Source organism: Coptis chinensis, unplaced genomic scaffold (assembly GCF_015680905.1).
Source record: "Coptis chinensis isolate HL-2020 unplaced genomic scaffold, ASM1568090v1 utg2104_pilon_pilon, whole genome shotgun sequence".
NCBI classification, from domain to species: domain Eukaryota; kingdom Viridiplantae; phylum Streptophyta; class Magnoliopsida; order Ranunculales; family Ranunculaceae; genus Coptis; species Coptis chinensis.
Window position 1 is genome coordinate 3,667 of NW_028238121.1, and position 72,089 is coordinate 75,755.

General features: G+C 36.8%; 3 protein-coding genes and 1 long non-coding RNA gene across 6 annotated transcripts; 3 read left to right on the plus strand and 1 right to left on the minus strand.

The window, feature by feature from the left end:
• Window positions 1–11,062: 11,062 nt before the first annotated feature.
• On the plus strand, window positions 11,063–15,152 carry LOC147473627 (cytochrome P450 87A3-like). Of its 3 annotated transcripts, none has more exons than XM_086587213.1 (10): window positions 11,063–12,365; window positions 12,613–12,781; window positions 12,923–13,238; window positions 13,344–13,493; window positions 13,595–13,846; window positions 13,951–14,040; window positions 14,135–14,213; window positions 14,431–14,537; window positions 14,645–14,772; window positions 14,928–15,152. In XM_086587213.1, coding segments are annotated over exons 1-10 (1,383 nt in total). In that variant the 5' UTR covers window positions 11,063–12,364; the 3' UTR covers window positions 15,019–15,152. The 3 variants fall into 3 exon arrangements, with proteins under 3 accessions (XP_086443339.1, XP_086443340.1, XP_086443338.1); XM_086587214.1 differs by having other exon boundaries at window positions 11,463–12,355; XM_086587212.1 differs by lacking the exon at window positions 11,063–12,365 and having other exon boundaries at window positions 12,471–12,781.
• A 16,043-nt stretch (window positions 15,153–31,195) lies between these two features.
• Window positions 31,196–36,141, minus strand: LOC147473628 (serine carboxypeptidase 1-like). Its single transcript, XM_086587205.1, has 8 exons — window positions 35,805–36,141; window positions 35,521–35,628; window positions 35,160–35,437; window positions 34,820–35,071; window positions 32,082–32,200; window positions 31,901–31,993; window positions 31,658–31,766; window positions 31,196–31,520 (listed from the first exon to the last, which is right to left on the minus strand). The coding sequence occupies exons 1-8, from the start codon at window positions 36,139–36,141 to the stop codon at window positions 31,356–31,358; spliced, it is 1,461 nt and encodes a 486-aa protein (XP_086443331.1). The 3' UTR covers window positions 31,196–31,355.
• A 594-nt stretch (window positions 36,142–36,735) lies between these two features.
• LOC147473629 (uncharacterized) lies at window positions 36,736–39,461 on the plus strand. The gene is made up of 3 exons (XM_086587208.1): window positions 36,736–37,043; window positions 38,191–38,440; window positions 38,600–39,461. The coding sequence occupies exons 1-3, from the start codon at window positions 36,969–36,971 to the stop codon at window positions 38,665–38,667; spliced, it is 393 nt and encodes a 130-aa protein (XP_086443334.1). The 5' UTR covers window positions 36,736–36,968; the 3' UTR covers window positions 38,668–39,461.
• Window positions 39,462–43,939: 4,478 nt separating this feature from the next.
• LOC147473630 (uncharacterized) lies at window positions 43,940–46,224 on the plus strand. The gene is made up of 3 exons (XR_015210371.1): window positions 43,940–44,065; window positions 45,321–45,436; window positions 46,117–46,224. It is a non-coding gene; the product is annotated as an uncharacterized LOC147473630 (long non-coding RNA).
• The last annotated feature ends 25,865 nt before the right edge of the window (window positions 46,225–72,089 follow it).

A 72,089-nucleotide genomic window follows, 5' to 3' on the forward strand; every position in this document is an offset into this window, starting at 1 on the left:
TCGCAAAATTTCTCGTGATTACTTTAGTGCAAGGAACTCAGAATTCGGACTCCGCCATGACTATGCCCTAACCTTGTATATTAGGCCTAACCTCGTGAAAACCGGTCCTACCATGCCTTGTGATGATCCGGATTTGAACATTAGGACTTGGTGAAATCCGCATACAATGCCTTGTGATGACCCGGACTTGAACTCCCCGCAAGTGCAACCTGAACCGAGCCTTGCTAAACTTGAATTGTTGAACATGAAACTCTTTTAGGTTCGCACGCTTCATATTATATAACCCGTAAGTGTAACTCTTTTTAGGTCCGCACATGTGACCCGAGCTGTAACCTTTTTTTTTTTTTTTTTTTTTCTTTAGGTCCTGACATGGACCCTCAACTTGGGCTCACATCCCATAAGCCCATAACCGAACTCGTGAATCTTGTCAACCCGGAGGAAGTGAAACCCGAATCGGGCCTTTATAAAACTTGAGCTGGGCCTTTGCTAAATTGAGTGCTTTTAACAAATATAACAAAAAGGATACCCTTCGCTAACTTCTTCCTTCATCCTTTAAGTTTTGCCCAACGCTAATTCTCGCCAATTTTCTTGCCGCAGTACGCTTTTCTCCGAGTCGGCCGCACGCCGGTCTATGCTTAAAGGGGCCTTACGTTGATTCCTCAGTCCCGCTGAACTTTACTTTGAGAGCAACAACACTCGTGGTGGAGATATGGGCAGATAATGTCTCGCTACAGCCGCTCACCAAGGAGCAATGGAGATCACACCAAGATCAAAGTATCGAAGGCACGTAAGGGAAAGGTTAAAATCCAAGCCGCCGACTCTCAAGGTAAAATTTTGCCGGAGCAAAGGTCTCAATCGCATAAAACTCAGCAAGTGTCCCTTTGATCAGCCATAACTAAGGATATCTTGACCAACCAAGCATATCGAACTGGTTTACCTCCCATGATTCACCGTGGACCGCCTTTGAAAATGAGATGAAATGGTACAAGATCAAAAATACCCGCGGCAAGGATGACTATTCTGTTTTGATGCAATGGTTAAGTTTGCCCAACAACATGACATTGCCGCTCGAGGCCATAACATCTTCCTCGGGTGATGAACGGTATCAGCCCCGTGGGTCAAATCTCTTACAACAGATCAACTTAGACAAGCAAAGAAGAATTGTGCTAAAGCGAGAGTCGGGTCTCATCGCGACTTGCGCTTCATCAGCGACAAATGCAATAACTCGTAACCACACTCATTCATCCGAGTTGGAATACTTGAGCAGAGATGTGAAGCCCACCAATCATCCGAAGTCATCCCAAGAGAGAATAAAGGAGAATCTTTATACTTGTGGAAGGAGTCGCTTCCTTTGTCGAACTTCTTTTCTCTTTCAACTAGAATTCGCTTCCTCACGAACTCCTTTTTCTTTCTATTTGTATAGCTCTTTTATAGTTCAACATTATATAAACCCCTCAGGAGCCTCCATTACCACCTCAAATTTATAGTTTAAACTTTTCTCATATAATTTCTCCATTAGTAGACCGCACACAAAGGTGTTGAACCTCAGATTTCTTTTGATTGATTGAGAGATTGAGTCCAAAGTGTGCTAAGGTTTGTGTAGAAGAACTTGAAGTTTTGGGTGCCAACAATACGCTTTTTCTGTCTAAAGTTTTACTTTCAATGTCTCACCCATCGCCTTCGGTCCTTTAAATAGCAAGGCGTTTCGATTCAAGATCGGGCAATGCCGCTTCGTGTTCAATTGCTATAGCAGCCTGTGTTATAAAGCAATTACCGCTTTTTTTTTCGACCGCGCAAAACTAAAAATCCCCACTTTTGATTGGAATATTATCCCATTCGGTGATATTTCGGATTTGGAAAAGATCCGTGAACACATTTGCAATTCCAAAAGAAATCAACATTGAATATCCATGGATCACCCTTGGAACCCCATGAAAATCCCTTTGATATTCCTTTGGACTCACCGAAGTCGGACTCGACTTCCTTGCCTTCGCTTATGGCAGATGCCCTTGAGTACTTCCAAGTCTCGATCAACAGAGTAATGCCTTGGTTTGTTCGCAATGTCACATACATGCACATATTGGGACGAAAAGCACAATATATTGGTGACTTGGGGAGGATATCATACTTCTATAAACCGATGATCCTAAATAATGGAGATCGTGACTCTTCGCTAAACCAGAGTTGAACGCCATATTATAATAATGAAGGTAAAAACAACGGCGACTACCGCGAAATATGCTATCCGTAACCGGTGGTGAATGGGGTGATGTCACCTTTGATAATAATCGAAAGAGGATCCGTCCGGCTTTTCTTTGTCAAAGGAGAGAGTGGACGGGACCCCCTCTCTAACTACTATGGAACGAGATGCCGGATAGCCCTTATTGCACTCCCAAACTCCGAAACGCCAAGGCCCATAGTTCCGCACCCATTATTAATCTCGAGTATCCGACTATGTCACCAATGGAGTTGCAAGCTTTGGAGCCCGAGTTGGGTATATGGGTGGGAACCCCAAATCGCTACAACTTCGCATCCCAAGGGAGGCCTTTATGGCAAAGAAGGTCCTTGGTCTTATTTCCAAGTCAAATTCTATCATAAAAAAGGGAGCTCCGAAAGAATCAAATAAACCTCCTCCCGAGGTTGTCGCTTTGGCGGTGAGTAAGGCTATAAAAAACATACCGAACGAGGAATCGGGCAAGCTTCCAACGCTTATCATTCTCGATGAAGATGAAAATCCCATTAGAACTGAAAGTCTAGAGTGCGTCAATCCTCGAATCAAGAGTACGTGGAAACACCGAACCTTCAACTTTCTCGCTGATACAAATAAGTCAAATGTTGAAGTGGGTGGTGACACTATGGGGGTAGATAGTAATGTCGAGGTCCCTTTGACCGATATTGAAAATGTGGACTTCATGCAATCCGATCCGAATTGATAATGAACCTCGAAAAATGGAACAAACCTACTCTACCAAGATTGTATCCGACAAATAACCGTGTTCCATCCATCGAGTCGAATAAAAGGAAATCTCCTTCTCCATTTCCCAAGATGAGGACATTCGCTTAAGGAAAAAAAGACTAAATCGACATCTTTGAACTCTAAACTTACTCCAAACCCATTTGTTCCAGCCCGAGAGTGCTTGGATTACCGTGAGAATCCCTTGATTATCGACCAAGATACTTTTAAGGACCCCGGAGTTGCTTTGGGATTGGTTGAATCTATGAGGCTTCCCAAAGAGAAAGCAAAACATAAAAGAGTATTTCGCGAAACGGCAGCCCGAAACTAATGTGTCGACATATGTTGAAGGTAACCATTTTGTACGCCAATTCCTTACATCGCTTTCGTTGTCTTTTGTTTATATACACTAGCTCCTGATACATAAATTGTAATTTTTCCGCACTGCAGGCTAGCATGGATGCGCCCACAACTTATGCTCTGTTGCGTAAGAATCGATGCAAAGGGATAAATTCACAAGAGAGAAAAGTGACTTGATGAAGCAACTCCTCATATCCAACCAAAAGATTAAAAGATTAGAAGGTGATTATGATATAAGCAAAGAGGAAGAATGAAAGACTAGCCGATGAGATTGAGCAGTGTCGAGCCGCTCGTAGAGATCTTAGAAAGACCGTAGAGAAGAACAAGAATCTTGAAAGAGACCTTGAATTCACCAAACTTGAGCATCAAGAAGTTCTTAAAGTAAAAACAACTTAGCCGAACGAAGCTTCCCACTTTGACGGCCGTCCGTGAGGCATGGCAAGCTGATCGAAACCGCTTTGAATGGCGAAGTTTGCAACGCTTGAAGAATCGAAGATGTATTATGAGGATAAAGCCACGGCTTTACAAAAAGAACCGACCCTTTAAAATCCGAAAGCTAACCGGGTTAACAAAAGTGCCGCGTTAGGATGATGTAATCCAGAGTTGATAGGCTCTCCTGATAAATAGGAGTTGGGAGAATCACTAAGCAAAGCTAACGCAGAGCTTGAGCTACTTGAGATCAACTTGCATCTCCTTCCATTTCCTTTGCTTGCCCCATTCCGATTCGCCGAAGTTCCCGAAAGGAGCGTAAAGGAGGTGAACGAATTCTACACCGAAGCTAGTTGATGTGGTCAGGTTCAAGCATACAAGAATGGTATCTCCACCGCTTGTCGCGGCTTGACATTCTTGAACCGAGTAATGCAAGCGATATATGGTGAGAAACTCGATCAAGCTTGGGCATCCGAACCCTCCCTCATGATGATGACGCCCTATATCCCGATCTTGAGATTGATGTTGACAAACTTCAAGAGAAGTTAGAGGATGATTTGGCCTCACAAAAGTATCAACAAGGTTCCGGGGGGAAGGTTTGGAAGTAGGTTCAAAGAAGACCATGATGCAGATGTGCATGAGGCGCAGGAATTGACCGATAACTCACCAGAGCTCTGAAGAAACTCCTTCGTTCCGATAAGTAAATCCTTAAAATGCTATTAAGTTGCAATTTACTTATCTATTAGCAATTGACTTTATTTTGATTAGCTATACTTGAGTATTTATTTTGAGTGAAACTTTGCTAAATTTGATTCAAAATAATCAAGTATGCGCGGCAATCAAACGTGGAGTTCCCCGACTAGCTAGGAAATGAAATTCGAACTTGGACAAGTTCAACGGGAGTTCCGCACTAGTTAGGAAGTAAAGTTTCAACGCGGAGTTCCCGACTAGCTAGAATGGAGTTTGGAACTTGGACAAGTTCCAAACGTGAAGTTCCGTGCTAGCTAGGAAGTGGTGTTCTTTTCTCCTTATTTGCATAAATATGTATACATAATTATATTTTATACAAATTCATATTCAATCTTAGAAAAACAAGGTTTTGTAGGAAAATAGGTTTGTCCCTGTGGTCAATTCCTGTAAAACCTTTTAGTTTTGTTAAGAAATAAGACTTTGTAGGAACGTAGGGTGTGCCCCCTCAGATATTTCCCTCAGAGTCCTTAAATGATCCGATATCTAATGCATAAAACGACACTTATAAGCATAAGGCATTAGAATTGCGCTTAGCTAGATAAAATCCAAGCTAAGTGTAAACTTTCTTAAGCACACACATGGAACAACATATGAGATCTTTCACTCATTATCCAAAGAAAGCTTTCTTAAGGTTCTGATACAAGTGTGGCCAACATATGGGATCTCGCACCCAACATCCAAAAAGTATCCCAACATAAAAATAATAAATTAAAAGAAACCACACTCTGAAAAGAGAAATATAACTTTTATTAAAAATACTTATGGAAATTCGCAGTTGTTCCATGGGTAACACTCTAACAAAGAGAAAGATAACTACTATTGAAAATACTTGCGCAAGTTTGCGATTCCAAGGTTTAACAAAAACTTCACCATCCATGGATTTAAGATAGTAACTACCATTGCCAACTATCCTATCAACAACATAATGGACCTTCCCAATTAGCTCCTAACTTCTTAGGCGCTGTGTCCATAATCGAGGACCAAATCCCTTCCCTTGAAAGATCGAGGTCGCATTTTTTATCAAAAAGACCTTTTTAGCCGGTGCTGATAAGATGCCAAATGTAAGGTCATAGATTCTCTTTTTTTCATCCAACAAGTCCAATTCCCGGACAAAGAATTTCCTCATTGTCAAGGGTGAGTACTAAATCTGACTTCTGGTAGTGACCCTCATCTCAAGGGGAAGGATGTTTTCGTACCATAAGTGAGAGTGAAAGGTGATTCTCCAAATAACGCCGAGGAGTTGTTCGGTAGGCCCAAAGTACTTTAGGCAACTCCTTAACCCACAATCCGCTTTCCACGAAGTTCCGCTTTTAAATTATCCAAAATAACGCGGTTAGAGGCTTCCTACCGACCGCTACCTTGAGGATATCCGAGGAGAAGAGAAAGTTGCACAATGCCCCAATCTCGCAAAAAAGCGTGTGTTTTGGTGCCCCAAATTGTGTCCCATTATCGTAAAGAATGACTTTAGGTAATCCCAACCTGCAAAATGATATTGTTCCGTATGAACTTCGGACATCAACCTCCCCGATATTCGCTAAAGGAACCGCTTCTATCCACTTAGTAAAATAATCTGCTGCAACTAAAAGGAACTTCATGTTACCGTGAGCTATAGGTAGAGGGATCAACAATGTCCATTCCCCATTGAGCTTAATGGCCACGAGAGATGCCGAGGATGGAGTTCTTCTACTGAACATGGATGTAGTTAGCATGTCTTTGGCAAGCATCACACTTCCGACATAAGCCCCGTGATCTTTAAGCATATAAGGCCAAAAGTACCCTCGTCGGAGTATCTTGAGTACCAAAGATCTGCCCCCAAAGATGATTTCCACATTCACCTCGAAAGTGTATCTCTTCAAGTAAAGTATGAGCCTCGGCATGAGTAACACATCGCAGGGTCCTCCTAAGTAAGACTTCTTATACAAGTTCTCACCAACAAGTAAATAACGCCCCACTTTGGCTAACAACTTCTCAGGCTTTCCTTCTCTCAAAGAGTGCCATCTAAAAGATAAGAACGATACGGATCCATCCAGTCCCCACCGGAGCTCGCAAAAATTGGAGCCACAAGACAAACTAATTCTTTTTCAATACTAGGGCGCCGATCGATATTCGACGGGAATGGAACGAGCTTCAATATCCCCAAGCAAAGAAGCTAAGTAGGCAAGTGAACGGCATGCCCGTTGTCCAAATCTAGGCAAATTAATGAAATTTAGATCTTCAAAATGAGAAGTAAGAGATCTAACCAACTCCAAGTATTGAGCCATACACGGGTCTCGAAGCCAGAATCCACCCTCAATCTGTTGCACAACTAATTGAGAGTCAATAATCACCGCGGAGATGTCGTGACTCTAAGTTTAATGTCATAGACAAGCCCGCTAGCATAGCTTCGTGACTCGGTTTCAGTTGTTAGATGCCTTGAACCCCAAATGCACCGATTTTTCTAACTTAGTTTATCCGGAGTCAAGAGTACCGCACTAATACCGCTCCTTGGTCATTGGAAGATCCATCTACTTAACAACTTCCAACCCTCGATATGACTCCAAGGTCGAACCCGACTATGAGGAAGTGAGTTAGGTTCGCCTAACTCCATAAAAGCAGGAGGTGACTTTTCCGATCGCTACCGCTGCCGGGCCGAGGTATCTAGAGGAAAATCAATCAAGAACTCACCCAAAGCTTGCCCCTTCTCAGAAATTCTCGCACATAAATAATGTCAAATTCCCTAATTGAATGGACCATTTCAAGAGACGCCCAAATTTATCCGGGTCTTGCCAAGACCGACTTCAAAGGATACTCAAATGATGACTCGGTGATGCCAAACTCCATTTCCTATGTCGACTTCATTAACCGGTTCTAATGTTGGGGAGTCCTCCTCCCTCATCGCCCCTATAGAATTTAATGGAATTATATCCAAAGGTGCCAACACTATGTCTTGAGAGAGGGAGACTCGCTTCTCAGAATTGCTATTTGGGCGGTACCAAACCTGCCCCCTGTTATTGGAGCAGCGCCTCGAACCATTTTTTAGAAGAGCCGATATAGCATCTCTTGAAGCTTGTTGATCTCCTTTGATCACCACGATATTGCCTTGGTGAGGGAACTTCAAGGTTTGGTGGTAAGTACTTGAAACCGCTTTCAAGCGAAGCCAACTCCTACCAAGAATAGCATTATATTATGTAATTTCCCGACAATCGTGGAAGTTGACATTTAGAGCGACGCCAGCAACTTTGATCACAATTCAATCTCTCCTACTGATCGGCCATGTCACCATTAAATCCATACAAAGAAGATTTCACGGGATGAAGTTCCGCTTCTAGAATCGGCATTTGTTTGAAAGCATGATAGTAAAGTATATCCGCAGAACTCCTGTGGTCGATGAGGATCCTATGCATATCACACCCAAAGAACTTCTAAGGACGTAACCAACGATCCGAAAGTGTGGAAAGAAAACCCCTTTATGGCGTCATCGCGAAAACAACCGCGAGTTATATTCCTTGGTCGGGTTTGGAAGTGACATTGTTAATGTTCGTGAAATGCTTCACTGCCTTTCCCGAGGTACCTTTGCCCTCTACTCAACTCTTCAAATGGGCGCTTAGAATTGCCCCCATCGTGGTGAATTACTACCTTATCCGCTCCTCGCCTCTCGCATTGTGGTACATTGGTGTCGAATTGCGTAGTATTCTGAATCGGAGTACCCTTATATTCATCTAGTAACCCTCGGCTCTTTAGATCCCAATTCCATGTTTAAGAGACCTACAATTCTTAGTTCCATGACCGCCTGCTTTATGGAACTTACAAGATAATGCTTGTATTCCTAGCTCCAATAGCACCGGGTTTCATCTTTGTAGGGTTCTTTAACATGTTCTTGTTCTTGATGGCATCAAGATGTCCTCATAAGGATGAGTTAAAGTGGTAAAGTCCCTATCCAGGTAGGGGTAGTTGCTCACTTCCCCCGACGGTCACTAACCTTTTGCCTCTTGGACTTATCTCGATAGAATTCTGTCGACCGACTTGTGGTCCGATCGCGGGTTCCTCGGACTTCCTATGACTATCGAACTCCTACCAACAGGCGGAGGTGACACCGGGTTATCACTTTTTTATGAGAAGAGTCCCCGTCCAATAGGTCTTCTTCCAGCCCGCGATACTTATCAATCCGAGCCTGCAACTCGGGCTCATGTTTGTAGGCTTCTTTTTCTTCAAAGACGGTATAGACCCGTAAGCGGGATCTAATCCTTTTCTAAAGGCCACAATGGCGAGGGTCTCATCAACGCTGTCAACATGCAATTGAACCTCGTTAAATCTTTTGGTGAAATCCCCGATACGCCGTCCTTTCGGATTTTCATATCAAACAGCTGCATCGGCGGTTTTAATGTAGGTCGGTTGCAACTGAATTTCGCGAATGAAATTGATGGATAGCACCTTAAACTCGTGAATGCTGCCCCGGTAGCTTCGCGGTACCGATGAGTGCCGAAGTCCGCCAAACTTGAAGCAAAATACCGACAAAATAATGATCTTTCGTAGAAAGACCCACCATTGCTTGACGATAACCTAGCACATGAGAGACCGGATCTCCTTTGCCATTAAATTTAGAGAACTTCGTGGTTTATAATCATGGGGATGTATCCACTCATAACATGTCGCGGAAAAGGGGTTCCAATGTCACCCTCGATTCTTCGACCCAACAACCGACTCATCCATCTTAGTTGGTTTCAACCGCGTAGTTCCTCTAGTATTTGCGCTTGAGTTGTGCAAAGAGTAGTCGGTTCATGAATTTGAGTTCTCTCATTGTTGTACCTCAGACCTAGACTCTCATAGTTCTCATCTTGATGATAACGTGGTTCCGGTTCTCGAGATCGAAAGTGGAGGAGTTTGCAAAACCGGATCGGGAACCGAGGGATTCCGGGGCAATGAAGGTTCCCTTGAAACCGAAAAGTCTTCTTCGTGCGAGGTTGACCTTAATAGTTGTGGATTCCGAAAGCAAACACATTCGACGCCCATCCCTCGTACCTTGAGAACTTGAATACCAAGAGAAGCCGGCCCGCGGTGAGCTCGAGTGTTGGGTGGGATCCACCGATTATAATCCGAATCCGGTTGGTCGCTATGATACCCAAATAGTAAGGTATATAAGGTGTAGGGGACGTAACCCTCACTGTGGTCGGTGACTCGGTGGACGAAATTGCCCCTCGCTTTCCATCAAGGCATCACTCTTGAGGTGAACGACCTCTCCCGCGCGGCGGTAGTAGTCTTGTAAGAAACGCAAATGAGCCTCCCTGTCGACCACGCTTAGCCATCACAAAGATCCATGATGACTTGGTTGGTTATGGCAGATTGGGGAGTATCGTTGTTAGGCTCATTTTCTTCACGACTTCGTCCAAAACGACGATCTCCTCTACGCTCGATTGTCTTTGAGAAGTAACATGTGGGTTATTGATCTCGTTATTCCCTCGTTACTTTGATTCGCATTGGCTCTTGTAGTAACCATGATTTTGGATCAAAGTGAAGAAAATATATATATATATTTTTTAAAGAACAACCAACCCAAAAAAAAAAAAAAAAAATTGATGGGTAGGAAAACCTAGAACTGAAAAAATTTCGACCAAGAAATCAAATCAATTCTGTATAGTTTCCCACAGACGGCGCCAATTGTGTGATGATTTTTCCTAATCAAGAAACACAAATATTTTGTTGATGATCAAAGAACAACTAGAAGTATTGAAGTATTGAATCAAGAAGAAGAAGAGATTTAGAAGATGATGAGTTGAACCACGTTCTTTAATGGTTGCCTACGTATCCTGTGTATAGGAATCAAACTCAAAGCGTAGTTCAACTATTCTATCTATAAGAATAGATGAGGTTTCCCAATTAGTGTTTAACTAGGAGACCGCTCTTTGTTAAGTATCATCTTGATGAATAGATGAGGTTTCCCAATTAGTGTTTAACTAGGAAACCTGCCTCTTGTTAAGTCTCATCTTGACTCTTCTAGAAGCCCCATGTTTCCCAAGTCAAATAGGTCTCCTTTATTGACTTAAACAACAGAAAAACATGTTTTAGGTTCGGATTGGGAGTTGGAGTTTCAAACTTAGTAGTTCCAGATTTGGAGTTCCTAGTCAGGAGTTGGTTCTCCGAGCCTACAACTCGAATTAGATCCGAACCTCCAGTTCTCCGAGCATGTTTTAGGTTCGGATTGGGAGTTGGAGTTTCAAACTTAGTAGTTCCGGATTTGGAGTTCCTAGTCAGGAGTTGGTTCTCCGAGCCTACAACTCGAACTAGATCCGAACCTCCAGTTCTCCGAGCCTACTACTCCAACCGGTTCCAAACCTCTAGTTCTCCGAGCCTATTCCAACCAATTCCGAACCTCCTCTTCTTATTTCACTTCCGAATCTAGGAAGTAAGAGGATTTGGACTTGAAGTGTGTTCTGGTACTTTCTACCCACACCAAGACCATATCCGAGCCTTACGAAGATGCTACCACGTGCTACATATCTATTTGCTAAAATATGCACACACAGGTGGTATTTATAGGCTTGAGGAAATGTCAATCCGGGAGACACGTGTGTCTCTTGCACACGTGTAGGGTGGAGATCGTGAATGAGTGTTGGACTGGTTATATTATAAGTCATGTGATGATTGGGAGTTGGTGCGGTCGCCCCTCTTTCCCGGTGGTGGGAAGTACAAGTAAAATTTTGGTAATGATTACCCCTGGTGGTGACCTTATCCGAGGTGTTCTGTCTCTGGCCATGTGTTTGTACCGAGACATCTTTGTTCGTACCACCTACCTGAAAGGAGCTACTCACAGATCGGTCTTGGAGGTCGATGTACTGAGTTCGCTTACGCTGCGCACATGCGTGTTCTCGAGGGAGCTGCTCACAGGTCGGTCTTGGAGGTCGATGTCCTGAGTTCGCTTATGTTGCACGCGTGCATGATAACTTTATGAGGATATCACTCCCCTACAGATCCCTTGCAAAGTCGCTTGGCGCTGTGCTTCTCATCTGCCCCCAGTCTAGCTTTTCTGTTAACATCAAAATGTTAGCCGAAAGTTGACTAGTTGTAATGAGAAAACAGTGACACTAACGAATGTTCACTTGTCAAACAATTATTTTCTACTTATACTAGAAATAATTATGCATAGATCATGGTAGATAGGGATGGGGAGCTACTTACAATATGGAGTCACATGCCAAGGCATGGCCATTCCTTTAAAAAAATGTAAGTCCAGTTACAGCATATAGGGATTAATGTCAATCTTTGGACAGATCAAACCATTATTCTTTGACATCTCCAACTAACATACAACTGCAATTGCCAATTGGCTCTTACTTTTGATTTCTCATCTTCGTAATTTAGAGGATTTCTAGCCTAGACCAAAAGAATTTTAGGCTAGGCCGGTCTAGGGAATAAATCCATTCGGAAGGGCTTTGCCGACAGTTCGACTTCGAACTTCTCATTATGCTGAATCCAAAGTATCAAAACTTTGCGCAAATTTGGAATTTAGAATATTTAAATTTTTTTGAACTTTACGTGTTGGATCGGAATATAAATATTATTTCTTACAACTATTATTTATGTTTTTACAGAGATGTAACTCGGATTTTATGTTGCAATGCACAGAGCTCACGTCGAGGAAGATAATCCTTGATAATTAGATGTTTCAATTGATTTATTTCAAGGGCTATCTGAATTTCTTTTGCAAACTAACAATACATAATGAATTCATGTTTGGCTTAAAATTTCATGTGTATTTGTATCCATAAGTATCTTGATCAGGTTGGAACTTGGAACCATATTGAAGAAGTATCCAAAGATATCCAAACGAGAAATTGAGAGATAATCGTTTAATCGTTTGGCATATTCAAGGAGTATCGCAGTTTCCAGGTATTCGGAAGTATGCCTTCTTGCCTCCAAGGGAATTTTACATTGGTAGCATCAACATATCTTTAGAAAATATTTAACTATGTTTCAGACTTTCAGTAGTAGCAAACTCAACAAATTAAAGATTCGGCCATGCAACTAATGCAATTCGGAGTTGACTATATAAGTAGCTTGCTTTCATCAATACATGCTCCTCACAAACCTCTGTTCTTCCTTGCATTGACAAGAGATGTGGTCTTTTGTTCTGATTGTGGTTGCAGTGGTAATTGTTTGCACGACCCACTGGGTCTACAGGTGGAGAAATCCTATTATCAATGGCAAACTCCCTCCCGGTTCCATGGGGTTTCCGTTAGTCGGAGAAACCCTTTACCTCTTCACATCGCAATCGACGTTTGACCTTCATCCTTTTATCAAAAAAAGGATTATAAGGTAATTAATGTTAGTCATAAATACAAATATGAGTGTGTGTGTGTTCTGTGACTCTGTTAGAACATCGATATCATAGTCATGGAACCGATCAACAATGCCTAATTGCACTTGATAACACGTTAGCCACTTGATGATTTTCAGATATGGGCCAGTTTTTAAGACTAATTTGCTGCGTCAACCAGTTGTAATATCAGCAGACCCTGAATTCAGTCATTTCGTTTTTCAACAAGAAGGGAATTCAGTTGAACAATATACATGGTTCTTGGATTACTTTAATAACAGTGTAGAGAAGCAAATGCTTAATCTTCACAAGTACATAAGGAACATGGTTTTGGATTTCTTTGGTACTGACAAGCAAAAGGAAAAACTTCTCAGTGAAATTGAAGAGATGGCGCGGAGAAATATAGCTATTTGGTCTGAACAGGAGTCCATCGAATTGAAAGAAGTCACCACACATGTAAGTTCAGATTCAGTTCTTTCTAAATTCTATAGTAGGATTGACGAGGGTATGTAAAGATTTTCTTTTAGCGATCGACTGTTGAAAGTATCTTCACTTTTGTAGATGGCATTTGGTTTGGCTTCAAAGAAGTTGTTAAGTTACGATCCATCCAAGTACCCAGAAAATTTTCAGGATATGCTGACGCATCTTTTACATGGTCTCATGGCATTTCCAGTTAACATCCCTGGAACTGCTTACAATAGATGTCTCAAGGTTCTACTAAATATAGATATATCTTGTATCTTCCTTTTCATAATTTTAATTGGTTTGTGTGGCATTATAAATTGACTGTTCTGTCTGCTCACCGTGCTTAGGATCTAAGGACAATTATGAAAGTACTCAAGGACAAGGTGAAGGAGAGATTTGATTCTCCTGCTAGCCAACATGAGGATTTCCTTGATGTCTTAGTTGAAGAGATGAAGAAAGACGAACATGTATTTACAGTAGAAATGGCTGCCAATATTATCTTAGCAATTTATATAGCCAGCTTCGAGACCATTTCCCTGGCTCTAACTTTAGCGATTAAATTTATTTCAGAAGATCAATCAGTGCTGGAGGAATTAACGGTTTGTGAACTACAGCACTTACGTTTCTTAGCTCGTTTAATTATATTGCGTCTTAATTTCCTTTATAAGGAACCCTTGAAGAGAATTTTTGTTGTACCGGCCAGGGCGAGCATGAAAAAATCGTTAAAAGCAGAGAAAATGTGGATTCTGCAATCACATGGAACGAATATAAGTCCATGACTTTCACATCTCATGTGAGTTCAGCAATTTGATATACTCGGAGACTTATGTTATGTTTATATTGTATGACGTTGTGTAAAAACAATATTGTTTCATTGTTTTTTACAGGTTATCAATGAGTTACTTAGGCTTGGGAATGTCGCTCCACTGATTATAAGAAAAGTTACAAAGGATATCCAAGTAGATGGTAAAGAAACCAGCTAGTAGATTTGAGTTTTCTACCTGTAGATTGAGCAGGATTTCTACCAAATATGAAACATCATAGAACTACACCAAGTTCCAATTGATACAGATGCTTAAACGACGTACTATAACCTATATAAGTTTCATAGATAACAGCTTAAGATACTGATGTAATTTGTCTGCGGACTCACTGCATGAACTTAGGATGATTTATTTGACAGGATATACAATTCCATCTGGTTGGGCAATTATGGTCTGCCCTCCAGCCATTCATCTGAACCCTGACAAGTACGAAGATCCCCTTGCCTTCAACCCTTGGAGATGGAAGGTTGGTTTCTTACTTCAGCTTTTCTGATGCTATATTCATTACATACATGCAACAATTATGCATCAGGACTTACTTTTTCATTTATACTTGTTTTGCACCTTAAATAGGGACAAGGATCAAACACAGTATCAAAAAATTTCATGCCTTTTGGTGGTGGAATGAGATTATGTGCTGGGTCAGAATTCACAAAACTGCAACTTTCTATTGTTCTCCATTTTTTGGTAACAAAATACAGGTATATATACTCTCTCGGAATCTGGGATCCCATACTCATTAACTGAAGTGTTTTTTTTTTGGAATTGAGCGATTAAATATATGATCTGCAACTCTTAAATATATGAACTGCACATTCAAATAACAGTGATTTAATTAACCTTATAAAACTTTCAGGTGGACGAAAATCAAGGGAGGAGAAATAGTTCAGACTGTTGGTGTCGATTTTCCAAATGGTTTACATATAAAAGTTACGGAAAATTACTGAATGCAGTCATGACTCATGAACATGCACTTGTGTGTATCAATTGAATAACCATTTTTGTAAAATAATAAATTTCTTAAGTTAATACTGTGTACCATGTAGCTCTGCTTTCGTATAAAAAAATTTGCTTCTCAGGCTTCTGGTTGTTGTAATACTTCTTTTTTGCTCATTAATATGGATTAATATAATACTGAATTCTGAAATTTTATTTGCTAGACAACATGTATTGAAAGAATAATAACCGCGAATTGAGTGCAAGATGAGGACTTTCCTAATTGTGATCGTATACAGAACTGATCAAGTTGAGTTACTGTACACACACCAATGAGGTTCATAGAGCGAGCAAGATCTGATGAAAATATTAGTTTGTTCCTGGGGGAAATAGGAGTTCTACATGGCACAACATACCTGTTACCTAAGAACATATCTAGGTGGTAGTATCACCTCCCAAATTCTTCAAATTTACTTCCAAAACTTGGAATTTCATGGAATTGAAATCCAATTCTAGGTGGAAGCAAATTCGGTCGCATCACCTGTCTAGCCGCATCCTTGTTTGCAAATTTGGGATTTCGGATGCGGATGCGGAGCGACAGTGGTAATGTCGCGTGCTATTGCAAATGTCGCCCCAAACTTTTTTTTGACTTTGACAAGCACACCGCGCCAGTGGTACTGTCGCGCGCCACTCCTAATGTCGCGTGAGTTTTTTTTTTAACTTTTTCAATTTGGCGCTATATTGAGAATGTCGCGTGGATTTTTTTATTTTTTTTTTTTTTTTCACTTTTTTCAACTTCAAATAGGTATCGGGCGCTGACAATAATAGACGACATTACCAATGACGCGCATGATAGACCCTACAATCAAATTTGCCGTCGATATTTGCGACCACCTAGAGTTGGTCAAAATTTGCATCCAATTTCTCCAAATTTCACCTTCAAATTTGAAGGAAATGTTACCACCACCTAGAGATGCTCTAAAAACTAAACAAGCGATAAATTTATCTTTACCAGACAAAATTATCAAATTTGGAGTCCATTTTGCTGAAAGAAGGGACCGAGTGCAACATTTGCTTCTAGCCCAATCCGATAGCTCCAAGATTACAAAAAAACAATAGGTGGATGTTGAGTTTTTTCAATAAAACAAGTGGTTATGTTTGGGGTGTCTTTGTGGTGGTTTGATCCCTTGACCTCTTTGTGGGATAGTTGTTAAAGTAGAGAATTTTAGTCCCACATAGGAGAGGAAACACTAGTGAATAGTGTTTTTATGTGAAAGTCCCAAACTAAGGGCGTGCCCTTAGAGTACACAGGCTTTTGGGTTAAGAGGGAGGACTCACACAAAGCCACACACACACACACCGAACCGAACTGGGCCAGGCTCGGGCTTGGGCTCTCTTTGATCCCTTATCTTCTTTTTGGTAAACCATTTTCTTTAAATTGTTTCTAGAGAAGTTTGGAAACAGAATTGGATATGGATTGGGAAACAAAACGTGATAGACATGTAGAATCCAATCTTTATCAGGAAACTGAAGCAGTTCCCTAATCCGAATCTACTAAGTCTCCACGTTTTCCTCTATAAATACTCCTATAATAGTAGCCTATGATATAAGCGAAAAACTATTTTCTATACTACGTTGAGGGCAATCATAAGATCAGTATCGTGGTTCTTCTTTTCTTCTTTGGTTTATCTGCAGTAAACAAAGGAGAGTATAACTGGCTGTTGTATCCTGGAGGTTGACGCGCTTTGTCTGCATAAAGAGGAACAGACGCGAAACAACCTTAAAGAAAGCGTTTGATCCGTGCCTGAGCTAGCCTTCTTTATATTCACAGTTTGTTCTTGTTGCAGCAATTGTTACCAACAATTTTAAGGTTGTTTAACAATGGAACATGAAGAAGGTAACCAGTCCAGGTCCTACAACGACAATAACATAATCGACCGTTCAAGTTTGCTGGTGAGCACTTCAAGCGGTGGAGGGCGAAGATGATGTTCTATCTGACCCTGGTGAAAGTGGAAAATGTTCTAAGTGAACCGATTCCTGATGAAGATGTCTTGCTGGAACCTGCTTTATCTGTTGCTATTGATAAGTGGATCGCTGCAGATTTCAAGTGTAAGAATTACATCCTGAACTCGCTTGCTGATGATTTATACGACTTATACTCTGAACTTCCATCTGCTTCTGATGTTTGGGAAGCCCTGCAAAAGAAGTATGATGCTGAGGAAGCTGGCTTCCAAAAAATACGCTGCAAGTCGTTATCTTAAGTTTCAGATGGTAGACGACAAATTTGTAGTGTCTCAATGCCATGACCTACAGATTATTATTTATGAGATATTTTCAGAAGGGATGAAAATTGACGGGCAATTTCAAGTTATTGTCGTCATTGATAAGCTTCCTCACTCTTGGAAGGATTTTAGGAACATACTGAGGCATAAGTCTAAATAGTTTTCGATGGAGAGTCTTATGATGAAACTCCATATTGAAAAGGAATCACGAAAACAAGATCTTAATGAGGAAGTTGTCATGTCATCTGCTAAGGCTAAAATTAATGTGTTAAACCAACAAACCAGTAAGACTAAATCTAGTTTGAAACCTAATAAGAAGTCCATGAAGAACAAACCTGTTAACAAGAAAGCTCCACAAAATCAGAACCAGAATCAGGTGCATATGAATTAGAAACCACCCGTTGACATGTCAGAAGTTGTCTGTTATACTTATAAGAAGAAGGGGCATTATGCTAGGAACTGTAAGAATCGTAAAGTCAGTGAGGCTAATGTTACTGAGGAACTTTTTGTTGCTATGATAACTGAGGTCAATTCTGTTAATGTCTGTGAGGGGTGGTGGGCTGATACTGGTGCTTCTAGGCACGTTTGCTATAATAGGAACTGGTTCAAGAGTTATACCACAACTATGAATCAGGAAGTGCTACTTGGTGATAATCATACGACCAAGGTTCTGGGTACTGGTGATGTTGAGCTGCAGTTCACTTATGGGAAGAAACTGTTGTTAAAGGATGTGCTTCATACTCCTGAGATTAGGAAGAATTTGGTTTCTGGTTTTATTTTGAACAAGGTTGGATTTCAGCAAGTCATAGGTAGTGATCAGTATGTGATCACTAAGTCTGGAATTTTTATTGGTAAGGGTTATGCATGTAATGGGATGTTTAAGTTGAATGTTGCTGATATGAATAAAACTTCTACTTCTGCTTACATGATCTCTTGTTCTATTAATGTTTGGCATAGTAGACTATGTCATATTAATAGGAAGTATGTTAAGAACATGAGTATACTTGGTTTAATTCCTAACTTGGATGATGATTTTGCACATTATGAATCTTGCACTAAAACGAAAATCACAAAGAAGCCTCACAAATCAGTTGAGAGAAGTACAAGTCTGCTAGACTTGGTACATACCGATATCTATGAGCTTGAAGGAGTTATGACTAGAGGTGGTAAAAGATATTTTATTACTTTTATTGATGATTGCTCAAAGTTTGCATATGTTTATTTGCTGAAGAATAAAAGTGATGTGTTTGATGCTTCTAAAGCTTATATTATTGAGGTACAAAATCAGCATGACAGGAACATTAAAGTAATTCGAAATGATAGAGGTACTGAATATGGTTATGTTGATTTTGATATTTTCTTGCAATCACATGGTATAATCCATGAGACGACAGCTCCTTATTCACCTAAAATGAATGGAGTAGCTGAATGTAAGAATATAACTCTCAAGGAATTAACTGTTGCTATGTTACTTAGTTCTGGAGCACCCTCAAATTTATGGGATGAAGCTGTTTTGACCGTATGCTATATGCTGAACAAAATTGCTAATTCTAAGACGAAGGTTACACCTTATAAGCTATGGAAGGACATGAAGCCTAATTTGAGTTACTTCAGAACATGGGGATGTTTGGCTTTTGTAAAGAAGCATGATCCCAAGATCTCAAAGCTTGAGAGCAAAACTTATGAGTATGTCTTTCTAGGCTATGTTATGAACAGTAAGGCCTATAGGTTTCTAGATATAAAAACTAATATCTTGTTTGAATCATCTGATGCTGAATTTCTTGAAGACAGGTTTCCATACCTATCTAGAAATAATGGGGGTGCGTCTTCCTCCAAGGCACCTACTTCTGATGTTTCTGACTCTTATATACCTAGATTACATGACAAAGACACTCTTACAGAATCTGAACCGAGAAGAGGTAAGAGAGCAAGGGTTACTAAGGAACTGGGACCCGATTTTGTCACTTTTTCTTTGGAAAGAGATCCCTCCTCCATTGAAGAAGCTCTCGCATCTTCTGACTCTGAGTTTTGGAGAGAAGCCATATAGAGGAGCTTGATTCTCTCATGGATAGCAGGACTTGGGAGCTTATTGATTTGCCTCCTGGTTGCAAGACCATAGGAAACAAATGGGTTTTAAGATGGAAGTTTAAAATTGATGGTTCAGTGGACAAGTTTAAAGCAAGACTGGTTATCAAAGGTTTTCGACAGAGAGAGAACTTTGATTTCTTTGACACATATTCACCTGTTACGAGGATAACATCCATTAGAGTATTATTTTCTATTGCTGTTGTTCATAATCTTGTTATTCATCAAATGGATGTTAAGACAACCTTTTTAAATGGGGATTTAGAAGAGGAGATTTACATGGATTAGCCAACAGGTTACGTGGAACCAGGTAAGGGTAAAAATGTATGCAAATTACTTAAGTCACTTTATGGGTTAAAACAGGCACCTAAACAGTGGCATGAGAAATTTGATAACTTTATCATTACCAGTGGGTTCAAGATAAATGAAAGTGACAAGTACATTTATTATAAGTACTCTGATGGGATATGTGTTATTATATACTTATATGTTGATGATCTACTAATCTTTGGTTCCAATTTACATGTTGTGAAAGAAACCAAGAACTTGTTGTCTTCTAACTTTGATATGAAGGACTTATGTGAGGCTGATGTAATGTTGGGAATCAAAATTACAAAATCGTCTGATGGCATATGGCTGGATCAGTCACACTACATTGAGAAAATGTTGAAGAAGTATAACTACTTCGATTGTGTTTTTTTGCTTTTGATCACGGTGTTAAATTATTTGCGAATAATGGTGAACCTGTGAATCAGAATGTATATGCAAGTATCATTGGTAGTTTGAGATATGCTACAGATTGTACTAGACCTGACATTGCTTATGCAGTAGGTGTTCTTTGCAGGTATACTAGTAATCTTGGCGCTAAGCATTGGCAAGCAATTGACAGGTTAATGAGATACCTAAAGGGAACTAGTCATTTGGGTATTCATTATCAGAGATATCCTGCTGTTCTTGAGGGGTATATAGATGCTAACTGAAACACTCTCTCAGAAGACTCTAGGGCCACCAGTGGCTATGTGTTTAACATTGGTGGAGGTGCTGTATCTTGGAAGTCCAAGAAGCAGACTATTATAGCGCAGTCTACCATGGAGTCTGAACTGATTGCTTTGGCTAGTGCAAGTGAGGAGGCTGGTTGGTTACGAGATCTTCTCAATCATATTCTGGTTTGGCATAAATCAGTACCAGCCACTTTGATACATTGTGATAACACTGCTGCTATCGGGAGTGTCCACAGTAAGTTTTATAATGGTAAATCACAACAGATTCATCGTAAACATAGTATTGTCAGGGATTTTATATCTAGAGGTGCAATAACTATTGATTTTGTGAGATCTGATGATAATCTAGCAGATCTATTTACCAAAGCTTTTGCCAAAGAAAAACTGTAGACTACTGCCAGAAGCATGAGACTGAAGCCAATTGAAAGATGAACATCTGTGATGGTAACCCAACCTAGGGACTGGAGATCCCAAGAACTAGGAGCAAAGGGAAGAACAAGTTATAGAATGTTGGTTGTGAGACATGCATTGTTACTTATCTGTCCCGTAGTTGGATAGTAAAATATATGAAATCCTGCAGTGATAAATAAAGGTTGAGGTTTTATGGGTAAAACTCTTAATGAAGTTCAATGGTTGTCCTTATGGGCGGAGTGCATAGCTACATGAGCACTCTTGATAGACTCGATCACCTAGTGAATGTGAAAGTAGAGGCTACTTTCTATGAGAATGAGGACTGATTCTCTAGATTATTCACGAATCCAGGAGAGCACATGGCCTTTAATGTGCAGAACATGAAAGGAGAACACTGAATATGTTGTGCGTGATTATAACTTATTGTATACTCAAGACCTAAGTTTAAGACTTAGTCACTTATGGCTCTTATACTTTGAGTAATTTTCACTACGTAAAGGTTTAAGTGGTGGACACCTTCATCTATGCATAACATGTTGATACTGATATTGATTGCCCTTAAGTATATTTTCTATTTTGTTTTATCAAAAATAAGTGGGGGATTGTTGATTTTTTTCAATAAAACAAGTGGTTATGTTTAGGGTGTCTTTGTGGTGGTTTGATCCCTTGACCTCTTTGTGGGATAGTTGTTTAAGTAGAGAACTTTAGTCTCACATAGGAGAGGAAACACTAGTGAATAGTGTTTTTATGTGAAAGTCTCATACTAAGGGCGTGCCCTTAGGGTACAAAGGCTTTTGGGTTAAGAGGGAGGACTCACACAAAGCCACACGCGCGTGCGCTGAACCGAATCAGTCCGGGCTTGGACTTGGGCTTGGGCTCTCTTTGATCCCTTATCTTCTTTTTGGTAAACTGTTTCCAAATAAGTTTGGAAACATAATTGGATATGGATTGGGAAACAGAAACATGATAGACATGTAGAATCCAATCCTTATCGGGAAACTGAAGCAGTTCCCTAATCCGGATCTACTAAGTCTCCACGTTTTCCTCTATAAATACTCATATAATAGCAGCCTATGATATAAGCGAAAAACTATTTTCTATACTACATTGAGGGCAATAATAAAATTAGTATTGTGGTTCTTCTTTTCTTCTTTGGTTTATCTGCAGTAAACAAAGGAGAGTATAACTGGTTGTTGTATCCTGGAGGTTGACGCACTTTGTCTGCATAAAGAGGAACATACACAAAACAACCTTAAAGAAAGCGTTTGATCCTTGCCTCAGCTAGCCTTCTTTTATATTCACAGTTTGTTCTTGTTGCAGCAATTGTTACCAACAGTGGATCTAGGGGGTGCATGTGGGGCGGTAGCACCTCCAAAGATTTGTAAAAGTCACATAATGTGTTAGTGATTTGTTAGAAAAATAGCTAGACTATAAAGATTCACAGCCCCCAAATTTTTTATAGAAACTCTACTACTGCACCCCCTAGTTCAATTACTAGTTTGCATATACTTTTGTACCCCTAGACATTGAATCCTAATTCCGGAAGTTGAGCAAATGGTGCATTGCTCCTCTAAAACTAAAAACACACATTTTTTGTGGAATACCAGACGGCATGACCAGACAGTTGACATTTAAAATGCTAATAATTTTTTTTTGGGTAAAGATAACAAAAAAATGCTAATAATTGGTTTGGTTTTAGAAGTGCATCTGACAGTTTGAAAGGCCTGGGCCTACCTGATGTGTTTCTGAAGTTTCGTTTTGGAGTGGTCGTTTCTAAGGTTTTTTGCTAGTGCTGAAAGACCCTATATTATCATCGTGCCAGAGCCAGCCTCAATCTTTTCCTACCTGTAAGCAGGGGTAGCCTTGAGTTTTCCGGGGCCTTAGGAGAATTCCTAAAGTGTGCCCCTAATGGTAAAGTATTTTTGATCGGCCTTAGGCGAGTTCTTAAAGTGTGGCCCCTAATGGTAAAGTATTTTTGATCGAAAACTAAGTCCAAACTTCTTACCTACTCTTACATAATCAAATGTGGAGAGAGCATGACTTGAATTGGAGAGAAGAATAGCCGGTTTAGTAGTTTTTTTGGACCTTTTTACGTTGTTTCTATTTTGGAGATTACAATGGGATTGTTGCAATGCTTTATAGGGATTTTGAACTTTTCCATATTGTTTGTTTAAGGCTTTATGTTTGGGCCAAATTTAGAGCCTAATGTTGGGTTGAAAAGAGAATTATTGGCTTATTGCAATGTTCTAAAAAACGCTAGGCGGTAGTCGGGCGGTGGGAGATAGAGTGTCTAGGCGTTCTAGGCAGCGCCTAGACGAGCTAAGCGCTAGGCGGGTTTTTTTTACTAATATATATATTCAAAATATTAGTCTAGAGGAGTTAGTTATAAATATTTAGTAGTCCTATTCCTGTTACCCAACTTTACTAGGAATAGACGAAAATATCATCACTTGGAAACAAGCATAACCGACTATCTACCTAGTAACGTAGTGGGATGCAAAACAAAAATTTGAATTTCACACAAATATTTCACTTATAACTACCTGTCTTTACATTTAAAAATGCATATAATAAAAAGAGGGCATCTAGGAGTGTATGAGTGCGCAGGAATGAGGGCCCTTGGACAGTACTTCTTTGTTGTAATACACCAGTACTTGTGCCTATATGAGTGGCCTAGATGCTATACGCTGAGTACACCCTGCGCACACTAGCTTTTCGGTAATGAAAAAACTAAAAATATTATGCCTCCAATATTTTGTGGAGGCATTTGACGTTAGTCGTTAAGTCTAAACCCCAAACTAGTAGACACTAAACCCAAAATCTTTATAAACTAGACCCTAAGCCTAAACCCTAAACCTTAAGACATTAAATCTTAACCCCTATGAACTAGACCCTAAGCCTAAACCCTAAATCTTAAGACACTAAACCCTAACCCCTATATCCTAAATTTCTAAACATTAAACCCTAAACCAACCCGTTTCATTAGTAGTAGTTAATCAAACCCACAAAATAAATAATCAAATGCATTTTGTATCTGCATTTTAAAATACGTGGCGTGTATGCATTTTAAAATATATAAGTTTATAACGTGGTGCATTTCATTTAATAGTAGTTAATCAAACCCACAAAATAAATAATCAAATGCATTTTTTATCTGCATTTTAAAATGCGTGGTGTGTATGCATTTTAAAATGTATAAGTTTATAACGTGGTGTATCTGTATTTTAAAATATATAAGTTTATAACATGGTGCATCTGCATTTTAAAATGTATAAGTTTATAACGTCCACATTCGGATGAAAACAGATAGTGTCAAATTTAATTTTCGGAGACTTGAATGGATAATCTGTTGGAAAGGTTAGTGAGAGCTTGTACTCAGTTCCTTCAAACACGGTTTCTTTGCTACAAGTGATTGTTCCTTTCCATCAAAATGTGTTGTCCTCTTCTGGAAAAGCCATATGCCAGGATCGCCACTCATCTGTAATAAACCAAGAAAATGGTATCCAATAAAGATCATTAAATCACCACTAGTACCAAAAGAAAATTGTTAAAAATGGGCAAAAAAAGTAATCCATTCTTACCATTAATGTCACGCCCCGAGACCCAACACACATCCCGAGGACGAGGAGTGAATCTCGAGGCCGACACCATCCCAATTCTAACGAAATTTCGATAGAGTTTTCTTTGTTTAATCGACATTTCGTATACAAAAAAACCTGTCATAACCCCTGAACATCCCATAATTCATCCTTCCAACCATATATATATCCAACAACCATATATACTACTCTTAACTTTAGATACTACAGGGATATGACGGTATATCTACAAAACAAGGAGAACCGTTGCCAAATACATCGATTATTATATCAAAATGACCTAGCTCTCTATATATACAACAAAAGAAACTAGTCTCTCTCTATACAACCAAAGTCACTCGACTATGTCCCTCGTCAAGCATGGGGGAAACCACCCAAATCCCCATAACCATCATCCTCGGTGGTAGGAAATGTCTCCTCTGCAATGAGCTCGGCTGAAATGTTAATGTAGGATGAGCAAAACAACTATGCCTAGTAGAAACGCACATAACCAATAAATAGTTTACTTATAAAAAAACATTTAAAACATGCAGGGTTTCCATAAAAGTATTCAAATATCGTGACTATATATATACATCACTAACTAGCAGAAATTATTTCGACATGCTTCATTGATATACAAAATAGAGTTTTTCGCAATCATCATACAACTATTGTGGCCGATGCATCCTATTAGAATGGTGAGGGTACGACTGGTACTCAGCCCCAGTCACAGGCAAATCTCGGTTCAGTATTTTCCAGTGTGAACCATGCACCGTTGTTTTCCTGATTTTACCGGCAGGGAGCTGAAATGCCATTGTCGTGTTCGTACACACAAAATCCCCAAAGCTTTTAGGGCTCAGGTGGGCCCTGTGACCACGACCCCCATATGGGCTGTCACTTAACTTACGGTGGTCAACCGTTCGACGACTCAGACCGCTTCAGATCCTCGACACACATCCGAGTGGACTAAACTCTCACTCCTGCCTAAAACCTCATCGAGGTAGCATGTAACCTCACACAAGCTAATCACCATACAAAGAACACGCATAAAACATGGTTATCTAGAAAAGTAGAAAAGGAATTCCCGGACTACATCCAAATGATGCATCCCTTTAAAGGTGGCCTACCACCTTGAAAGGTGTACACCACGTTTGAATCCTAGAGCAAAACCGCCGTCTCGAAAAATGCGACAACAGTTCCTTCTTTATAGAATTCACAATTCCTTTTCTAAATCCCTCGTTAAGCATAAATATATATATATATATATATATATATATATATATATATATATATATATATATATATATATATATATATATATATATACTATTATTACCGGTCATTTCCAAATACTATATACATATTTAGTTTTTCTTTTAAAACTGTTGGTTCGGTATGTGTGAGTTCATGGATTTCCCACAATCGAGTAAACGCAACCTATGACTCCCAAACGGGCCAGTCATAGTAAATGACAACCGATGATTCCCAAACGGCGAATCATCGTAAATAACAACAAATTATATCCATGGGACAATCCAGAACCTCACACATATTTACAAACAACGGGGTAATCCTTACCCACAATACAAAATCCATATATCTGTCTCCTTACTGAGACAAGAGACAAGAGCCCTTCCCAAAACCAATTTTTGCTCTTTTAACACAAGAAATTACTCCCCCGCTACCCAGATTTCGCAAACTCATTTTTCACTCAAAAGCTATCCGTATATTTAGTTTATATCGAGGGAAAATACAAATACAAAACATGAATACCATATATACATGCATGGTTGATACGTAAACTATCTCTTAACAATTTAAACAAATCAAATCATGTATGAAAATAAGCATGCTATATATTGGTATGTAGGTTCCTACCTTAGCAAGCTCGTTCTCCTCAAGCTCACTTAACCGAATCGAGCCTGCTCAACCGAATCCACTCTTATTTGACCCCTATAATATCATATACATACATGTCGAGTATTAGAAGTTATCGAACGACCGAGAATTATTATCTAACGTAAGTCGAGAAGAATCTCGACGCTAAGAATTTGGTTTCAGGAAATTTTTTTCATCTAACTACAGTTAACAGAGCTACATGCCATTTCTAGCACTGTACCTCACGTCAACCCCAATCATATCACTTCCAAATTTCAACTACCACAAATTCCACACCCTTCCATTCCCTTAAAGCTCATAATAACTAAGTGGGTGTTCTTTCTCTTTAACTCATAATGCAACATGATCTTAACCAAGCCTAGAACTAACATCAATTTTCTAAAATAGATCAAATATACTGTAATCCTTACCAAATAGGTAGAATAGCTCCTTAGCTTTCTGCTCCACAATTTCGATCCACTCTATCTTCCCCAACTAGCTACTGTCGACATTTAAAACATCCCATTCCAATTATTTTTCATCAAACACAACCAATTCCATTGAAATTGAATCTAAATATGGAATTGAGACAAAATTAACTCACCTTTCGCGGGAATACGACGAACTTCCAATTAATTTTTGAATCCCCACACTCACGTTTAGTGTTGTTAGGGATTGGGGGTTTGAATTGAGGTTTTAATCGATTGAATTTGGGCGAATTTGAATTTTCTCTCTCCTAGGTTTTCAGTGTTGAGCGAAATTAGAGAATTTGGGCGATTTTGTGGTTGTGCGATTTTGTTTGGTGCGATTTTTCTAATTTTTTTTGATAAAAAGACCATCCTACCCTTACCTCTTAATTTAGCCTCCAACAAGGTTTTGAATCCCCCGCTCTCGCGTGCAACGCCCAAGTTTGCGCACGCGATATTGAAATTACGACGCTGTCGTCGAATGACTTGTCCAGTTTTAAAGTTTCCGGTTTACAGGCGACATACTCTTATTGACTATGCAAGTATTTAATTATGCGCACACGAATTTACCCGGTATCGAATTATTTATCTTCTTTTCGATTTTCGAATATTCTAAGTAACCAGTTATATGAAACCTTAGGATTTTTCGAGAGGTTTTCCTGAGCTAACTTGGTTTTCTCGGTCGGTGTTAAATAAATTTACGTTACGTCAGGCTAACCGTCTATCCGACTGGCCAAGTACGTAATCGCCCCTAAGGTTCAAGTGTTTTTTACTAATTTACCCTTACTAATAATTCAGGACTTTACAATTAAAGACATGAGTTCAGATTGCAACCTGTTCCAAATAGCAAAAAACATCACAATTATAATCAAGATTCAAACTTAAATTTTGCGCTGATTCCGACCAAAATTTTATACCAAACGAACTAGAAATGAGTGACAATGAATCAAACTCAAGAAACTATACAACCCCAAAGAAAGCCTCGAAACACATAATTAAAGAAACCCCGAAAGAGTAATTTATACAAACAGTTTGTCCACATTGAAAAGTTAAATATACCTTTTAAGAACAGATTGAGTGTCAACAATTTTCACAACTGGGTAGGTTGTTTTGCGGATATTACTGATTGACCCATTGAAGCAGGTGAAGAATATGAATCATAGAAACTGTCATTTTTTTTTTAAATATGAAAAATGGTTAAAGGGTAAAAAGAAAAGACGAATTTTTTTGAAAAAAAGGTTTCACTGGCGGTCTCGAGTCATATCCCCAAATTCGAAAACATTTTAAAAATAACGACTTTTAGCAATGAAAATAACCAAAATGGTATTAAAACCCAAAAAAATACTTTCAGGTCTTTAAAAGTAATTTTATTTTTGAAGCAGCTCTGTAGCCCAATTTTTCGTATATATATTATAATATATATATAGTAATATACACCTATATTATAAAAAAATGAAGAAAATCATTTACCATAACTCAAAAAATAAACACAAACAAATATACTTATTACAAAAATGTATAATAGTTGAAGAAAATCGACTTCATATAAAAACATACTCTTTCTTATAGTGGCATATAATTTACATTGGACTTTAGTATTTTAAATTCATTCAAATCTTAAGCCTACACGAGTCTTTAATTTTTTACATTTAATCATTCAAAAAAAAAAAAATGATTGGACCGCCTAGAGGTTGATTAGTCCGCCTAATCGGTCCACCGATTTTTTAAATGACTTGGGCCTAGGCGAGTCGGTTGGGCACCGCCTAGCACCTAGAGATTGCCTAGGCAGCCGCCTAGCTAGACCAATTTTTAGAACACTGTCTTATTGTTTGTTAATTAAACAGTCGACGACTACATATTTGGGCTAAAGTTAGAACCTAATTTTGGGCCGAAAAAAAATGGTACATCACCATAAGTTATATACTTGGGGGCCTTATGTTGGGCCGAATTTTGGGGCCCCAACTAGCTGCCTGTGTGAACTGTCCATCCCCAGGGCCGCCTTGCCTGTATGTCCTACTTGTAGAGAACTTTGTGCAATTATAATGACTCTAAGAAATGTTAAATTCATGCTCTCCTCTAGACATTAGATTATCTGAGCTTGTAGCAAATGAATCTAGATTATCTCAGCTTGTAAAAAATGATGTAATTAAGGAGAATAATGATACATTTACGCTCATAATCAGTGTTGTAGAAACCGGTCAAAAGCGCGAATTGACTCGAACCGTATAGAAGTAGAGTTAAATCGTTGGCAAAACCGGAAATTATGCAAACAAGAATAAATCACATGCGATTTGTCTAAAAATCGCAAATCGCGAGTTAAATCTTAAATCTTCCGATTTATATACAAAAAATTTATTTGGAACTTCAACAAAAAAATTAAGAAGAAATAATCCAAGTAGAGAATAAGAGATGTAAGAGATCTAATTTGTAATATGAAGAACCCGATGGATAAGAAAGGAAATCAATTTTAAGAAATTATTTTATGTTCTCGGTTTTGGATTCTCTTATTATTATTTTTGCTGGAATTTCTGGCTTCTTTTCTCTTTCCCTCTATCTTCATTTTTGCTTTTCTGGCTGCGGCTTGATTCTCTCACTCTCTTTCCAATAGATAGGGTTTTAGCAAGACATCAATGGCCAGATTTAAAAGCCCAGTTGCTTTTAATACTCGCTTTATGAATGACCTAGCCCATGTCTTATTTTAAAATGGCCTATTGTTCTATTAAAACAGACCCGTGTATTAAATCTAGACCCAATTTATTTGTAAGAGTTTTTAAGTCGTCCATACTCTAAATATTGACCATATTAAGTTGTTTCAGTTCTACTTATATACAAAATACAATAGATATTAATAAAACTAAAACGTAATTGGAATGTATATATTCTTGATGCAAATTTGACGTAACTATAAAATTTTAATCGGAAATTAATATAATTCTATTCCACTATCCGAGATACGTAGCGAATTGAAATTCAAGTCAAGATCGATAATTCAATAAGGTTTCTAGATAATTCAATGAATTTTCAATAATTCAATAATTCAATGAATTAGAAACCTTTGTACTCTAAGGTTTCTAATCATGCATATATTTTTTGAAGTCTAAAATACTTGGAGAAAAAAATCTAACGATTTACCGATTTAAGATTTAATCTGACTCTTAACCTCTACAGTTTAAGATACGAGTTACGATTTTACAACATTGCTCATAATAAAGATAATGGTCCACCTAACCCTATTAACTTTTGTTTAAGAAAAAAAAAACATATATTTGGTATTCATATTCCTTGACTAGAAACAAAGTGAGACTTACTTTTCACCATGCATGGCATTTGCTCATGTATCTTTGAACAAACATTTCACTGGTGTTTGAGGTTGATCGCTCATGGCAAATTTTCCTAAATAGTTGGATACTATGAGATGAACTTTTGTAATTCCTCACCCCAAATGTCCTCTAAATATATATATTAAAAGGACATTTGGGGTGAGGAATTACAAAAGTTCATCTCATAGTATCCAACTATTTAGGAAAATTTGTCATATATATATAGTCATTCTCTTAAAAGTAGTTACTTAAGTTAACTTTAAAATAAATACGTAAGTAAAATTTCACCTACAAAATGAATTTAAACCTATTTTTTTGTGGATATGATGTACTCAATATTAAGATCATCTCTATAAAATTTCAGTTAATTTGGAAACCTCTAACATTGGCAAAAAACAATTACAAAAATTCAACATTTCTGAACCGTTAGATTTCTTTTTAAAGATGACAACAATTTTTATCTATATTAGAGGTTTCCAAATGAGCTGAAATTTTGGAAAGATAATCATTATGGTGAGTGCTTTATAACCACAAAAAATTAGGTTTGAATTCATTTTGTAGGTGAAGTTTTATGTACGTATTTATTTTAAGTTAACTTAAGTAGCTACTTTTTAGAGAATTATTGATTGTTGTGAAAGCCATAATTTAACATTCTATCTCACTTTAAAAACACACGGGACGGGATATAAGAGTTTGTCTACGTCGCTTGTTTTGTTTTTTTTTTTTTCGTTGATACGTGTTTTCAACATTTCACATGTTTTTAATAATGGGATGTTTAATTTTGTTTCGCGTGATATTTTTTTTTTCCCCAGACGGGCAGGACCTTTGATTCCGTTCGGTTTTCATTATTACATTTGCATTGGACAACCCATTATAGCTTATACAAAACAAGACAATTTATCCTATGATGGCAAAAATAGTACTCGGAATTTGGTTAAGTGGAAGAACAAACCTCATTCTGACAATTTGGGGATTTCTAAAGGTGTCGTTCAACAAATTGATCATGAGTTTTATAATGACTACAAAACTTCTAGCTCGTGGTCAAGCTCTTTCAAATTTGGGGGGAATGAGGTCAGGCCCATGCAATTTATGTTAGGTTTGAGGAGATTAAGGCGTAGTGTAAATAGAATATGAGCCTCCATTAGGTCCAGGTTCAATTGTTATTCAGTTTAGGTTAAAAGAACATTAATTCAAAGTGAGATTTGTTAAACAATTATTTTATTGATCGAATTTTAATAAGATTGAAGCTTCCACCGATCTTAGTTCACATTATCTTCAATAATTGAATTTGCCAGCTTTGAGTTTGCATAGTCGTCATTGGATCTAAGGAGTTGTATTTGTTGAGTTAGCCCGAGGAAGAAGCTTTCCTTCTAAGAAAGAAGTGAACAATTTCAATGCTCTAACTGGTTGATCAATTGGCACCATATGTCCAGCCCCTCTTACAATCACATATGTCAAGTTGTGGTATTCAACAACATAACCTCCGACCTTTTTGGAAAACATTCAAAAAGAGTATAATTAATTAGAAGCTTTAAAAATAAATATATATAAGATTAAGAATATTCAAAGCTAATCTAAGTGATTCAAAGTTTCAAACTATTGAAAATGATGGTAATTGATCTTACTTCGTCTGGGCCATTGTACCAAGCATACCGATCATTCTTAAGAGAAGCACCAAGTGCATCTATTGCGTACTCGGTGCCTGTGAAGGGTACCACAGCATCAAGGTCTCCACTGCACATTTATTTGTTAAAAAATTGTAAAAAGCACATAGTAGTTAGAACTTAGTAATAGTTTTAGCTAATTGAAGTAAGAAATTTTTTGTTACAGAGTTTGATATCTATAAAACCCTAATCTCTTATATGTACCTGTATATCCACACTCTTATACTAGAGGTCATAAGCTCTTTAATGGTTGGCAAGAGTGTGTTTCGGCTAAAATGCACTTCATGTAGTGGGCCGCTGCGGAAGAAGAAAATATAATGTTACAAAAAAAATTTGGTCGTTTTGAAACTGAACTAGACATGAACTTAGTTATTGAAATCAGTACTTGCACTTCGCCCATGGAAATGGTAGACCGGTGACATTTGCATGTAGAGCCTTTTGAACTTCGGGAGTATTCAGATAAATCGCTGTGTATTTATATGTGCAGGGATCGTTTTTTGTGTTCTGTTTCAATTTTGAGATATGTTAGCTATTGGTTATATTAAGGATATGAAGTATGATCTGTCAAATAAAAGATCCAAAGTTCCAAACAAATAAAATCCAAAACTCAAGGGTGATTTTGGATATACCCATAAAAATACTCCCGTATCCCATAACTAACTAAGATTTTGCCATACCCCAATAACCGCTTCAATCCAATAATATCTCCCAAATTAATTTGAGATATTTCTAATAGGGGTAAAGAAAGAGAAAAAACAAAAAGACGAGATACTCATTCCAAAAGGAAACAACAAATATAAAAAATTGAAAATAATACTCTTGAACTTGAAGAATCTTTGTGTTACTACATCACACTTCACAATAAGAGAACTTCTAATAAAGGTAAAAGAATGTTCAAAAAACAAATTGTCTTTTTCCTTTTTTAGAAGTTGCTTCAAATTTGATTTTTTTTTTTTTCTTATTGCAATTACTTCTTCTTCATCATTGTAGAAGGGTTAAAGGAGTTTATTTCTCAAGCGGTAAATGAGAAAGACAGCAATGAGGAAAAAATACATTAATGGCTGATGAGTGAGAGGAGGAGGAAGACTAAATTCTACAATTTTATCTTTTTCTAATTCTTTTAGTAAAGGAGAACAAAAATGACAAAAAAAAAAAAAAATAAGTGCGAAGGGTTTGTGTTTTCTAACTCAGTTTTTGTCATACCCCAATAACCGCTTCAATCCAATAATATTTTCCAAATTAATTTGAGATATTTCCAATAGGGATAAAGAAAGAGAAAAAACAAAAAGACAGAGAGACTCATTCCAAAAAGAAACAACAAATAAAAAAAATTGAAAATAATACTCTGGACCTTGAAGAATCTTTGTGTTACTACAGCGCACTACACAATAAGAGAACTTCTAATAAAGATAAAATAATGCCCAAACCTCTTCTAGAAGTGCTTTAAATTTGATTTTTTTTTTTTTTATTGGAATTACTTCTTCTTCATCATTGTAGAAGGCTTAAAGGAGTTTAGTAGAAATATATCAAATTGAAAATTTCTCACGCGGAAAATGAGAAAGACAGTAAGGAGCTGTAATGAGGAAAAAATATATTAATGGCTGATGAGTGAGAGGAGGAAGACTAAATTCTACAATTTTATCTCTTTCTAATTCTTTTCGTAAATGAGAAAAAAAAAAAAAATGGAAAAAAAAGAAAAAATAAGTCATTTGTGGGTTTGTGTTTGCTGGAAGGATAAACACTTGTTTTGTTTTGTCTTTGATATACTTAATAAAAGAAAAGGTAATTTAGGAACCTAAATGTGTCTTAAACAATTTTATTTATTTATTTTAAAGTTGGGGTACGGGAGTGTTTTTATGGGTATGTCCAAAATCACCCTAATTTAAGAACTTAAATGTGTCTTAAACAATTTTATTTATTTATTTCAAAGTTGGAGTACGGGAGTGTTTTTATGGGTGTGTCCAAGATCACCCAAACTCAAAACATGTATGGTCTTCAAAAATTAAAAGAAATTAAAACAAGTATCGGTTTGGGCAACTAGGTGGAGACAGTATATATCAAGAGCGGCGGTATTGACACCCCATAAAATGGGACTAGCATCCCTTTGGATGATATAGGCCATCAAATAAGCTCTTCAAGACACTAAATAAGATACGTCAAGACACTATATAACATCTAAAATGGGTGTTAGTCCTATTTTATGGGGTGCCAATACCGCGGCCCTGTATCAAAGGAGGCCTGAGTTTAAAACATAGGTGAGCGGTGAACCCCAAAGAAATGGGTGGAACAATCTAAACAGGCCGAAATTAAGTCGAAAAAACTAATACCAAAATAACCAAATGACATCTTGCATAATTTTAACACAACTCCAAAATTGTTGTAAACTCAATTTACAAACCTCGAAACTTAAAAGCATCCTTCCTTTCCTAAAAAGAATAAAGAAAATTGGTTTGGAGGATCATAGGTTTGGAGGATCATAACAGGAAAGAGAGAGCTACGGAATGCATGATAAGAATATGTTTGTGGACATGCAACTGTTTGCTATCTACAAGACCTCAGCTGGTGATTGGTGGGGTGGTTGTCTGAAAATACTATTTTACTGCCTAAAAAAACTGTTAAAGTGCCCAAAAATAGTTTTGACCAATAGAAAAATACTGTATTATGATGAGAATATATTTGTGCACAGGCAACTGTTTGTTGTCCACAAGCCTCAGTTGGTGATTGAACGAGTGGCTGTCCGAAAATACTGTTTTATTGCCAAAAAAAACTGTTAAAGTGGGCAGTAAAATCGGACTCAATGCTTTATTATGTTCCTAGCATAAATCATGTGCTACGGCACGTTTTAAACTGTGCTGCCCATATTACTGACTCAATTTTAGAAAAAGTTCTTGTTATGATGGCAAGTGGGCCACAAAAAATAAACAAATCAAAATTCAAAAGTAACTGCTCAGCCAGCTCTCAATAGCTGCGTCAACACGTGTTATTGTTTTATTGGTTAAGAAATCCGAAAGGACATCCGTGGGCTTAGACGGCTAGCTTGTATGCGCCCTTTTAAAAGTGTTTAGATTTAGATAAAACACAGTTTAGTTCATGCACGTGTATAGCTTACTAATAAATACATACCTGTGGGCTCTTTAATGTCATATCGCACCTGGGAGCATATATGTTGTAAAGGTTGACGTCCTTTGTCAAACTTTTGAACTCTTTTACACTTGTTTGGCATATTGCGGTTAACTGTTCATCTGCTAACAATTTGACATCACAGGATGAGTTGAGAATACTTTCGTGCAATTGTTTGGAAATAATGGCATGCGTATAGAGGAAGTCCTGCTTTCCCTTCTCGTTAAAATACTCATCGACTAATGCATTGCCGATCTGTAACAACACGATAAACTTGTCTCTGTACCTTGATAATTTACAAATACATATAAATACATATTAAAACACTTAATGGAAGTCTTACTGCTATTCCTCGTAGGTTAATGACCCTTGTTTGATTTGTTTCCTTGTTTTTTTGAAGAATCAACTGAGCAAGTTGTGGGATAAAATGCCCGGCATAGCTCTCTCCTATCATGAAGAAATCCCTGTTCTTGTACTCAGGAAACCTCTCTAACCAGTTGAGCAGAAATGTATAAGAATCCTGAGCAGTTCTTTCATCTCTGCTCAATTCATAATCCAGTGTCGAATTTGAATACGAAAATCCAACACCCGCTGGAGACTCGAGAAATAGGATATTTGCTTCTGCAAAGCATGTTAAACCAGATTGATCATTATTAATTATATACTGAAACGCACATACATACATATGTAAAATGATCACTCACTCTTGTTCCATGCATACTGATTTATCTCTAGTGTTTTTCCATCTTTTTCCACTCTAAATGGTCCTAATTCCGTCATTGCTCCTGTTCCCAATGAAGAGCACCCAGGTCCTATTCGTAACGTTCAAGGAATACGATAAAGATCATATAATCCACAACTATATTGGCAAATAGTACGTATATATAGATACATGACTAAAACATAATGAGTACTTGTAATCTTTAGTTTGAGGTGAGAGTATTACATATTAATATATTATCGAAAAAAAAAGAGGTGAGAGTATTACCGCCATTAAGCCATAAGACAAGGGGTTTTGTGGAAGGTTTATCAGGAGATTCAACAAAATAATAGAAAAGCGCTCGTCCCACTTCACCATCTACAGTCACGTAGCCCGAGTACTGGTTGAACTTTACTTTAGGTTGTCCTGGCAATTTCTCAATTCTATCGGCTTCCTTCAGCCCATCTTGTGGTTTGATGCGAGCATAATAAGGTTTGTTCTTATATTGTTCTGTAAGTTTATCCCATTTTTCCTCTGTTTTCCCTTGTTCTCCATTACTTTGAACTAGTGCTATAATGCACGATAAAACAAGGACGGCAAAGAGGAATGTTGTTTGCCTCGCCATTTTTCGTGCTAATTAATTTGGTAGAGACTGAATACATATTAGTCGCCAAAAGTTGCAATACTTATAGAGGAAAAAAACAAGTTAATTACGTTCATCGCCTCATCGGTTCATCCAACTATTGTGGATAAAAATAGTAAGTCAAACAGTCAATTAGTTTCCGGCAACTGTTTAAAATGACTAGAGCTCCATGCACATTGCTTAATTTAAGGTTTTTCTGTTGATTTCATAGATTTATACAGCACAGCGAGAAACACTGTTTTGAGAAGTCTCATAGCCCCATGGGCTTTTCCATTTCTTTGTACGTTGAGCCAAGAACATTTGTATATGCTAAAAGAGGGGTCTAGGGACATCAAAGACCATTAATACTGAGTAGTTGAGAATGCTCCCAGTGATCCATGTTAGCCTCCATTTTTTCTCTGACACTGACACATCAGATTTTACATAAAAAAATGAATTCTACGTCTTTGTTTTGCCTATTTCAATTGTTCGTAACCCAAAATAGATAAAAATCTCTTCTATACTCTTTTTTCAATTCTACAAAATACTTCCAACTCTGCAAAAAAAAAATCTCTTCAAACCCTCTCTTATTTCTCTTCTTCCAAAATTAAACTAAGAAATTGTTCAAGATGATGAAGTTAAGTCTATGGACGAGGTCAAAAAGGATGATAGAGTGATGTCAAAATTACAGAAGATGCTGTGTTCTTCAGAAGAAATTGTTCAAGATGATGAACAAACAACTTATGGCCGGGATCACTCATTATTTGTTACCTCTCTAATCCTCTTATCTCCATGTCAACAGAAACCCAATCTCTCCAAACTTCAATTTGATGGAAAAAAAAAAAACAAAACAAGAGAAACTCGGTACTGAAAAAAATTCCGGAACAATCCCATCGAGATTTAAGGTATGCCCCATCTTCTTCTTCTTAATGCTCTGTTTTAGTCTAAATTCAGGTTTCTATTGCCAATGTAATATTCTCTCTCTCCAATTCTCCACTTTTATTTTGCAAGTTTGTTTTCAAGTTTTCTTATTTGGGTATCACATAAAGAAAAAGATGAAAAATTAAACTTGCCTCATAATTAATTTCTATTGATCATGGAGAGTATAGTCTTCGAATTTGTGTCAATATTGTTCTAGGGTAGTTTGGAAGAAATAAGCAAACTATGAGAATTTGATATAATTTGGATAAGTAGAAAATTTAGCAAGGGTTAAATGAACTTTCCTTGGGGTGGGTCATTTTTATTGGTGATCATCGTATCTACATTTGCATCTGTCCAAAATGCATGAGGCTATATAATTTTGAAGATATTTATAATATCATACAAATGAATCTATAATATAGAAAAAAAAGTTAGTCATTTGTCTTCTCTGCTTTACCATAATGAACACAAAGTGAGGCAAATATCAGAATAATTCTTTTCATCTTCATATTTGAGTGATCAAATTGGGACTGGAAGATGACTATTGGAAAGCGGAGACATAAGGGGAGTGTCACTATGCTAAGGGCATCTCCAATGGGGGGTGTAAACCGTATAGAGTGGAAATTTTACACCTCAAATATAAAAAAAACTCTCTCCAATAGGGGTGCTAAACCGTAGGTAATAGTGTATTAGCTAATAGAGAGGGTGGGGAATTCCCCCTCTCGCTATTAGTTAATAAAAAGCCCGGACGTCACTTAAAATAACGTCTGTTTAACTTAAAACTTCGGACATCCACTTCAACACACGCTTGAAGCTTTATTTTTTAACTTTCGGACGCCACTCCAAGTGACGTCCCAATTTAAATTAAAGAGGGACGTCACTTGGAGTGACGTCCGAGTTTAAAATCTATTTTTTTTACACCCTTCCATTGGAGAGTATACAGTGTGGATATTTATGAGTTATACAATACTATACAATTAGAGGTATAAAATCCTAATGGCACCTAGGTGGAGGTGTAATTTTACACCCCCCATTGGAGATGCCCTAAAAAGCTTCATAATGTCCGATAAACAGACAACAAAGATGCATGAAGCTGTGCAGAGGCAGTTATTTCATATGTCTGATGTGCAGGAAGATCTACATAAGAAAATTCAACAAGCTGCTTCACGAAAGCTGCGTGCTTCTATTCAGCAACAGCGTAACAAAGGCGTTGAAGTGCATGAACAGCCTCAGATCAGATGTAGACATAAGAATAGAAATTTAGAAGAAAATGCACATGTAAATCACCAAAAGCTGGTAGGTAAGGAACTCATAAAAGATGGGAGAGGATTCGGGCATCTTTTGATACTTGCAGACTCAGCTGAATTGTTGCAATCTGAAGGTAACTACAATTGCTTAAAGGAATGCCCTAGGTCAAGTTGTACCTCAAATTTCGTAGTTAGTGATAAACACTGTTCCAATATCTTTTTTTCGTCAGTAAATTAAAACTTTGGAATTATTCATCTGTAATGGTTTTTTGCAATTCATGTTGCATTTTCAGGTCTAGGTATAACCTTAGATATGCATTTGTCAACTTCACAAGTGGTGTTGGTGCAGTCAGAGTTGTAACTAGACAATTCCGTTCTTGATGGATTTCAGCTCAAGAATCAAATAGAAATGGCTTTTGGCGGGCTAACCAGCAGGATTTGGACCCATTATTTTCTACTTTAGTAATATCCGACTTGGCAGGGTACTGAGCACACTGAGCAAGTCTCATGCATCTTGCGTAATGGTAATATGCTATTGACCTTTTGTTCATATTCTAATTTTTGCTGGAACCTGTTCATTTTCTCAAGGCTTTAATAATGGCTACAAACAGAATCTCACAAAGCACACTGCATGTTACGACAAGTCCAATATCAGGTGGCAGATCACTTCCAGGGAATATGCAGAATACTTCTATAAAGTAGCCAACTACATTCGATGACAATTTGACATTGTATATATGTACTATATACACATGACAACCAAGCTGAAGGGAAGCACTCCAGTAAAGTTCTTCCAGGCTTCTTGGTGGAATAATGCCACAACCAGAAATCCTTCCGAGTCCCACAATATTCCACCATCAACTCCATGTAGTGTTATAACCTTTCCAGATTCTAACAAGTATCAGCAGGTACAAAGCCTCATTTAAATGTCCAGAAAGTTTATTCAAGTGGAATGATGTGGCACGTGAATTTAAGCTGGAGAATATATTCACTTATAATTCTTATGCGCTTTGCGCTCTTTAAGTTTTATGAAGGAGTCCCCATGGTTTGGTGCACTCTTAATCTTAGCTTATAAGGATTTTATCTCAAGTTCTTGAATTCATAGCCTACAAGGATTTTTTAATATTCTACGTTCTTCCAAAAAGTATTAGTAGTAATGCATTTTCGATTTGTGGTACTTTTTGTGCATGTTGTTCAAGTAGTGGGAATGGGGTAACATGATGTGATTTGGTAGAACACAATTTCAGCGTTGTTGCTAAATAACTTTTAATAGGGCATGTTGATTTCACTTTGCATACTGTGTATTGGATTTCAATGACCATGTTTTAAGTGCCGTGTGTTCAGAAACTAAAGAAGAAAGAAAGACCTATTAAACTTCTTTTTATACCCCATTCTTATTTTTTTGATGATTTATTCATTTTATCATTTATCTGATTTTATGACTTCGAAATTGAAAAAAAAAAAAAAAAAAAAAAAACTTATTATGAAATGCTAACTATCATTGTTTGTGTTGAATTGATTTGGGGTCTAAGTGTTTGTGACAATGGAACCAAATCGAACAGTTTAGCGACACATTTAATTGACCTTTTCACCTATGAATAAACTAATAGGTAATCTAAATTTTCAGTAAAATAGGTGTTTGATGTGTGTCAAATATGACAGCTCTAAATGAGGCATTGATCATGAAAGTCCAAATGACCGAAGCTGGCTACAAACACAGCTTAGGTGGAGAAGTACACAATTCCAGCTTTGCTCGGCAATTATCCATGAACCCCCAGATGTTCCAAAGAATAAAGCATCAACGGACTAACAAGCTTAACATGTTTCAATTGAAGCCGCATCAACACCAAATGTCACCTCAGCCACAGGAACAACAGCAGCAGAACAACAGCCCAGTCACAAAGCATGAGTAGGAGCAATAGAATTATTGAAAGGGAGTATGCACCCAGTTCACTGTCTCGAAGTTTCTTTTGTCGGTGCATCCCATTGGTCAGTTGTTTGTTTACTGTTTGAAGCACTCAATTAAAGAGAACCTGATCCGACATGCATTACCTTAGAGTACTTTATATTATGTTAATACGTACTAGATCAAAATTTGAGAGCTTGCAATCTCTTAAAAAAGAATAGAAAAACATATACTCTTCAAACAAAATATGCAATGAATCATTAGCTATCAATATACATATATTATTTATTCAAGTGGACTTTAGGCTTTTGAGTCATTAGCTATTTATGTAGCAAGTCCGGCCATAGGCCGGGCCAAATGGCTAGTATCTTATAAAAACACATAAACAAACTCAAAATCGTTTGGGTGTTTATAAAGAGTATAAGGGCATTACCAATAGGGCGTTTATACCTGTCTTAAAAAAAAACCCACCAACTCAGCCCCTAAATGGGCTTCCAATCTTGTCATTATGGATATATGCCTTCATTTCTGTAGATGATTTTATATTTTTATAGGAGCAAAACCCAAAGACGTTGAGAAAATTTTCGCACATGACTTCATTTGCACGTAACTTCCATTTTTTTTTTGGTCTTAAATTCCACGTGTTTAAAACTTTAAAAGAGCATTTACTTTCTCAATTGGAACACCCGACTATTTAGAGTGTCTGCTCCAGTTTACTGGACCTCATTCATCCTACGTGGCCCTCCAAAAAAGTGACATGGGCCTGGGATTTAGAGAAAACGAGGCCCGATTTTACAAAATGTATTGGACTTTTTTTTATTTTGGTAAGAACGCTAATTTATTACTTAACGAAAACGATAATTACATACACCAGTCAAGTCCATACGAAATACAAGAAATTGGGCTATAGAGCTGTTTCAAAAATAAAATTATTTTTAAAAACCCAGAAGTATTATTTTTGGGTTTTAATACCATTTCGGTTATTTTCATTGCTAAAAGTTGTTATTTTTTAAAATATTTTCGAATTTGGGAATATGACTCGAGACCGCCAGTGAAACTTCTTTTTTCAAAAAAATAAGTCTTCTCTTTTCACCCTTTAACCGTTTTTCATAGGGAAAAAAAAAACTTAACATTTTAAAATGCAAATGCACCACGTTATAAACTTATACATTTTAAAATGCAGATGCACCATGTTATAAATTTATATATTTTAAAATGCAGATGCACCACATTATAAACTTATATATTTTAAAATGCATACACACCACGCATTTTAAAATGCAGATACAAAATATATTTGATTATTTATTTTGTGGGGTTAATTAACTACTATTAAATGCAACGGGTTGGTTTAGGGTTTAATGTTTAGAAATTTAGGATATAGGGGTTAGGGTTTAGTGTCTTAAAGTTTAGGGTTTAGACTTAGGGTCTAATTTATAGGGGTTAGGATTTAGTGTCTTAAGGTTTAGGTTTGGGCTTAGGGTCTAGTTATTTATAAAGATTTTGGGTTTAGTGTCTAGTGGTTTGGGTTTAGACTTAACGACTAGTGTCAAATGCCTCCACAAAATATTGGAGGCATAATATTTTTAGTTTTTTCATTATATGCATTTTTAAATGTAAAGGCCGGTGGTTATAAGTGAAATTTTTGTGTGAAATTCAAATTTTTGTTTTGCATCCCACTACGTTACTGGATAGATAGTCGTTATGCTTGCTTCCAAGTGAGGATATTTTCGTCTATTCCTGGTAAAGTTGGGTAACAGGTAGTCAATTCCATATTCTGGTCAAATTGGAGTATTAAATTCTAAAAAAATTTAAGAGGAGTCTTAGGACTACTAAAATGCAGATGCACCATGTTATAAATTTATATATTTTAAAATGCAGATGCCCTTAATAGTATCAAAATCATCAACGTGTTGGATAAATGAGCTTGCTAATGTCCCTACAGCACTTAGGAAGAAGATGGTTGCAGCCATGTACATTATAACTAGTTTTACAAAATCTCCCAATGCGTACATATCGCGTCTAATTAATGAGTTCTTTATTGCATCCACCCCAACAGATTTCTGTAAGACTCCTTCCCCCTCAAAATTCCTCAAATAGAAATCACTCTTTGGCGCTCTGTATGTGTTCCTTGGGAAAACTTGTACCATTTTTCCTTCTAGTGGTAGCCCAAACGTTAATGCAATATCTTTCTCCGATAGTTTCAAGAGTTTATCACCAATTCTAAAGGCATCTTCCTCATAAGAGTATGTTCCTATAACAGAGATTATGTTGCTTGCTGTTTTGGTCACGATAGAGTCCCTATCGAATCTTTTTTTGTAGAACAATATGAAGAAACTCCCAAAAGGTGTACCTTTAAATAAGTACAAGTGGTGCTCATTGATTTTGTCCCGGATCCCATTGATTAAGTCGTATAGTCCCTTGAGATTGCATCGATATTCCCCAAATGAGCTACTTTCCGTATCTTTTTCAACTGGTTTTGGAATCTCCTTCTGAACTTTATGTTTTGGATCATCTTCAAAATATGAGTAAGAGTTTTCCCCATCTGCACTGCTAAAATGAAATACAAAATGAATTTGCATTTTGAAATGTATGACCAATGAAGTGATTTTTTAAATGTTGCCAGAGATTTCACATTTCAAAAAGTTGGCATACGCATTCCTAAAACAAATTGAAACCTTTATTTACTAATTACAATGTAAGTAATGCTTGTAAACAATTCAGTTCCCTTTTTTTTTTCACAATGACAGATAATGTTAACCAATCAAATAAAAGTTTTATAAGGAAAGTGAGTGAAACATCTACGTTTTTTTTAAATGTTTTCGAAAATATGAATTCTGATTTTGGAAATAAATGAGAAATTAATGGAAGATGCTAATTGTTATACGTTGAATTCACTAATTAATAAATTTCTATATATGATAATATTAAAATTTGTTAAAATTGGAAACAAATTTATTACATACCTTTGATCACGATTCGCAATTGACGTCTTCTTCATTTTTGATCTCTAACAAACTTAATTTTCTCGAGAATTTAGTTCTTTAAATTGAGTAACTTTTCATATCTAAATTTTTTGATTCAGTTTCTTTTTTTGTGTGAAAATCAAATTTTTGTTTTGCATCCCACTACTGGGTAGTTAGTCGGTTATGCTGGTTTATAAGTGAGGATATTTTCATCTATTCATGGTAAAATTGGGTAACAGGTGTCAGTTCTATATATTCTGGACAAATTGGGGAATTAAATTCTAAAAAAGTTTAAGAGGAGTATTAGGACTACTAAATATTTATAACTAACTCCTCTAGACTAATTTTCTGATACGAAATCAAAGACCATTAATACTGAGTAGTTGAGAATGCTCCCAGTGACCCACGTCAGCCCCCCTTTTTTCTCTCAGACTGACACATCAGATTTTACATAAAAAAATGAATTCTTCGCTGTTTTTTGCCGATTTCAATTGTTCGTAGCCCAAAATAGATAAAAACCTCTTTCTATATTTTTTTTTTCAATTCTACAAAACACTCTCAACTCTCCAAACAAAAACTCATCTCTTCAAACTCTCTCTCTTATTCCTCTTCCAAAATTAAACTAATGTCATCCTTCAAGCCCCTCCATTCAAAAAAAACCTAGACTTCTTCTTCTCACCAAACCTAAAAAAACAAGAAAAAAAATAAAGAAGAAATAGAGCAAAAGACTCTTTCAAAAAAACCCAATCCAATCAATCCATCCGCATGACTGGAGCCAGTTGGGATATAAATTAACCGGATCAGTTTGCGATGTCTCGGTGCGAGCCCAATGAGAGAAATTAATGGAATAGACCTCATCAGTGTTCAATGGGAAGCTTAACATCTTGGTGAGTTTCACACTTACACTCAAATAACTTTTTATTTTCTTTATTTATTTATTTTTGGCCTAAAACAACAAATTAAATCAACAAAATTTATTTTCACAATTTGCCAGACCAGTGATTTGTAAATTTTTTTTCTTTTTTCACAATAAGCGTTTAAATTTGTTTTCTCACCTTATTTAAGGATGTATACCAAAACAATCACTTTCACTAGGGAAACAGTTACATTCCATGGTTATAACATCTGGGTGTTGTTTAGAAAAGTTTGTTATGAATCATTTAATTAATATGTATTGCAAATGTGAGGATTTAGAGAGTGGTATAACTTTGTTTAGTGTATTGCCAAGGATGAATGTTATGTCTTATAATATTTTGATAGGTGGGTTTGTTCAAAATGGGGATTTGGATAGTGCTAGGATTTTGTTTGATGAAATGCCGGAAAGAAACCTTGCGACGTGGAATGCTATGGTTGGTGGGTTGATACAGTTTGAGTTTAATGAGGAGGGGATGTGTTTGTTTGGGAAAATGCATGGGATGGGATTGTTTCCTGATAAGTTTACTTTAGGGAGTGTTTTAAGGGGTTGTGTGGGGTCAAGGAGGTTAAACTTGGGCAGAGATACATGGGTATGTTATGAAGTCCAGGATTGATTTTGATTTAGTTGTTGGAAGCTCCCTTGCTCATATGTATATGAAATGTGGAAATATGAGTGATGGGGAGAAAGTTTTGAGGGATGCACTGTTCATAATGTCATTCTTGGCAAATCTGATTATAGCGGTAGGGGCTCAAAACGGATGCTCTGAGGAGCTTTGGATCGGTTTAATCGATGAAGTTGGCTAGATTAAGGCCGGATAAAATAACTTTTGTCGTGTTATTAGTACATGTTGAGTTGGCAACTCTTGGACAAGGCCAATAGGTTCATGCACAAGCGATAAAGTCTCTAAGACTAATGATGAAAAAAGTGGTGGAAAGGGACCGAGAATTAGTGGAGAAAGTTGAAGCCCGAGCGCATTGAGGAGGAAAAATCTGATCTAGGTCGTGGCGGAAGATCGACTAGGTTTAAAAGTCTGTTTGAAGGAACCTACTCCATCGGGAGGTGTCACAAGGAAAAAACCAACTCTTGTAAGTGTTTTACATTTCTACTTCATGTAGATTCTAAACTAATAATCTGTTTTCATCAATAAAATGTATCATGTCCTTTTCCTATTTTGTGTTTTGGATCGAATAAATTGTTGAACATAATATATTTTTTGGGATGAATAGAAAGAGGATTATGGAGATTCTACTATGTGCCACCAATGTCAAAGAAATGATAAAGGGCCAGTTGTCCGATGCACGAAATGTAAAACAAAAAGATATTGCCATTCATGCTTAAAATGGTAAATCTTTTTGTGGTTGTTAACTTCTCCTTTTTATGGTAATGAGATTTTGTGCTTTTTAAGTTTTTACTTTGATAACTGTTGTTTGATGAATTTGGGAACCTTTTTAATCCCGTGTTATTGCAAAATTTCAACCTTAAATTACGCAAGGAAAATCATTGCTAAGATATTGGAAACAATGAAGCTTATTCAGTTTCAGCTGAATATCATAAGTTTAACATCCCAAAACAATTGGAAAGAAGTATCTTCTAAGAGTAAGGCTTTCATTTACTCTTTCATGTTACATAAACTTAGAAAAAGCGATATCTGCGACATGTATGTAATAATGGGAGAACAAGTGTAGGGCACTTTTTGATGGTCAAGTAGAATCATGCTACGAGCCTATGAGACATAATTTTGTAAACTATTGTAACACTGGTGTTATTTATCTATCAGTGATATTAAATGATTTTTACCGATCAATCAAAAAGTAAGAAACAAATATTTCTAATGTACCACATGGCATTAGTAATCTCTATTTTATCACAGATGGCTACAATTTAATACCACATTTAGTTATACTTCATTCTTTGTCCATGTGTTTCAATTTCGGACTAACTTCTCAGAGTCGCAAAAAGAGTTCTATCTGAAAGTCTCTGTTTTTTATGGTTATGCTTTCTCTTCACTGTTATTGATTGTAGGTATCCACACCTGTCACACATGGAAGTTGTTGAGTCTTGCCCAGTTTGTCGCGGAAACTGCAATTGCAAACAATGCTTGCGTACACATGGAAATTATAAGGTTTTTTTTTTTTTTTTTTTGCGTAATTTATTACTCTTAATCAATTTTCCCATTTTGACATTTTCTTCTTCATACTGCAGAGTGATATCATGTACATTTCAAATGGTTTTTCTTCGGGAGAAACATAAGTCGAAAAGGAAGTTAAATAAAGATGGAGAACATAACTATTCCAAATACTTGGTGCATCTACTCCTTCCGGTCTTGAAACAAATTGATCAAGAACAAGTAATGGAAAAGGAGGTGGAAGCTAAGATTCAAGGCTGGTAACTTGCACAATATCTTACATAATTGACCCGTTGTGGGACTAAATTTACTAACACGACCAAGTGTAACTGATACTTTAGCAAGCTTAAGTAGATCTTTTCCGTTGTTTAATATTATATTCCAACAATAGAACAGGTGTGTTTCTTTCTTCCGACACATTTTTTTTTCTCTTTCAATTTCAATTTCACCTTTTTCTGAATTCAGTGCTCACCATAGAATTTAATCACGATAAATATGGTACAGAATACAGAAGAAGCAAGTCAAGTTCAGTTTTCATATTTTGTTTCTCTCCATGACTATATTATCAGTGTCACCTCCAGCGGGTGTATCACTACCCAAAAGGAGATTACCTGATGTTTTAACATTCACTTTTGGAGGAAAACTCGGTATCTTTTCTGTAAGATTATTGTTCGAGACATCTAATACTTGGAGCTGTGGAAGCGCAATCAATCCATCTTGTATACTACCAGTAAGATTATTATCATTCAATAACAAATTTCTCAAAGAAGCAAGATCTCCATAAGCCGGAGACATAGTACCCACAAAATGCTGCTTTGAGAAATTAATAACAGTCACATTCTTTCCCTGTGAATCACAAGTAATAAAAGTCCAACCATGGCATGCATCATTTCCTGGCCAAGATTGTGCCAAATTCATCGGGTAACCCATAGCACCAGCAATATCAAGCAATGTCGTTTCGTATCCAACTAGCTTAATCATAAGATCATCCACTATTAATGTAGTAAGCCCGGCAATAGCCGGGCCAATTAGCTAGTATGACGAAGTATTGGGTTACATAGAAGGGAAGTGGTCTAGATGACCAGACCATGCTGTAAGGAGGGATAAGAGGAAACTCTTCATTTTGAGAATGAAGCAAGTTCATCCTGTGAAATTGTCAAGTTTACTAGTTTAGTAGATCGAATTCTACTGTCACCATTGTTTATACTATGTGAAGCAAAAGAGTTAGAAATATCAGGCAGTTCTTTTACTTTCAGATCAACTAAGACGGGAACTTTACCACATTTTTTGTTTGGAAGGGAACAAGTTCCGAAAGTTTGGCATTACATTCATTTATGCCAAGTTTATCGTGTGTGCAGACAAGAAAAGAGCTGTCAAACAACATAAGCTGCAAAATAGCAGTTCTCGACACAACTAAGGTTGGCAGGCAGATCAGAGTCTAATATTTAAGAAACTATTTTTTTTTTTTTAGTTAAACATTTTCCGTTCATTATTAAATATTGAAGAGTCTGCAATAGAAGAGAAAATCCAATTTGGTGCAGACTCAATGTTCTTAAGCTTAAAAGCCCATTTTGCATGATCATGAGCCTGCCCATATATCTCCCTGAAAATCCAATCAGTACACCAAAAATTACAGTAGCTTAAAAGACTAATAGTACTGAAAGCAACTATCTTCATTCTCCAGTTGGCTGTGTCCACCTTTTCTAGAGCTCCTATGACTATCCCCCTCAAGTCTGACGTGTGTGACTCCTTTCCTTGCGAGTTCAGCACCCACTTCAGCCGCCAAGTATTCAGCCTCTTCTGCAGTTTTTGCCATGATGCTTCTATATGCTGCTGCTTTGATATTTCCGGCATCATCCCAAAGCACTGCTGCTGCCACTCCTTCCCCCCGAGTCCCATGTCAAATGCAGCATCAAACCTCACACTAGAACAGTTCATATCATCATATATATATCCTGTTCAGCAATAAGATTAGAAGCATTAGAATTGGAAGCATAAGGTAAACGTGCTTCTTGATTTTCTCCCTTTTAAAAAATACTTTTGGTAACACAATAACCCAAGAAGGTCTAGAGACTACCAATGCAAAGGTAAAAATATAAAATTAGAAAAGTGTTAATAAAGTCCACTGCATCACCTAGTCCAATTTCGTACCATCACTTTTTCCATTTGCATCACCAGTCATCTAGGAGACTATAATAGCAAGGTACAGAATGATATGGTTCCGACGCAGAGTAGACTAACAACGTAAAGTATCAACAAATTGAAAATGAAGAACAGGTTGTGTAACCTGTTTTAAGGTTTCCGGTGTTCATAGCCTGCTGGTCTGCATTGTAATCTTTAGTAGTAAATTACACTCGAAAGTCAAGAACTGACCTGTTTTAAATGCAAGCACGATACTAAAAAGGTCCTATTACTGCCGGACCCCAATTTGTGTTGGGCGGACTCCCACAAAAAAAACAATTATTACAAATATGTCATTGGTTTCAAAAAATCTAAAATAATAATAATTATTACAAATATGTCATTAGTCCCCAAAAAATTGAATTCGAAACCCCAAACTTAAACGACCCGGCCACCGGTCAAGAGTCCAAAAAATAAAACTTTGAATTTTTTTTTCAAAGTTCAAATCCCAAACAACATGGCCACATTGTTTTGAACTAAGTCCAAACGGTGTGACTATATTGTTGGAGACTTAGTCCAAACGGTGTGGCCATATCGTTGGGGATTTTTCTAAGTTCAAACGGTGTGACCATTTTTTTATAAGTCCAAATCCCAAACGACATGGCCACATCGTTTTGGACTTTTCCGAATGGTGTGGCCATGACCATTTTTTTATTTGAACTTTGAAAAAATTTAAAGTTACGTTTTTGGACTCTTGACCGGTGTGGCCGGATCGTTTGGACTAAGTCCCAAACGGTGTGGCCAAGTCGTTTGGGACTTAGTCCAAACGACCTAGCCGGGTCGTTTAAGTTTTGGGTTTCGAATTCAATTTTTTTGGAATCAATGACATACTTGTAATAATTGTTTTTTTTTGGATTTTTTGAAACCAATGGCACACTTGTAATAATCGTTTTTTTTTGGAGTCCGCCCAACACAAATTGGGGTCCAGCAGTAACAAATACCTACTAAAACTCAGTCGATTAAAACCCCTAACATTTGCAGGAACTAAGGAAAAATTTACCTGGCAAGGATTTCAGCCAATTTAGATGAATCGTATGGCACAATAATTTGAACGAGAAAACAATCAAACTATTGATTTATCATACATGCAAAAGAAAAAAGGGTATATGTAGCAAATTAATAATTCCCGACACAATAAGTTTTTCAAGCACATCAAAGCAAGGCCCAAAATATCGAATTCGGTGAATATTTCGATGTACCAAAAAATCGATATATATTAGATATATCGAAATATCGGAGATATCTCTTTTTTTGTTGACCAGTCAAAATTTTGTTTTGTATGTCGATATATTGGAAATATCGTCGATTATATTGGAAATATCGTCAATATATTGGTCAAAATCAACAATATTTGGTCAAAGTCAACAATATCGGTCAAAATCAACAATTTATATCGTATATATTGGTCGATATATATCGTTATATAGGAAATTCCGATATATATCGGGAAAAAAGGATTCAATATTCGGTGGATATATATCGGATATATCGATATCAGTATACAAAAAAAAACGATATATATCGGTGATATATCGGCGATATTTTGGGCCTTGGATCAAAGTCCAATACAAATAAGCAACCTCTATTAGTAACAGGATAACCCTAATAATGAGGTCTAGACTCTAGAGAGTACTGATCTAAAGGTAATTTTTAAAAAAAACATATATCGAGACCAATGCATATAATCTCAGGTTTAGTGCTAATTTTATGCCATCAGCTTCCATTTATGTCTGTCGTGGGCAAATATCGTCAATTCGATATTTCGGCTGTTATTATCGATATTTTGTATTACAATTGATATGTTGCAGGAAAGCGGGGAAAGGAAGGAAGAAGGAGAGGATGGACACATGTCAAGAGGGGATTGGTCCAAGCTATTCTAAAAGAACTATAAATAGACTAGCAAGAAAAAGATTTATTTCATTGGAGATCATGACAACAAAATGAAAAACTAAGAGTAAGAGAGAAAAAAAAAAAAAAGAATACTGTAACCGATATTATTACTCTAGAACAAATATTATTTCAACTCGATTTCAATCTTGATCTTTCATCTTAGCAATTCATTACTGTTAATAGTGATCAGTTGTCTTAGATCACTACATTGGCGCCGTCTGGGTTCAAAGACAAAGATCGCGACTGTGATTTCTCGTTGTCTTTTTCTTTGGTTGAATCCATTAATTGAAGTTTTTGGTTAGAAAGAGTAATCAGAATGCCTCCAAAGCGTCTACAGCAAATAAGGCAATGATGGTTAATGAGGGAAGCACTTCTCAGGCTATATCTAAGAATGAGGAGAGAAGAACTCGAAGATCTACTAGTAGGATGATAGAAGAAGCAGAGGAGATACAAGAGAAAGAAGTGTCATTGAAAGATTTGTTGAGAAGGATGAATGATTTAGAAAAGCAGAACCCGATGTTAATGGCTGAGAATAAAGTAATAAGGGAAGAGAAGGAGAAGCGTGCTGAAGACGCTATGTATGAGAAGGGTGATGAAGAATCGAGTTCAGGAACTCCAATAATAGTGCGAAAAAGTTATTTAGAGGAGAGAAGAAGGAGTCATATTGGAGAAGTACAATCGGTGGCAAGAACAACACCAACAGTAGCCCAAGAGGAAGAAGGAAAAGTACTAGTTACAAAGGAAATGGTGCAAGAAATGATGTCGAAGCAGTTAGGGGATCAGTTGTTAGAAAAAGTATCAACATCGATAAGGAAGCTAGCAGATGATGTCGGTAGAAATCCATTAAATAAAGAGATAGAGAGGGCTTCGTTACCTCCAAAGTTTAAGAATCCAAAATTAAGCCAATATGAAGGAGCTACGGATCCAATGGACCATCTTTTTAGTTACCGACATCAGTTCTCAATATATTAGGGTACCGAATATTGGGATACTGTACTATGTCGATCTTTTTTAAATCAAAGCTTAAAGGGCAAAGCTTTAAAGTGGTTCTCAGATAATTCCGGAGGGTCAATCTCAAGCTTTAGAGAAATTGAAGAAAGGTTCCTAACTAATTACGGTCACCAGAGGGTGAAACCTAAGCATGTGTCGGCTTTGTTTCAGTTAAAGCAAGCAAAGAAAGAATCTATGAAGGATTTCTTAACAAGGTTCAAGGCTGAGACACAGTCGGTGGAAAGGTTAGATGAATCGGAAATGACGGCTGTCATAGCGTTTCAAGCAGGACTAATGCTAGGATCTTTTATGCATAAGTATTTACTGAGAAAACAGGTTAAAACATTGCAGGAGTTGTATGACAAGGTCAATAGAGATATATTAGTAGAAGAGGGGTTGAGAACCACCAATGCGCATGCTGTTTTACAAGTAACCGATGCAGGGAAAAAAGAAAAGGATAATAAGGATCGCCATAAAGGACAAGATTCCTCGAGATCAGATAATAAGAGACCTCAAGACAATTACTCTAATCGAGATAATCAGCCACAGCAGCGACGGAAATATGATAAGACTTTGAGAGAGGAACTCGATCCTAGTAACTTTATAGCTCTGAATTCTACCCCAGAAGATATTTTGCGAAGAATAGAAAAGGAAGATTTTGTTGTGTGGCCGAAATACACTCTAAGAGAAATAAAGGGGAAGCCGTATTGTCAGTTTCACAAGGTCGAGAACCATGAGACAAATAGATGTCTCCAGTTAGTTAAGGAAATAGACAGGCGGCAATGATACAAGAAAAGCCTTTGGGGGTAATAAACATGATTTATCGGGGGGAAATTCCTCAGAAAAAGATTGTTCGAGATAAGATAAGGAAGATCTCAACGGTCAAAGAAGTGCTCGAGGTCAATATCGAGCCAGTACTAGTGAGCCAGCAACTGATATCGGCTAGTGGTCTAGGGGCAATCATGTTCGTACCGAAAGATTTGTCCAAGGTAATGTTACCACATGATAATGCTTTGCTAATCACTTTGCGTATTTCGGGTTATGATGTACAGAAGATATTAGTGGACTGTGGTAGTTCAGTTAGTATTCTATTTTGGAAGGCGTTTAACGGAATTGGTTTCGATGAGTCACATTTAAAGCCCCCGAAGTTCAGTTTGTATGGGTTAATTGAACGTGTACCAGACCAGCTGGAGAGATAAAATTGCCAGTAAGAGCGGGGCCTCAAACGGTGATGACAAAATTTGTGGTCATTAAGCACCAGTCTGATCATAATGCTATATTAGGAAGGAAATGGATACATAAAATGCATGCTGTTCCTAGTACATTTTATCAAGTTTTAAGATTCCCAACCATATCTGGTTTACATGAGATTAGGGGTGATCAGTCAGAATCAGAAAAGTGTAATTTTGTTACAGTAAAGGGAATGATGAAGAGCCCAAGATACTGGGGGCGTCATGGAAAACTCTACATAGCGATTCATAAAGAAACTTCACTGCCGACATCAATATGCGGAATACAGGAGCAGGTAAAGTTCACTCAAGAGCTGAAACAACATGAAGAGCAACCATGGGAAAGAAAAACAATAGAAGCGGTGGAAAGGATTAATATCGGGATAGGAGAAAGTGAACGTCATACGTTCATTGGTACAAAAATGGATAAAAATATAAGAAAGGAGTTGGTAGTCTTTTTAAAGGAGAATCGAGTTTGTTTTGTATGGTCGATGTCGGATCTCACCGGGTATCGATCCGGATATCTATACGCCCAAGTTAAATATGGAAGAAAACACAACTCCAATACATCAAAAGCACAGAAAGGTGAGACCAATATACGAAGAAGCGGTGCAAGTAGAGATACAAAAGATGTTAGATAATAACATCATCAAAGAAGTCGAGCATTCTGAATGGGTAGCAAATATAGTGGTTGTGCCCAAGAAAGATGGTAGAGTTCGGATCTGTGTCGACTTTACTGATGTAAATAGAAAGTGTCCAAAGGATCATTATCCTATGCCTCGAATTGACGAGTTGGTGGACCAAACTTCTGGTTTCGAGTTGATTAGTTTTTGTGATGGTTATTTAGGATATTTTCAGATTCTAATGGCTGTTTTAGATCAGTTAAAAACGACATTCGTGGTCAATGGAGGAATATACTATTTCATCAGAATGCCATTTGGTTTAAAGAATGTTGGAGCCACGTACCAAAGATTAGTGGAGAAGATGTTCAAAAAACTCATCAAACGTATTGTCGAGGTCTATATCGATGACATGGTCATTAAGTATATGAAAGCGGGAGATCATATAAAGGACCTCGGTACTGTATTCAGAATTCTGAGAGAGTTTAATATGAAGCTTAATCCGAAAAAATGTACATTTGGGGTCAGCTCGGGCAAGTTTTTGGGTTATATCGTTACGAAGCGGGGTATCGATGCTAATCCTAATCAAATACGAGCACTTCAGCAAATGCCGTCACCAACAACCCGAAAGCAAATACAAAGGTTGACGGGAAGGATAGCGGCGCTAAATAGGTTCATCTCCAGAACTTCTGATCACTGTAAACCACTTTTTAAGTTGCTCAAAAAGAATGTCAAATTTTGTTGGAATGAAGAGTGTGAAGAAGTATTTTCTGAATTAAAGAAATATCTCCAAGAAGTACCGACTCTAACAAAGCCAGAGGAGGGAGAAAGTTTGCTCATTTATTTGGATGTATCAGATTTCGCTATAATTTCTGTCTTGGTGAAAGTTGAAGGTGGGTTGGAAAGACCAGTGTATTTTCAAAGTAAAACAATGCTCGAGGCTGAGACTCGATATTCAATGCTAGAAAAATATGCTCTGGCGCTATTATTCTCATCTCAGAGGTTAAAACCATATTTTCAAGCACATTCAGTGATAGTGATGACGAATCTCCTGTTAAAGCAAATTCTGGCAAGGACAACAAAGTCAGGAAGGATGTCTAAATGGTCTGTACTCATAAATGAATTTGGAGTCGAATATCGAAAACGTGTATCAGAAAAGAGTAAGATATTAGCTGATTTCCTGGCTTATTTTCCATCTGAGGATGCCAGTTGGGGCATGGAATAAGAGGAATTTGCAATTCTGCAAGAGCCTGAAGATGTTATCGATGCAGATGATCCATGGGCTAGAACGAATGGTTGGAGACTATTTGTCGATGGATCCTCTGGAGGAAAAGGTTGTGGCATCGGAGTGGTGTTGGTTACTCCTGAAAATCAAAGGCTCGAGACAGCAATAACGTTGGGTTTTCATGCATCCAACAATGAGGCTGAATATGAAGCTTTAATAGCTGGGCTTGAGATGGCTAAGTCTCTTAATGTTAAAGAATTGTCGATTTTTAGTGACTCGATGCTCGTGGTAAGTCAGATCAATGGGGATACTCAGCAAGATGTGAAAATATGGTGGATTATTTGAATTTTATAAAATCCAAGTTGAAGTATTTCAATAAAATAAGATTTCAGCATCTCAACATAAATGAGAATAGGCATGCGGATGCCTTAGCATATGTGGCAGCGATGCTAGAAAACACGGAGGGTCGTACTCTGCATATCGGAGTGCAACAAAAGCCTAGCATCGACATCGACCAGCAAGAAGTCATGGAAATTGATACACTGGGGGCGTCATGGATGGAAGCATATATTTCATATCTAGCGGATGGAAAAGTAGTGGAGAATAAAAATAAGGCTAGAAGAATTAAGTCGGGCGCCCAAAGATATGTATTGGTTGATAATGAGTTATATCGAAAGAATCCTAGAGGGCCACATTTGAAATGCATATCGTATGAGGAGGCGCAGCTAATCATTCATGGAGCTTCAATGGGCGCGAAAGTGTGGAAACCATTCAAGTGGTAGATCGTTGGCAAATAAAATCACGAGACAGGGATATTTCTGGCCTCAAATGTGAAGGGATTGCCTTCGATATGCAAAAAAGTGTGTAAAATGCCAAATTCATGGGAAAGCCATACATGTTCCGGCTGAAGAGTTACATTGTGTTTCAAACCCATGGCCTTTTGCTCTATGGGGGTTGGATATTGTAGGACCGCTTACACCAGGGAGAGGTAAAAGAAGGTTCATATTGGCAGTCACAGATTATTTTACGAAGTGGGTTGAAGCCATAGCTCTGCAGCATATCAAAGAAAAGGATGTCATAAATTTCCTTTTTGAACGAATCATATGTCAATATGGATTGTCATATGCCATTATATCAGATAATGTGCCGCAGTTCGAAGGAGAAAAGGTGAAAGTTTTTTTGGAATCTTACAAGGTTAAGCATTTCACATCGGCGCCATACTATGCTCAGGGTAACGGGCAAGCAGAGGCAACAAATAAGACCATTATGGATAATATCAAGAAAAAACTAGAAGACAAGAAGGGTATTTGGGTGGATGAGCTAAATAGCATTTTGTGGGCTTATAGAACAACACCTCGAATAGCTACGGGGGAGTCGCCTTTCACTTTGGCATATGGTATGGAGGCGGTAACGCCAGCTGAAATGGTGGTATCGACATAAAAAACAAAGATGATAGAGAGCGGTCAGAATAATGAAAAAATGGCTTCAGAAGTGCTTAGTCTCGAGGAGACAAGGGATCAAGCAAGGATAAAACTCGATTCCTATCATAGGCAGCTGAGAAAAGCTTTCAATAAGAAAGTTAGAGAAAGGCATTTTCAGGAGGGAAACTTGGTATTGAAAGAGGTCACTCAAGAAACTAAAGAAAAAGGGGCTGGCAAACTAGCGGCAAGCTGGGAGGGGCCTTATATCATTCACAAGGTTGGAGTAAATGGAGCTTATTACTTAAAAACGGCTGAAGGTGTAATCTTACCAAAGCCTTAAAATGTAAGCAATTTGAAAGCATTTTACCAATAAAGGATATTTCAAGTATCATGATGTAATATTTGGTATCAAGGTTATACATTCAACAAAGATATTGTCATAATAAATATTTGTATATATAGAGTTATATGATTGATTACAGGTCAATAAAATCCTATTCTTGGCAGAAATGCGAGTTCAGGTCAATAAAATCCTGGTGATCTGTAGATCCTCATCTCGATACCAGGTCAATAAAATCCTGTTCTTGACAGAAATGTCAAGTTCGGGTAAAAAAATCTTAGTGATCTGTAGATCCTCATCTCGATACCAGGTCAATAAAATCCTATTCTTGGCAGAAATGCGAGTTCAGGTCAATAAAATCCTGGTGATCTGTAGATCCTCATCTCGATACCAGGTCAATAAAATCTTGTTCTTCGCAGAAATGCGAGTTCAGGTCAATAAAATCCTGGTGATCTGTAGATCCTCATCTCGATACCAGGTCAATAAAATCATGTTCTTGGCAGCAATGCGAGTTCAGGTAAATCAAATCCAGTTCTTGACAAAAATGTCAAGTTCGGGTAAAAAAATCCTGGTGATCTGTAGATCCGCATCTCGATACCAGGTCAATAAAATCCTGGTGATCTGTAAATCCTCATCTCGATACCAGGTCAATAAAATTAAGGAATACGTGGTGTTAAGTGGTCGACATCGGAATACGGTGAAAGTATGGTATGTTTTATGAGTAATATTTTAAATACATTTTGAATGTCGAATGTCGAATATCGATATCATTTTTTTTATGTCGATAGCAGAAATGGATATTAAAAAGTAGGGAAACTGATATCATAAATAGGGTAATAAGATGTCATTAGAAGGAGAACAAGAGTAGGCAAAGCAGCCTATTACAGTTCAGAAAGGAACATTAAAAATACAAGAATCAAAACTAATCATTATCTTCTTCGTCATTAGGATCTTTATTTTCATCTTCATCTTCATCTTCATTTTCATCATCACCATCTTCGCCATCATCCTCATCAGTATAAATGCTGGGGTTTGCTTCATCATCTTCTTTGTTATCTTTAGATTGCTCGTTAAAATATGGATCTTCAAACTATTCATTGGTATAGTCATTTTTAGTTTTTTCTTCTTCTTCAGTATATGTGTCGCTATTTTCATTATCTATAGCTTCTTTTTCTGAATGACATTCATCATCAGAAAGATCAGTGGTGTGGCAATCAGACCAACGTTTGGGGGGAGAATGATCAGAATGATTGGGTAAAACCATAGAAATGATAAGAATAATAAGGAAGAGGGAAATTGAGTGCATGGTTTTCTCTCTAAGATAATAAGCAAGGAAGTTAAAAAGAGATATGATAAAAGGTAAAGTCTCAAAGGGTTTTTAAAGGAAAAATGGTGGGCAAGGATACGAGGTTTTTTAATGTTGATTTAATATGAAAAAGAGGAGTATTAATGGTAGGTGAGCATGAAAAAGAGGAGATAGTACAAAAAAGCTGTTATCTTCGTTGTATGTGCGTGGGATAGTCAAAGGTTTGAAGGATGTTTGTACAAACAGTTAGGTATATGAGCCTATATTAAATGACTATATTTATTGACTATATTAAATGCATGACAAGGGATAATAAAATAATATATGATAAGTATCGATACTTTTTTTAGTTGGAGGGGTATCGAAACTCGTTTTAAAAATATAAGTATATAATAGGAAACAATACTTCTTTTAGTTGGAGGGGTATCGAAACTCGTTTTAAATATATAAGTATATGATAAGTATCGATACTTCTTTTAGTTAGAGGGGTATCGAAACTCGTTTTAAATATATAAGTATATGATAAGTATCGATACTTCTTTTAGTTAGAAGGGTATCGAAACTCATTTTAAATATAAAAGTATATGATAAGTATCGATACTTCTTTTAGTTGGAGGGGTATCGAAACTCGTTTTAAATATATAAGTATATGATAAGTATCGATACTTCTTTTAGTTGGAGGGGTATCGAAACTCGTTTTAAAAATATAAGTATATAATAGGAATCGATACTTCTTTTAGTTTGAGGGGTATCGAAACTCGTTTTAAATATATAAGTATATGATAAGTATCGATACTTCTTTTAGTTGGAGGGGTATCGAAACTCGTTTTAAATATAAAAGTATATGATAAGTATCGATACTTCTTTTAGTTTGAGGGGTATCGAAACTCGTTTTAAATATATAAGTATATGATAAGTATCGATACTTCTTTTAGTTTGAGGGGTATCGAAACTCCTTTTAAATATATAAGTATATGATAAGTATCGATACTTCTTTTAGTTTGAGGGGTATCGAAACTCGTTTTAAATATATAAGTATATGATAAGTATCGATACTTCTTTTAGTTAGAGGGGTATCGAAACTTGGTTTAAAATTTATATACATGTTAGAGAAGAGGAGTTTATTTATTGTTTAAAGGTGGTAAATATCATAAGTGTTGTATGCAAGAGAAATCTATAGAAAGCAAAAAGATATATTGTTCACATATCAAAAAGAGTTTTAGAAAGATTACAAAAGAAAGTTTAAATCAGGATCAGCATTTAAAGCTTGTCATCGGGATCGTGGACAAAAAATAAATGGATCATTGTATCAAGATTACAGTGACAGAGTAATAAGACAACAAATTAAAGTGGAGTAAGATCCTCGTTGCAAATCAGCTTTCTTTGCTCTAAGAAGGATGTCGAGATTAGCACTAGGAGTACTAATGAAAGTGTCAGGATTAAAATGTGGAGTAGATATCTCTGGGTCGCCAGTCCTAACAGCATCATTTACATGAAGGGTAGAATCTACAAAGATCGGTATCGTCGAAAGTTCGAGGGCATCTCGATTTCAGTGTCAGAATCTAGCCCTTTCTCTTCGACAACATCGTCAGGAATGTATCTCCGTAAGCTTCTCATGGTCTTGGCCACATATTCCATATTGGCAGCATATGAAGCAACTTGGGCATGGGATTTTTCCAGTTCAACTTTGAGATTGTTTTGTCGAGTCGTCTAGGCAGTTTTTTCAGTAGCAAAAGGAGGTTTTGGTTTGAGTAAGTTCTTTCTCCATAGACTGATAAGATGCAGACAATTTCTCATTCATAGCTGAGGTGTCGTAAAAAAACTTCTTCATCTTAGCAGAATGTTGTTTTTCAGTCTCGGGAGTTTGCTCAAGATAATGTTTATCTTTCTTCAGTTGAGCATTTTCTTCTCTATATCGACGAAAGCAAGACATTTCATAATCAAATTGCCCCACCGCAGCAATTTTGACCTGAGAAGGAGAATATATGATTTATGAATAATAAATAAGTAGATAAGAATAAGGAAAATCATAGAAACTTACTTTTTCAATAGAAGAACACAGAAGTTGAAATCGTTCATCGGAGCTGATTGCAGCAATTGCTCGCCTATCTCGAGGAAGTATAGTATTTGTCACTAGAGTTTCCCGACCGGTAATCGCAGTTCGGATAACGAGAAGCAGTGTTTTGGATGTTGGTTTGATCTCGCATAACGAGTTTAACTTCAAAGTCACTGGAGGGCGAAGAAGAGGCAGAAGCAAATAGGTTTGTGTTAGGTGGAAGGGTGGAAGTTTTCGAAGGTAAAGTAATAGATGCAAAGGTCGATGGGGTCCGATGGGTTTGCTTATTTTATAGGCTGGTGGAGCCAAAGGATTGGATGGTTCTTTTCTTTTCTTGAATGATGAATGGGATTGACATTTTTATCTCGAAGAAGTAGGAGCTTGGGAAGAACCGCCATCCGTGGTTTTTTTTGCTCAAAATCTTATCCAATAATTTTTGAGATTTGACAGGGACTTCGAATACTGAGATGCCATATCCGTGAAACATAAACAATGCTGATCAAATACGTCATTCAAAAGAGGATAATTATAGAAGTCAGGAATTTCTTATTTGATTTGAGGGAAAAGATCTGCAGTAATTTTAAAACCAGTTTGCATATATGTAAAATAACATGGGGGAGTATTAACGGATAGTTCAGTAAAGTTGAAAGTCGTTCGTAGCGTTTGTTCAGAAGAACAAGGTTGTAAGGGACAAGGTTTGGAAGGTAAGGAATCTTGACCTCGAAGAACGGAATTCTTTAAGCAGTATAAAAGAGCAACATAGTTGGCGATATCAATGAGTTCGACAATCAGTTTTGGGTTGCCATAAATATCAACACCAGTTCGAACATTAATCTCTTTATCAGTGCCTTTTAGAAGATCTGTTACTCTAGCAGATTCCCCAAGACTTCTCATCAAAGATGGTTTAGGAACTGAAATAAGCTCGCAATAGTAGATAAGTCAGAATCAAGGCTCGAGATAAAGAAGGAGAGGATATCGAAAGATAACATACCATTGAGGTTAAAAACAGGGTGCGTCAAAGATGGAACTGCTATCGGTTCAAGTGATTCCCACCGACCAGAAACAATGATAGGGTATAATGGCCATCGGAAGTCATTATCTCGGTTTGTCCTTATAATACCAGCACGGCCAATTCGTTTCTTAGGATAAAAATAACCACTGGGTACTTTCGTATCATGGTTATTTTTCTCGTAACGTTCAAGAAAGGAATAGTGTTTTTGGATATCAATAAGACAAATTCTCTTCGAAGACCGGACATCGGGTTCAAGATGAGAATTGTAGAAGTTGCAAATGTACAACAATCTCCAGAAGTTGCCTATGCCTTGACTAGGAAAGATGGCCAGATAGTTCAGTACTTCTCGGTCAATGGTAGAAAGGGGAAGGCATAAGCCGGTAGCCAATTGTCCAACAGTGATAATGGTGGTGTTGAGCTCACCACTTTGGCATTGAGTTCCTTTTTTACTTCCAGTATAGTGTCGAAGTTGGACGCAGTCTGGAATTTGATAGGCAGCTCTAACTAGATGTAAGTTGGGTCTTTCTAGAAAACAAGAGTTCAAGCCGCCACTCCAAATACTCTGGTCATCAATAATCTCCCGATCGGTGTCAGAATCAACAGTCTCGAATGGATAATAGGGTAAACCATCAGCCAAATAGGAGGCATGCCATTCGGTTCTGACTTCGATTCGTTGGGATGACAAAGCAAATGACGAAGTTGATGTGAGTTCTGGCGACTTCGACTTTTCGTTCGACATGGTGGTATCACTAAAAATAATAAATTTTTTATTAGAATTATATCCTTTATTTGAGCTACTATCACTATATATAGTATAAGTATATAATATATTATATAATAAGCACGTGTCGGTGTCTCGAGATGATAATGTCGGGTTTCGAGGTGAAGAGGTGTGTCTCAAACGCATACGTTCTTGATGTCGAAGCCGGGATTGTTTCGAGAGAGAACGTATAAAGTTAACACAAGTTTTTCTCCTAGCCATACTATCAAATATTGGTGTTAGAAATCTAGTTAGTATAAGGGTACACAAGTAATATTCAAGTATTCAAAGCCTAAACGCTAAGTAACATAATCTAGAAAAAAGAAGATGGTGAGATCAGTTAAAATATTTTCAAGAAACTATGGAATCGGAATAAGAAATAGCATGTTAAGTTACTTTGTAGTACTAACCTGATATTATGCAGAAGAATTTGTTGAAAGTAACAGCAAGTATAGACAAAATGAAGCTTTTCTGAAGACGATAATGGTGGTGGGGTTTGGAAAGATAAAGCTTTTTGGGGAAAGTGAAGTGAGAGAAAGCGGTGAAACTCTTTTTATAGTGAATATTTCGTGATAACTGTTCATATTTCTAGGTGTAACCGCCTGATTTTTTGAAATTTTTAAAATTTGAAACTGTTCATATTCTGATAGATTCTCGAAGCATTCAAATTTTGCAGGTTGAAATTTGAAAGTTTCGGAGAGGCGATGTCGTGGGCAAATATCGTCAATTCGATATTTAAATTTGTTATTATCGATATTTTGTATTACAATTGATATGTTGCGGAAAGCAGAAAAGGAAGGAAGAAGGAGAGGATGGACACATGTCAAGAAGGGATTGGTCCAAGCTATTCTAAAAGAACTATAAATAGACTAGCAAGAAAAAGATTTATTTCATTGGAGATCATGACAACAAAATGAAAAACCTGAGAGTAAGAGAAAAAAAATAGAGAATACCAGAAACGATATTATTACTCTAGAACAAAGATTATTTCAACTCGATTTCAATCTTGATCTTTCATCTTAGCAATTCATTACTGTTAATAGTGATAAGTTTCTTAGATCACTACAATGTCTGTAAGCTATAATACTAAGATATAAAGTGATATAGCTGCGACACGGGATGGACACACCCTTTTATGTATATTGAAAATGATTTATACAACAAATCCTATAAAGTTCCGGATATCATATCCTGTCAAGTGTCAAATCTGCATTTTAGTCTACAATAGTTGATATTCACTTGAAATGAACTGATGCAACCATGGAAATGATCCTTTTCTAATTAGATGATCAAGAAATAAAGAGTACAAACTTTACCTGACAAAATCTGACAATTTAGACAAAACATCATAGCATACAGGACCAAAATATCGATATCGGTGAATATATCGGTATATTCAAAAACCGATATATATCGGATATATTCATTTTTTTTGTGATCAATCCAAACTATTTAAAATATCGGATATATAATATCAGAAATATATCGGAAATATCGAATTTATATTAAAAAATGGTAAAAAAGTCAAACGATATATATCGTAAATATCGATTATATCGGCGATATAAAGTTTTATATCAGAAATTCTGATATATATCAGAAAAAAAAGGATTCAATATTCGGTGGATATATGTCGGAAATATCGATATCGGTGTACCAAAAAAAATGATATATATCAACGATATATCGGATATATCGGCAATATTTTGGTCCTTGAAGCATAAATTAAATCCATATGATGACCAATAGGGCAAATTAAAAGATTGTGAAAACATTCAAACTATTGATTTCATCTGGGAAGGAATCAGATGATACCTAGCAATTGTGCTTTGACCTAACAATTTGCGGTAAACAACTGAAACCCATATAAGGCAATGAAGAATTTCCAAGCAAAAAGATATGAAACCTGCTATGTAAGCAGTCTCTTTTAGATTTGAACCAATTATGCCTACAATGCGATATGCCACGTGGCAGTCATTTTTCCAACTTGGTTGAGCACCATGGAAATGATGGAAAAGTAATTAATAGATTTGACCACTTATAAATTGTCTCATAAACCTAGTGGTCATTCTCACATCAAGAAACCATTTGATTTTGGTGAGTATTTCCAAAGCCTACAAATTCGCATGGTCAACTTACGAAAAGGGTGCAGTGTGGTGATTTAGTTGAGGACTTCGGGTAGCACCAGCATAAAATTCACGCAAACATTGATTAATTATTTCAACCTCAACATATCTATTATTTGAAAACTAAGTTACATTGACACAGATAGGTGCGTCTGTATCGACATGGTGAAATATCAAAATTTGAAGTAAATCACATACAATATATATCTGACACAGGTACGGATTTTTTTTCAAAATATAGATGTCCATGTTACATAGTTGGAAAACAATAAAACTACTAACCGAGCGCTCAACACATCTATTGTTTGAATACAATAGAATTTCTAGTAGACTATCCACTATCATCAACGTCTCATAGTTGTCAACTCCCGAATCGTATCGTTTTTTATTTTCAGTGAATCGAGTCGCAAATGGTAAGATACAATAGTACATCCACCCTACTGATCTCCTTAGTCCCTCTCTTCCTAGTCCTCCCTCTCACTCTTTCTTTTTTTTTCGCCTCTTGCATTGTTCACCCCGTGTTCCTGATGAAGTTCCTCACTTTGCACTTTCACTTCACTACCCGCCGACACTGCTGTCTCCGCTCTCCCCTGAGTGCCTTTTCTTTCTCTCCTCAACTCATCATTCTCCTATCTGAGTCTCCCTACCTCCTCTTGAAGCAACCTAGTTGCCTCCGCCATCGAATCCTCAACTTCCTCTTCCTCCATCTCTATGTTTTCCACACTCACAGTTTCATTCTGAACGTCCTCCGTCCTCCTAGGTCTTCCTCTACCTCTTCCCCTCTTAGCTGGAGCCATGTTTCGCACCTTTCCATTCTTCCCAAATTGTGGATTAATTTCGTCCCCACAGACGGTGCCAAATATGTTAACCACAATATACCCTACTGATCGATCTCCTTTTTTTCTTTCTCTACTGTTCCTTTTTATACCACCTTCCCTCTCCCTTTCATCCCTTGATCCCTTTTTCATCCCTTGGTCCATCTCCGCCCACCTATCCTCTTAGGGTTTTGCGGCCCTGCTCCTGTACCCCTCGTTCCTTTTTCCTTAAGTTGCCTCTGCTTTGACTCTGGATCCCCTGTCTCTGTACGACCTATGTCTTTTTATGATTCCGCGGTCTTGATCCAGTGCCTCGCTCCCCATCCTCTAACTATACCGCAGGTCGGTGGACATGCCACCTTAGTAGTCACAGAATGGGTTGATACAATACAACATACATTTTCATGTGGATCAGGAATGATCCCAAGACCTTGGGATCCAACCACCAAAGCTTTTGACCAATATACACAATAAAAAATTTCAAAATTAATTTTTCACGAAGAAGTAAGTACAAGTATAACAAAAGGATGGTTCGCGAAAATATATCAAACATACTATAGACCATAGTACAAAATATCAGGATATGGCAAAATATTGACTCCTGATTTATGGATACGTATCGAAGATATATCCCCCTCTGTAGAGATATATTACATTAGGGCATTTGCAAATATCGTGGATATATCGATAAATATCCACAAATATCGACTGACTATGTGTGGATATTTCTGACTGCAAATATCGTGGATATATTGTGATATATCGACAAATATCTACATATATCGCGCAAATATCCACAAATCATGTATATTTTCTTTGAATGTGGTAATTACTTTTAATATGAACTACTCTCTAATGCTCACAAAAACTAACTTATTTGCACATATTTGGAATGGTTATATGTCGTTATAAAGTCATATTCTAAGTTTCAAATACATATTCAAATATTTAAAAAGTCACATACTACACTGATTGTAACGCCTCAGGATTAAAATATTAAAGAAAGATTACAGGGCGTTAATAGGACTACGTTCAATTTTAATTAATTAAAATCAACAATAAATCATATTTTTTTTTTATAAAATCCGGCAGAGTCTCCTATGTATTTTCGATATTTAAAACACGTAAATCCTGTCATAACCTGAAAATCAAAACAATACAATTCTCATAGATCAACCTTTCCAAGATATATATATATATATATATATATATATATATATATATATATATATATATATATATATATATACTCCACTACTCCACTTTAACAACAAAATAAATATTACATATATACAACTTACATATCCACTTTCAAGATATTCAACAACCACATAAATAATATTACATATCTATTTCCACAACAAAATACATGAAATAAAATAAAGGAAAGTTACACTACATGAAATAAAATATTTAATTTTACACAAAATGAAATTACAGTACATGAGATACAATAAAATATCCAATGAGCTCTCCTCGCAAAACCACTGGTACTCATATCTAGATTGTTTCCGAGCCATCTCAAACTCGTAATCATCCTCGTCCCGAAGTCTTCTCTAGGAGGGTGTGCATACATTGCAGCTCTATAATGTTCTTGAGCTTTTGTTTTTTTTTTTTTTTTTTTCTTTTCTCCAATCCCAGACTCAACTATTTGTCGGAACATGTTTCAAATTTCCTTTCCACATTTCAAGCATTTCTCAACATTTTTGCTCCCTCCGCCAAGATGTACTTTAAGCCTTGTAATGCCACCTCTAACTAAAATTGTATCACAGTATTTGCACTGTGTCCCATTTTTATTTCCAGAGATACGGATAACGTAGTCCCACCCGATATCAAATCCCTTTGACATTTCTAACCCCGTTTAACACAAATGAGAATAATTTAATATATACATAAAAAAATAATTAAATTTGATGATTCCTATTTAAAAATACATGGATCAAGTACATAACCGTTTAGACGAATGCCTAAACAGTTAAATAACATTTACACTTAAAGAAACCAACAACTTAGATCATCTCAAAACGAATAAAGATAAGCTCCAAATAGTGCCACTATAAAATAAATGAATTTCCAACCCTAATGATGCACAATGAACCTATAAGTCAAAATTGCTCAAAACGAATTCTACTCTATTTTCGGGTCACCAAAAACTATCTTATGAACCATGTCGTTCCAAATGAAAACACTATCTAAAAGTAGGTTACAAACAACGTACAAAACGTTCAGGAATAATTGAAGAAGATCTTAGTTCATTTCTAGAAATATCTCTCAAATTAGGTTCATGCACATAAAAATAGAACATGGTAGGTTTTCTAGCTGAGTTACCAATACAATAACTTTTCCTACAATCATCCAAATGATACCTCACTTGATTATTTGAAAATTATGATATATACACTTACTTTTTCATGTACAACCCGATGTCCCAATCTCAGCCTAACTAGAAGTAATTATAGCACGAACTTGGTAACAATCCAAATTTTCAGCAAACGAAAATTCTGACGGGCTATCTTTGGGATAGCACAAATCTTTCCACAGATATCCAAAAGCATCGAAGCTTTTTGCGTTAAAATACTAACACACAGAACTTACTTCTTTATGTTTTACAAAAAAAGTCAATCTCATTCTAAATAAGCGAAAACTTGGCTCGAACACATTGCGCAGAAACTGATTTCTGACACACTATTTTTCTGTCAACCCAACTTCACGGTGCCATATCTATCTCCATGGGCATCGGATCTCATTGAGGCCAATTGGGTTAGAAAGTAGACTCACGGGTCTTAACTTTTTATGTTTTACCAAAAACCTATCTATCCTTCTAGCCATATCAAAACTGAGGTCTAACATTGTGCAAAAATAATGTTTCTGACTAGCAAAAGTTTCTGACGCGCAGTATTTTGGAGTGCATATCTTTTTCCACCCACATCCAAATTGAACGAGGCTTGCTGCGTTGGATAAACGACTCACTAAACTATCATCGAGAATTGGATTAAATCAGAAAGACCAAGATTCCACTTTGATATGAAGTTTCAAATATCACTGCAGAACTGAAAACTGTTTTAATACGATCCACACTAAACTTAAAGTTGCGTATCAAAGATAAACTATTCGAGACTAACTTTTCATGCATCCCCATCTCACCATCCGACATCAAGTACCAACTACCTAATGACAACCCATATAGTTCACACAATATACACCACCTTAAAAACAAGGTATCCACACCAAGAAAAATGTTAGTAAAACAAATATGATAGAGCAAAGGATTCACATCATGCATTAACAAATTTAACTAATTACATCATAAGACAGTTGCCATGTGATTCACTTAAACATAAACATCATAGACAGTTGTCATGCAAAAATTTAAAAAGGACACGCAAAAGATTGAGAGAGAGAGGATTGCCTAGATACAAATTTATATAAGTGGTAACAATGAGTTTCTCATAGAAAATTTAGAGGTATACATGTACTAGACTTCAAATATTTGCTTAATTTCCCACCCAAACAGAAGTAAGCCAAATGGAACTAAGGAGCGAACTTCATTGCAAGGACTAACCACAAGCCGAAACACAAGACAACAGAAACCAAACTTCCTTTAAGTTGTTGTAACAAGGAACATTTTTAATAAATTAACATAGCGAAAACAAAGCTCGGTTGAAAACTTGAAATGCACACATTTTAAAGTTGTGTAAAAAGGGGTTGCGTCCATGAAATTAACATAGAACGAAATGAACTTTTACAATAGTTTGAAGTATTCCTCTCTTTTAGTATATTATCTCTCTTATAATTTCTCTAACCACCAATTTCCTTGTATGCACGATCCCATTTCTTTTTCAATTTAGTCTTCAAGAGTCCTAAGTTTTCAATTTACTCTTGAGTTTACTCTTGACAATTATCTTGGTTTGAGCAAGCCTCGAGTCTTCAAGCACTGATAGAAAGATGTGATATAACCCCAACCACTAACTACCGATGTACACTAGTCCCTCACGAAACACGGTTTCAAAGACTACACTCAAAGAAAGAAAAAAAAAATTGTAGTCATTTAAAAAAGTTACGTATCTATCTAATAAGATAGGGTTTTTTTTCTCACTAAAAGACAAAATAACACACAAACGACAGTCCAGATCATTTTGAGCACCATCCAAAGGTATGATGTGTGACGATCATCATCGAGATACGTGTTGATGGCCAATTTGTCATCCAATTTTCAACTTTAAAACACGAGCCGCCGAACCGGTATTAATAACATCAGTTTCACAAATGGTCAACAGTTCGAATCCCTACAACATCGTTTTATGCATTTTTTTGTTTTTTTTTTGTTTCTTTATATGCAAAGTTGCTGAAAAAAAACAAACAAACAAATATTATAGTTGTGGTGATTGGAACCCAGCTCAGGGTGTCAAAAGCCAGCTGATTGACCAGTGCATTAGGGTGCTAATAACTGGTAGTACACAAACCATATTCATTTAGTCTTTGAATTGTTGAGGAATGCATGGCCACGCATGACCGTAACTTTGCAACTAGCCACAACTATTTTCTCTCATTTTAATGTGTATGATCGGAAGCGCCTATGCCATAGTGTCTTTCATAATATCAGTCAAACATGCACATATGTGCTAATTAATGGAAAATTTTTATATCATTGATGCAAACAAATAAATAAATTTTATGCATAGGAAGCGCTTTGGATTGCATAGCATTTCAAGTTAAACGCTTTCACGCCCCCTCTCCCTCTCCCTCTCGCTTCCGCTTAAATGGCTAAGGTCTTTACCCATTGGTTGAAAATCTTACACATTAGTCCATATATCATGCAACTCCAATCTAAAGATGGGCTTTGCAATAAGACATGATTTATCACTTATGGTGCTTCATTGTGTGACTAAAGTCGTTCAAGCGCTTTGACTAAAGAGAAAGCTCGAAATCCGATACTCATCCGAAGAATATCTTTGGCTCCTCAAATTCGGAGTTGCTTTTCAAACTATCACAAAATACAATTAATAAATCGCAGATTACCGGTCGATGAAGTATATATGTTGGCATTGATTTCATAACACGGTTTTAGTCATAGATAACTTTATATGGCCATGTCGAGATGTAGTTCTTCAAAAAGAATATTTACAAAAAATTCTACCACAAATATCGTATACACATAAGTTCTGCTCTAAGGACATCAATCAATACCAATGAGAAAAAGTGAGTGAGAAATTAATGACGGTGATTTATAGTAAAATTATTAAAACTAAGAGTAGTCTTATTAGCGCCCCATAATCTTTTTTTGTTCTTAAAGGCGGCGATACAATAAATGTGTTGGATTCGTATGTGTTTTCCTTTATTTCAAATGTCCCTATTTCAAAACTTGAGTCTATTTCTTGATGGTTGGTTAACTCCATCTTCTCTTCAATATATTTGTCTACAATAGTGTTTGGGTTGTTGAGTTTATGCTCTTAATTTAAGGCTCTCTCCCCTTATTTGTTCCTCATTTTGATGTGCGTTGAGTTAATCAAGTTGTAAGCGGTATGTGCAATGAGTAGGTTTGTCAATGCGTAGGATTGTCATAAGCCCACTTGAGTGTACGATGGCATGGTTATGAACTACAAAACTACTGGAAATGAGTAGTGCTACATACCCCTATGGAGATGGTCCATTGCTACCATGGAGATGGTCAGCAGGAGTGGTGTTTAAATGCACTGTGTCTTGAGTGCCATCTGGCACGGGCATTAACTAGTAAGAAATAACATAACCTGACAACAAATATAATTTCTCTAAAAAGTAGCTACTTAAGAGCATCTCTAGGTGGTGGTAGCATACTCTTCATATTTGAATAATGCGAATGAAGAAACTGGTCGCAAATTTTGACCAACTCTAGGTGGTCGCAAATTTGGAATAGGGCTACCTTGCGCGACATTACCAATGTCGCCCCCAAGTTGAAAAAAAAACTCACGCGACATTCCCACTGTCGCACCAAATTGAAAATATAAAAAAAAATAACTCGCGCGACATTAGTAGTGGCGTGCGATAGTACTACTGGCGCATGGTGTTGGTCAAAGTAAAAAAAAAATTGGGCGACATTTGCAATGGCGCGCGACATTACCAATGTCGCTCCGCATCCGCATCCAAATTGCCAAATTTGTAAACAAGAATGCGAACAAGCAGGTGATGCGACCACGAATGCTACCACCTAGAGATGGAATTTCAGCAAATTCCGACGCATTCCTTCAAATTTGAAGGATGCAACTGAATTTACTACCACCTAGAGATGCTCTAAGTTAACTTAAAATAAGTACGTACGTAAAACTTCACCTACAAAATAAATTCAAACATAATTTTTTGTGGTTATGAAGCACTCACTATAATGATTATCTTTCCAAAATTTCAGCTCATTTGGAAACCTCTAACATAAATAAAAATTGTTGTTATCTTTAAAAAGAAATCTAACGGTCCAAAAATGTTGAATTTTTGTAATTGTTTTTTGCCAATGTTAGAGGTTTCCAAATGAGCTGAAACTTTGTAGAGATGATCTTAATATTGAGTACATCATATCCACAAAAAAAATAGGTTTAAATTCATTTTGTAAGTGAAATTTTACTTACGTACTTATTTTAAAGTTAACTTAAGTAGCTACTTTTAAGAGAATGACTATATATATATATATATATATATATACGGGGCGGCTACGTCGACATACTATTCTAACATACTATTTTGACATACCCAGCCAACCATCAGATCAAACAAAATCTAACGTTCCAGATATACTTATAAAAAACCAAACAAATAATTAAAAAAAATAAAGGCAAAAATGACATTACTGTTTTTCTCACAAAAGAAAAAACATTTTCTACGTCTTTATTCACGTTGCTTTCATTGCTGAGCTATTATCAGCTTGTGACTATACTCGAACAAAAGAAGAGGGAGAAAAAAACGTGAATATGAATATCAGATATGTGCTCCCTTCGTCGAAGTCGATAATCGTCGATTCCAACCCATTTGCTTCTATTTTCTGGATACTCCCATGTTCCATTGAAGATTGACTGAATTCTCGAATTTTTAATTTCTTTACTTTAATTTTGACCTATTTTTTGTAAAAGATGTTTTTGGTTAACATCAATTGTAAAAGTTTAATTTTTGGTTAGATGACATGGAAACAGCTGGATTTCCTATGCAGTTTGATGCGCATTTGTCACTCCTGAGAGCCTACTGCAAAGAAAATATGTTGAAAGAAGGTAGGGTCCTGATAAAACAAATGAGAAAGAAAGGATGGCTCCTGAATTTGTCTGTCGAATATGTCGTCTCCGACTACTACTTAGAAAAACATTCGCTCATTTAATAAATGGTTATTCTAAACTGAAGATGTATCGGGAAATCACGATCCTGTGGGGAGAAATTAGGAGAAAATTGGATAGTGGGGGTTTAACAGCGAATTGGGATTTGTATGGGATGTTGTTGTGTAATTTTTGGACCCACTAATTCTCACTGGTGAAACTCACCAAGCATATATAAATGACTCAATTCATTAGTACAATGGCGGGGAAGGTGTTTTCTTTCGATATAATGCAGGTTTTGATGGCGTTGAGATACCAAATTTTTGTTCTTTCACGTACAAGTTCAAGCGAGAGCTTCGAATAAGAGAACTAATCCGATCTCAATCCAATTGAAAAAAATTGAGGGAGAACTAATCCGATCTCAATCTTAGAGTGTTTTGTTTTTGGTGGAGAAAAGAAAAACGTGAATAAAAAAGACCGAGTGGTTTTTGTGAAAAAGCAACGTGAAAGAAGAAGAAGAAAAGGTTTTTCTTTTTTTCTAAAAAAAAGTAACATATTTACCCCTGTTTTTTGTGGTCCATTTTCTTTTATTTGTTTGGTTTTTTAGAAGTATATCCGAACGTTAGATTTT

What these genes read in the sequence shown, in the direction of transcription:
- LOC147473629 (XM_086587208.1), top strand. Translation starts at nt 36,969, where the DNA reads ATGGAAAAAAAAAAAACAAAACAAGAGAAACTCGGTACTGAAAAAAAT. An exon ending in CAATCCCATCGAGATTTAAG is followed by an intron (nt 37,044 to 38,190) that starts GTATGCCCCATC and finishes TCTGATGTGCAG; the next exon opens with GAAGATCTACATAAGAAAAT. An exon ending in TGAATTGTTGCAATCTGAAG is followed by an intron (nt 38,441 to 38,599) that starts GTAACTACAATT and finishes TTGCATTTTCAG; the next exon opens with GTCTAGGTATAACCTTAGAT.
- LOC147473627 (XM_086587212.1), top strand. Translation starts at nt 12,582, where the DNA reads ATGTGGTCTTTTGTTCTGATTGTGGTTGCAGTGGTAATTGTTTGCACG. An exon ending in CAGTGCTGGAGGAATTAACG is followed by an intron (nt 13,847 to 13,950) that starts GTTTGTGAACTA and finishes TGTACCGGCCAG; the next exon opens with GGCGAGCATGAAAAAATCGT. An exon ending in TCAACCCTTGGAGATGGAAG is followed by an intron (nt 14,538 to 14,644) that starts GTTGGTTTCTTA and finishes CACCTTAAATAG; the next exon opens with GGACAAGGATCAAACACAGT.
- LOC147473628 (XM_086587205.1), bottom strand. Translation starts at nt 36,141, where the DNA reads ATGGCGAGGCAAACAACATTCCTCTTTGCCGTCCTTGTTTTATCGTGC. An exon ending in TGACATTAAAGAGCCCACAG is followed by an intron (nt 32,201 to 34,819) that starts GTATGTATTTAT and finishes AAATTGAAACAG; the next exon opens with AACACAAAAAACGATCCCTG. An exon ending in TTTCCATGGGCGAAGTGCAA is followed by an intron (nt 31,994 to 32,081) that starts GTACTGATTTCA and finishes CTTCTTCCGCAG; the next exon opens with CGGCCCACTACATGAAGTGC.